Consider the following 70628-nt stretch of genomic DNA (forward strand, 5'->3'; position numbering starts at 1 on the left):
GCGGGCAGCTCTATCGTGCCATCCGTGTCAGAAAGCTCAGGGGCTGGCCTTGGGTGCAAATGATGCCCAGACAGCACAGTCTGAGGCCACACCTGCACATGACAGAACCACAGGCCGGGGATGTCGCAGCTCAGGCAGCTTAAGATACAGCGCCCCCCAGGGGTGGGGAAATGGTTCACGGAGGAGACATTCTTCAAATACTTCTCGCCAAGCTCCAAAAGCACAGGAGTACCACCCGACATGTTCACTATGCCGCCCGGTGTGCCTGGCATCCAGAAGGATCTCTTTGAATATCAGTGTCTGCAAACCCCTGAGGGAGACCTCCACCAGAATGTTCCCAGCTGAATAATCCAGGGGACAGCAACCTTCGGAATCACCTCATTGGAGCCTGACAATACATATTTACATATTCATGACTCTGAGTCGGTCTTGACCTAAAGAGATCTGTTTTCCTAGTGTTTCCCCAACATATTTGTCTGCCCTGACAGTTTCTCATGAATTGCTAATTCACATATCCACCAAGGGATAGTGTTGGAAATGCTGATGGAGTGTGACCTCCTCATTCTACAACAGACAAAACAGGGCCCAGAGAAAGCAAGCAACTTGCCGGAAGTCACACAGCACGCTGGTGGAGTTTAGACCAGCACTGAAATCCCCCACTCTCCTCAGCGTTCTCCCCACTGAAGTGTCCAGCCTTCGCTGGTCAGTACCACTAGGCATTTGTAGTCTCCTGATTCCCCAGCCAGGCAGGGCACAAACGTTTCTTTCCGTGACCTAGAATGCAAGGGTTAGTTTAACAAAGGATCCAGGTTAATCCAAGTTAATCCCAAGTGCAGGGATGATGTTTCCCTCCTTGAGAATTTCTGGAACCGTCTTAGCTTCAGCGCCTGTGCTAATCACCTAACGTTCTTAACTTTTCCTTAAAGCGAGTCCCTTCGGTTCTCTGCTTGGCAATCCTAGGGGCAGATTCTAGAGAAACATGCCATCTCAATACCTCTGAAGGTTTTTAAAAAAAATGTCTTTTCCAGATGTCCCTCAGAGCCCTTGGGTTATTTGCAATCAATGAGAGTTTGTCCCTTTGCACCTTTGGGTGCTGGGCAGGAGAGCCAGGGGGTCAGAGGTCAGCAATTTGCTTATGCATCAAAATTGCCTGGAGCCCCAGCAGCCGCTAGAGGAGCAGGAACTGAGGACGTTCCCTGGAGAAGGGGGTGGTCCACCCACCACCTTGCTGGGTGCTCGATTACCCCTTTCAGTTCCACACTGGGCCACCTCGAACCTGTTCATTGTCCACACTGAGCCTGGAGGCCCAGAATCAGGTGAATCGCGAGGCCAGACAGCCCAGTCCAACCTCACTGTGTAAGAGGAGGGAGGAGGCCCAGGAAGCCCATGCCACTGGCTCAAGATCACACAGATAATGAGAGCAAGTCCACGGTCGCTAAGAGGGAAACATCTCAGAGGCAGAAAATCTGGGAATGTCCGAGCACGGGGGAGCCTCCCAGCTCCAGGGCACCCAGCACGGGGAAGCCGTTGCCCAAACTGGTGCCAGGAGTTTGCACTCTCAGCCTGACTGTTGTTTCCATTCATGGTGAGCCAAAGGGGGATGTCACACTCCTCTCTCCTGACCCTGAAGCTGGGCTGCTGGCTGCCGGCTGCAGAACCACTACTTTTGGGCGGGGGTGTGTGTAGGGAGATAACGCTGTCCTTACACCTGCTTGAGGCCTTGGGCACGAGACCCTAAGACCCTTGTCCCTCTCAGTGGCACTGATTTTAAGCCAACACCCCAGATGGCCACCCTGCCCCAGCTGGGGTCGTGGTGGCCACGGTGTTGGTGACTGCCCGGCTTGGTTCCTCCCCAGAGGGTGATTCGGAAGCAGAACAGTGGGCCGGGCAGCAGGCGGGACTTTATATGAAGCCTCCAGCCCCTTCCCTCCCCTGGGGATAGATCGATTGCCTGCTTTTTGGAGCCTCAGCAGAAGGCCAGGGCAGAGCTCTGCTCAAGGGCGGGCTGCACAAGGGGCACATCCAGTGGGGACTCCTCTTCTCCATGCCCGAAGGGCATTCTGCTGGACGCCCTCTCTCCCTCAGCCCCTGCTGCAGACCGGGCATTTCTGGAGGCTTCGTGAGGCCGGGACTTGTGCCAGAGCCCATGGCTCCTTTCCTCCACAGGTCAGTTTGCTCTGTGGGGACCTCCAGACCTCCCTGAGGGGGCTTTGTGCCGGGGCCATGGGGCCTGAAGGGACGGCTGATGGAGACATTAAGGCCTTAGGGAGGGGGGCCTGTGGATTCAGCCTGGGGTCTCAAGCTGGTGGACTTCCAAGGGAGTCTTCAGGGCAGAGATGACTGGGACCAGCCCCCAGGGAACCTGAGGCGGCCACAGGCCCGCCACCACATGGTGTCACAGGTGGGCCGGAGACAGGGAAGTCCCCAGGGGCTGTCTGCTTTACAATTCAAGCCTTCCCTGTCTTTGAATTAATCTCCCCTCCCCGCTGGAGCTGGTGGCCCCAAAGGCATGGCAGCTGAGCACTGGTTCTCTGTGCAAAGGGGGCCCCTCTCCCCCACAGTGGTGTGGCTGGAGAAGGTCCCAACTGCCCCCCGGTGCAGCCAACACGGGGGTCCCTCTAGCCCCTCAGGGCAAGCTGAGTTCGCCTCGCACAATTCTGGAAAGTGTGCAAATGACTTCAGGGGTCTCCTGGTTTCTCCTCTGACTTCTGCCAGCATGTCTATTCTTTTGGGACTATTTTTGCCCACAATGAAGCTTCGTTTCAACACCTCAGCTCATAGGGGGTCTCCCCTTATCTTCCCCGCCTCCTCTCCTTAGATAGGAAGTCACAGTAAATCTGCAAACTAAAAAAGACCGAGGGCTTCCTAGCCCAGGGAAAAGGCCCCCAACAGACTCTTTTGTAACGTGTTGGGAAGGATGGTTCTCCAGTCGGTCTGTAGGTGGGATTTTGGGATTTAGGGGTCCTGGACCGTCACTGTGGAGCGAGCAGAGGTGGTCTCCTCGTGCTTAGATGAGGCTCGCAGTTCTGGTTACTGGCAGCCTTTGGGTTCGCTCATCCACCCTTTTATTTGGCGGGGGTGGGGGGCTTTGCCTACTGACTCTCCTCCAGGAGAACTTGGGTTTAAACTGTATTTTCTCTCTCCCCACCCACGGCTCCCTGGATGTCCAGCAGAAAGGAACCTCCAGAGCTTCTAGAGATCTAGTCCACCTCCCTCACCTCACACGCTTATTTTACAGGTGGGGAAACTGAGGCCCAGACAGGGGGCAGGGGCCGGCCTAAAGTTGCACAGCTAGGTGGTAGCAAAGTTGGGATTGAACTCAGGCCTCCCGGCTGCCAGTCCAGGGCTCTTTCTAGCAGCCAATATATTGGCTGTAGCTTCAAAATCTCCCCCCACCCAGGCCCAAATGGTCCCCTCCCTCTCCTCCCACCCCCCCCCACCCCCCACTACACATAATTCGGGTTATAGCAAAGCATATCGAACTCCAGATTCTCGTCCCAATGCCGCAGGAGCACGAACAGCTGGCGGGCGGCCGCCTTGAGCGTGCCCCGCGTGCGGCCCTCGGGCACCTCCTGCTGTTCCAGCCACGAGTTGGCTTTGGCGGCCACCAGCTCCCACTCTACAAAGTAGGAGGCTGAGCTGTGCTCCAGCCACGCCAGTGCCACCACCGTAGCCCAAAGCTTCCCTGTGTGTTCGATCGCAGCCCTGGTCTCCCAGCCTGGCTTGCCCCCCGCCGGAGGCTCTGGGGAGAAGCCATCACAGGAGGGGTGCCGGGCCGAGGGGCCGGCGGTGCACAGCTGGGGACTTGGGGTCTTGGGCTCGGGCTGGCGGGTGAGGGGCACTCGGTGGCAGGTGAAGGGTGAGGTCCACTTGAGCTTCTCCATGGGGACATGGATGGCCTCGCAGAAGGCTTGGTTGAGCAGGAAGGCTCCGGAGGCCAGCTGCAGAGACACCTGTTTTGGGGGGGGAGCCCCTCAGTGGGCCTCAAACTTTTCAGCCTGTGCAGCCCCGGGCCGGGCAAAAGCCTGGGTCCACACCGCCCGCCCGTTCATCCCCCCCGCCCCCAGCCTGCCCCTCCTGCCTGGGAGACTTGAGGGGTACCCAGGCCAATTAAGCCTCTCAGGATTGCCTGGTTCCTGGTCTGTGTCCCCACAAGACACTTAGTGCCATGAACTTAGGGACTCTGTTCATCCAGTTCAAGGTTGTCTCCCAGGGTCTAGCACTGTGCCTGGCTCAACAAATACTTACTGTAAGCACAGTGCTGTGCTGCTCAGGATATTTGGAAATTCAAAGTGACACTATGCCTCGGGAGTGTAGGGACTGGGTCTGTGCGGTGAAAAGCTCACACCGCGTCCGTCTCCCAGCACCCTCTGATCCCCAGATATGCTGGGGCCAGGCCCCTTTGTTCCTCAATTCAGAGACGCCCCCGCCAGACCTGGGCACCTCACCCTGCCCGCAGCACGCCGGGCTGTCTGCAGAGCCGCTTACTAAACACATCACGTGTCCCTGGGGTGTTAATGTTACTCACTTGTGAGCTATTCCAAGGCTTATTTTTATGTCTTGAAAAATAAACACACATAGGTGGTGGAGTAGAATGCAAAATTCCTGTGAATTTTTAAAGCAAAGACAGTGGATTGCAAAGAATGTTCATGATGCTGGTGCTGGATTCGAGCGACACTCCGAGGCCCCAGGCCCTTTCCCTGTTGGCTACTTGGGTGGGAAGGTGTAGGTCTTCTTCCCTTTGTGAAGGGGGAGGGGTGGGCAGGAGGCTCACAGGAAGGCCCCTCGGGGAGTGTGGGGGGCTGAGGTCTGGGGTCTGGGGCCACTCACCAGCGGAATGTAGTCGAAGTTCTGGCTCCCTGGGGTTGGCTCCGGACCCTTGGTCAGTGGCTTGCTCAGGAAGCCCTTGGCTGCTCGAGTCAGCAGCCTGGACTTGTGCAGATTCAGCCTGTGTGGGGGGAACCGGGGACAGGTGGCCGTAGCTGCCCCCATGGTGTCCCTGGGAATCTCCCCCCTCCCCCCGTGCTCACTCAGCAGCTTCTGAAAGTCAGGGCCAGAAAGAATGTGACAGATGGTTTCCTCCGACCTCCTCATTTGACAGCTGGGGAAACTGAGGCCCAGGGAGGGAGGTTTGCATTTCCCGAGACATTCAGTGAGTTAGCGGCAGCCTGGACAAGGAACGTCCCGTATTCTTTTTTTGACCCTCTTCTGATCATGTATTCCTTTCAGCCCTGGGGGTCAGAGAGTCTTGGGGCAGCCCTCCCAGGGGATTTGCACCTGCATAGAGACCATGGATGTGTGGGGGCTTCTGCTGTGTGATGACGGGAAGATGGTGATATTTCTGGGTAGGGAGCCTCCTGGATCCCTTTCGGATTGTTCGTTTTTGTCTAAATGTCAGGCTGGGCCTGCTTTCTGCCTTTCACACTAGGGGTGGTCACAGGGAAGCTGATCCCACGTACCTGGATCCAAAGAGACTCTCTGAGGCCTTCAAGGAAGACAGGGTATTGGTGGCCAGACTGCGCAGGGGACCTGGAGAGCCACAGAATGACAGTTGGGACCTGACAGATGACCCTGTCCAATGGCTCACTCCCCAGCTGGGAAACAGCGACCCAGAACGGGGCAGGGTCCTGCCTAGGTCCCTAGGGATCCACGCTGATCATTAGGCTGTTTTTATTTATTTATTTATTTATTAAAAACTTTTTTTAATGTTTATCTTTATTTTTGAGACAGAGAGAGACAGAGCATGAGTGGGGGAGAGGCAGAGAGAGAGGGAGACACAGAATCTGAAGCAGGCTCCAGGCTCTGAGCTGTCAGCACAGAGCCTGATGCGGGGCTTGAACTCACAGACCACGAGATCATGACTTGAGCTGAAGTCGGACGCTCAAACGACTGAGCCACCCAGGCGCCCCTCATTAGGCTGTTTTTGACCCAGGTGGTGTGGGGAAGGGTGAAACGTGTGTCCACATATAAGAAATAGGCCTCCAAGTTTCCTTGGGTGGCAGCCACTGGTATCTTCTGGAAGGTTACCCGTGGGGGCAGTGACAGTTTCTCATCAGCCCCCCTCACCCCCGAGTGGGGACACTGAGCTTCCTTCCCTGGCATATTGCTGGAGGATTCTAAGCAGAGTTAGGTGCTAGAATGCTCCCTCCGCTGGGAATTGGGAGGTCTGATTCCAGGCCTCGTGTTGTCACTAACTTGCTGTGTGACCTTGGGGAAGTCACTTCACCTCTCTGAATCTTAGTTTCCATGTCTTTCAATTAAGGATACTCCCATTTATCTCACACAGGGGCATTTTGAGGAATAAATAAACCACCAAAGACTTTGTTGGGCTAACACTCTCCTGGCTCAAGGATCAATCACTCCACTATCTTAATGAAAGAGAGAGTCAGCTGACTGCCTACTCACCTTCCGAAGCGGCATGCTTTTCGCGGCCCGGGGATGTGGTCTCTCTGAAGGGCGCACTGGGGCTTTCCTCCACATCTACAACAGAAGAACTGGTGAGGCCTGAGCCCCCTGGGCCCTCCCTTTCCCCACCTCTCCTGCCCCCCAAGGAAAGCGAGGGCAAGAATTCACAGTCCCTGGGGGTAAGTTGGACGAACAAGGCCAGGGTTTCCATCCCTGTTTTATGGTCCTTCGTCTTCCAAAGATAACACCATCGCTCCACCGTAAGAGTCAGAGAAGCCTGGGTTCAAATCCCAACTCAACCATTGACTAGCTGTGTGACCTTGGGAAAGCTACTTCCTTTATAAACTGAGGTCGCAAATTGAGGATAATAGTATCTACCTCGCAGTGTTGTCTTAGGGATCAAGGGAGACAATACACAGATGACAGTGCCGGGTGCCTGGCCCATGGTAAGTGCTCAATAAAGCCCTGAGCTCAGACCCAGCAGAGAAATGCAAGCAGCCCGGGGGTCTGAGGGTGGGGGGCGAGGTGGGCATTCGCTCACCAGGTCTGTGCCTCACTGAGAAGGGGCTCCTGCCAGCTCTCCAGAAGGCATGAGAACATGGCACTAACTTGTCAGAGGGCTCTGAGCCTCAGTTTCCCCATCTGTAAAATGGGGATAATAACTGAACATAGCTGGTTCAAAATGCATACTTACGGTGCTTATTCTTATGATTGTTTCAAGGGCTGGACAGCGATGGGCAATATACCATAAGGGAATTTCCAAAATATGGAAAAAGCTTCATGCATAAATGTTTATCAAAGCCTCTATGTTCCCTAGGAGGCCATTAGTGGCTCTGTGAGGGCCAGGAAGATCCGTTTATCGCTGGGGGTGCGGGAATAGCACAACAGTGCACCAGTGACTGAACGCCTGAGTGACGGAGGCACTGGGAGGCAACATGGCAGTTAGCCTCATGGCTCTGGAGCCAGACACTGCCTGGGTTCAAGTCCCGGCTCTCCCAGCTGTGTGATATTGAGTAAGTCACTTAACTCCTCTGAGCCTCAGTTTCCTCATTTCTCAATGAGGAAGAGAAACCGTGTCAGATAATTAGAACAGTGGCCAGCACACAGAAAGTTCTCAGGAAATGTCAGCCATTGTCATCCTTGGGGAGGGAAAGGGCTTGGGATAGAGTCAGAGTGTAGAAGTTATAGACACTTGGGTGTGAATCAGAGGTCAACTGAAAGGAAGGTATTTGTGGGGCGCCTGATGGCTCAGCCAGTTAAGTGTCTGATTCTGGATTTTGGCTCCAGTCATGATCTCCCAGTTCATGGGATCGAGCCCCGCATCCAGCTCTGTGCTGACAGCATGGAGCCTGCTTGGGAGTCTCTGTCTCTGTCTCTCTCTCTCTGTCTCTCTCTCTCTCTCTCCACCCCCCCGCCCCTCTTCTGCTCACGCTCTTTCTCTCTCTCTCTCAAAAATAAACTTAAAAACATATAAAATTAAAAAAAAAGAGAAAGGAAGGGATTTGTGATTTTGAAGGAAGCCATGGGCCACCAAGAACTGAGCTACGGAGAAATGAAAAGGTAGACAGAAATTTCCTCTAGACTGGAAGCCCGGCTTGGTTCAGGGGTTACAGCATGCTCCCCCCAGTTTTGGAGGCTCTGAGGGACCAAAGAAATGGCAGAGCTTTTTAATTCTGGAGTTACACTCTCTTCTACCCCTCACACACTGTTCCTTTTTTAACCCACCAATGTCTGTAAGGACTTTCTAGTCTCTCAGGTAAAAAACAATCAGGATCTGGGTGCCTGGCCTAGTGGTCAGGTGGGACTTCTGACATCCTTCCCATGCACAGAAGAAGGCAGGACATCCTCACTGAACATGAGAGGGCACGAAGGAAAGGGTTAGGACCAGTGCAGCAGTTAAGCTGTCTTTGGAGGGACCAAAGGACGCACATACATTCAAGACACACAGGGTGAAAGCGATCCCGTGAATTAGTGCAAGGTCACAAAAGGGTCGAATCATGAATGTTTAAGGACCCAAGCTGTAGGCACAAGGAAATCAGGCGAAGGCAGAAAGGAAGCTTTGGGAATCCTGACAGAAGCAGATGGTAGGACCCAACCAGATGAAACTGCCTCTTTGTTCCTGGCTTTCCCCCTGGTTTGTTAGCTGTCTTGGCATTTGCTGCCTGGGAGGACTCGGGAGACTGGAGTCAGAGGACAGCCACCGGCTTGGCAAACCGTGAAGGGGGAGACGTGGAGGGATGGCGCGGGCATGCAGGTGCCCCGCAGCTCGCTCCGCGAGGCTGTGTTGATGGTGGCATGCTTGGGCCATGCTGAGCCTCGGGGAGCCCGGGAGGCCTGGCCCCACCCAGGCCCTGTGAGGACCCAGAGTGCAGACTCAGAGACTGGCCTCCGCGGCCTTGGACACGGGGCCCAGGCTTCAGAGCACGCCTGAGGCAGCTCTTACTCAGGTTCTGGAATTTGCCATCTCCTGCTGCCGCCGAGTAGTCCCCGAGGAGGGTCTGGGACCGTCTGAAGCCGGCAGAGGTTCCCCTCCACTGTCGGGTCAGGACCTGAGAGCTGACCATCCGCCATGCAGCACCTTCACGAGGACAAGGAGAAGGGGGTCAGATGGGTACTGTTGTGTCAGTCCTTTGCCTCTCCCCCGAGGCTAGCGGGAATGATTCTGGCTTCAGTCTGTCACTTATCCAAAGGCAGAGAGACATTTTACAAGGCAAGACCGTGAGCTTTGGAGCCAGAATGACCTGGATTTGAACCTCAGCCCCATCTCTTAGCAGCTGGATGGGGTGCTCACCACTCTGTGCCTCAGTTTTCTTATCTAGAAAATGGGGATAATAACCTTGCTGGGTACATGCTATTGCTGAGCTAGCTTTCAGAAAGCAGCAATGTTTTCTAGTTAAAAGGCTGGTTTTCTCAGGAACACCCCATTTTCCTTCTCTCTTAGTTTACTGTCCCAGAGACTGAGGTCCCAGTTCCTCTCCCACAGGGAAGGCCCCTGAAGTCCTAGGGCCCCACCAATGGGGGATGGGTAGAAGACAGATGAAACTATAGCACCCTCGAGTATGTTTTGGGGAACCCCACTTTTGGAGAACACTAGTCTGTAAATTATGTCTTAAAAAATACCAAGGAGTTCTATGGGGAGGTAAGTTTAGAAGATGCAAACTGCAGTCCATTCTCTGAGCCTCCTGATGTAGATTAACATACTAAAAAAGGCTCTGACAAGTTCTGCAATCAAAAGGTCCGAGCTTAATCCAGTGGTTCCTAAATGTATTTCCTAACTAGTACTTCCTAGTTTTGTGCTGAATGGCCATGAACGGCACATGGAACTAGGGTACTGATTTCCTGGAGCACACTTTGGGAGGTACTGATCCAGGTCTTAAGGGGCTGGGGGACTTGGGTTAAGACGTGGGCCAGGTCCCCAAACCTTACAGGCTGTGGGCTACAGACACTAGGAGGACAGTCTGAGATGGGAGGGGAGGGAGAGACATCCTGAATGCCATTCAGGATGACAAAAGCCCCGTGAATGAGAATGCCCAGTGGAGGAACAGCCTGGGCTTCTGGCCAGAACCTGAAATGAGACATCTGAAAGAGGGAACGGGTCATTGATTATTTTGGTACCACAGATGAAAAACAGCAGGGGGAGTGGGGTGGGGGTGGGGTGCACAGGAGAAATGAGGAGAGGCACATTTTGTTTTCAAACATTCTTTCAGGAGGTTTGCTAAAGGAAACAAAAAAGAAAGAAAAAAAGAAAATGGAGCTGGCAGTGGATGGGAAAATGAAATATAAGAAAGAAAAAGTACATATAGTTTATGCCCCTATGGAGAGTAACTCACCAAAAACAAACAAACAAACAAACAAACAAACAAAAAACAAAAAACAAAAAACAAAAAACCTAGAATAATTCCCCGAAGAGAGAATCTTTCCTTGTCTATGAGCCTGGCAGCATTTAGAAAGATAAGCAGCATGCAGTGTTGGGGAAGGGAGATTTCTGAACAACCTCTGGGCAGGGTCAATTTTGCACAATACATCACAGTTTTCAATGGGCAGAACTTTGGATGTGCACTCTTACTTCTGAGAGTTAATTGGCCCCAAGGAGATAACCAGACAGGGGCATAAAGATGTTTTTTGCACCGTAATTTACAATAATCAAAAGGGGGTTAAACTGAAGGTCTAATAACACAGGGCTGGTGAAATAGGTTCTGATAAACCTTAAGAGGCGGCGGAGAGGAGCAGGAGGGAACACGTGCTGGAGGCAGATCGCTGGGATTCAAAGCCTGGCTCTGCCCCTCCCTGCTGTGTGACCTTGGGCAAGTAACTTAACTCCCTCTGCCTCTGTCTTCCTATCTGTAAAGTGGGGGGGGGGGCTCATAACAGCATCTGGGTTGCAGCGCTGTTTTGAGAATTAAGTCATTTGCTGTAAAGTGCTTTGGGACGCTGTCTAACTGGCTGTTACAATGATGAAAGCAGAAAACCCTGCAGGTATTAAAATGGTGATATAGATTCAGCTTCGTGGAAAGATACTTTCTACACCCATAGTTTGGAAAATGTAGTGCATATTGGTATGATCCAATTCATGAAAAAATTATCTGTCTTTTGATTTCGCTACATGTAGATATTCATAGAAGTCTGGAAGGATGGTCACACCAAGGAAGTAATTAGTACTCATTTCTGGAGGACTGTCAGTTCCAAGCACTTTTATTTATTTTAGGTCTTTCTGTATTTTGGAACTTTCTCCAGTGAGCACACATTGTTCCAGTTGGAAAAATACAATAAAATCATATTCACTTGGTGGGAAAAAGGGAGTGGGGTGGTTTCATGGCCTTCTGCAGAGCAGTGGGAAGGGGGCTCACGCGCCCCCCACCCTATGGTGACCAAGTCATCTGCCAGGGGCCCCTTTTGCTTCTAGGTCATTCCTTGAACTCCTCTCGGTAGGCCTATGCTCCTTTGTGTCTCAGTTCCCCTCTGCCAGCCAAGGGGGGCACTGCTTGTTCCTCAGGCAGGCCCCAGCCACCCATCCGCCTTACCAGAGTTGGGGTACCCCACCACGGTGGGCAGGTACCGGCTCTCGCTCACGTCCACAGGAACAAAGGCTGTGTATTTGCTGATGATGTTGCAGGCCTTGCTGGTGTGCACAGCGTTTACCTGGTAGCGGCGGCTGGACCCTGCAGAGGGAGAAGTTGGGGGTCAGTGTGCAGGCTCGGAAAGTCCCCCTTGATGCGGAAGTTCTGGAAGCTAAAAGAAGGGCTAGACCAGTGGTCCTCATCTTTGGGATTAAATAAGCCTTTCAGGGGTGCCTGGGTGGCTCAGTTGGTTAAGCGTCTGACTCTTGATCTCAGCTCAGGTCATGATCTCAACGGCTGCGTGGGTTTGAGCCCCTCATCGGGCTCTGTGCTGGCAGCGTGGAGTCTGCTTGGGATTCTCCCCCTCTCCTCGCTCTCTGTCCCTCCCCCACTCGGACTGCTTCTCTCAAAATAAATAAATAAACTTTAAATAAATGAATAAATAAATAAGCCCTTAAAATTGAGGGGATGCCTTGACCTTAGCCCCCACCCCAGATTATTAACCTCTGTCATCATTTCCTAAAAGGACATTTTAATGTCAAAGAGCTAAGACGTCTTAGGACAAAAAAGATAGTTACACTCCTTAAATAATTTCAGCATTATTAAAAAAATCCTCTAGGGGCGCCTGTCTGGTTTGGTCTACTGAGCATGTGACTCTTGATCTTCGGGTTGTGAGTTCAAGCCCCACGTTGGGTGTAGGGATTACTTAAAAATAAAATCTCAAAAAAAACCCCAAAACCTTTCTGTTGTCTGTATTTTCCATTTTCATTTTGCAGCTATCTGGTAAAAACTTTGTAGCAGGACTTTGCAGTTTCCCTGACTGGGTGGGGACCCCTGGTCTGGCCCATTGGGACAATCTTGCCAAGAAGAATGAAAACCAGAGAGGGAGAGGGGCGAACACAGGGTCACACAGCGAGTCAGTGATGGATCTGAATCAAATAGATCCATGGAACAGGTGAGCAGTCTCTGGCTTGCTGCCTCCAGAGGGCTGTCTGTGTGAGGATCCAAGGAGATAAAAGGTGTACAAGTGTTTTGTAAACTGTAAGGTGAGGTGCTCATGGAAAGAAAATGACGATATATATTAAACGAAAGTACAAATAATATAAAATATAAGCAATACATTATTGTATAAACAAAGCATGAGCCTATAAACAAGTACTATTCTCTATTTATATCTATATCTATCTATTCTCTAAGTGTGCACCACCCTGATCCCAGGAGTCACCATCTTAGGAAAGTTTGTCCCACTTCCTGAGCTAAATTAGCTCCCCTCTCTTCCCGTTATAGGATTTCTTGGATCCCTGTATTTCTTAATAGCACTTAGGACAAATGCACTCAATTAATTGTGTGTATAATTATTTGATTGATGTCGGCTTCCTGGCTAGTCCTTGTCAATCAAGCACTCGTAAGTAAGGGTAGGAATTGTGGTGGTCATCGCACTGTTCAGCCTCGAGCCTGGCCCCCCGCTGATCCAAAATCAATAAAATGGCCTTGATGAGTGAGGGAGTGGACCGACTGGGTTTGGGGGGGGGGGGTTCCCTAAGAAGGTGCGTCCCAGGGGAGCGGGTCAGGTGGGACAGGGCTGGCTCCATCGTTCTGTCTCCGGAGCCCTACAGGGGGCGCTGTAAGGGGAAGCCGTGGGGAGTGAGGGGGAATGGGGGACCTGTAGTAGAGGGGAAGAAGGAAAGAGAGGAAAGGACGGATCACTGGAGGGGGTGAGAGGGGTGGAAGAGTCCCTGGGGAGGAGAAGGCGGCTGGGGGATGGGGGCTGATCAGGAGAGGATGGAACACCTGGCTGTGTGTGTGGGCGGGGGGAGGTGGAGGGAGGGCTGGGGGGTTGGGGGAGAGGAGAGGCACTTGGAGGCTGCAGTGTAGGGAGAAGAGGTGGAGCATAGACAATGGCAGCTGTGGGAAGACAATGGCACCTGAAGCCAGGGGAAGGGAGCAGATCTCCGGGTGGGTGGGCCGGGAGGGCGACGGGGCATTGGGCGGGGCTGTGGGGAGGGGGCGGAACGCAACAGCTGGGAGGGGGCGGATCATGGTGGGACGCGTGGGATGGGCATTGGGCGGGGCTGCGGGGAGGGGGCGGATCATGGTGGGAGGAGTGGGATGGGCATTGGGCGGGGCTGCGGGGAGGGGGCGGATCATGGTGGGAAGAGTGGGATGGGCATTGGGCGGGGCTGAGAGGAGGGGCTCCGGGAGGGCAGATAGGAGTGCGCAGGCCGTGAGGCTCACCTTGCTCGATCTCGTTCTCGCGCTCCGCCAGCTGCTCGAAGTCGCGGATGATGGCGCGGGCCGCCAGGTGGTGGAAGGTCTCGCTCCACAGGTCGGCCTCGTGTGCCCCTCCCCTCTCCGGGCCGGGGGGCCCCAGCTCAAAGCTCACTTCCCACTGCAAACGTTGGCTGTCGCGCAGGCCCTTGACCACGGCCTTGCCCAGCACCGGGGCTGGGGTAGGGGGCCTGCTGGGACTGACACGATCCTCGGACTCGGCCAGGGGTTCCCAGTCTGAGGACGTCTCGGTCTCGAAGGTGGAAGGGTGATGGGACGGTTCTGCGAGTGGAGGGACAAGTGCTCTGAGCTGGGGCACGGAGGGTCAATCCCTAGGGACATCATTCCTCCCCAGGGCGCAGACATCCCTAAGCAAGTACTGTCTTCCCCCGACCCTCCCCACCTCAAGGAACACAGGATTCCTTCCCTCGGACAGCTGGAGGGTATGGCTTCTCCCCAAAATGGGGCAGACCCAACTCCCAGGAATCCAGTACTTGAGGTGGCCAGATAGAATGGTGTGGGGACACTTGGGCGGCAAGAATGCAGCCTCAGGGACATCTGGGATCCTCACAGCCAGCCCAAGGGCTAGGTTGATTGGGAGAGTGAGGTTCTCTGGCAGGGATGGGCAATATCGGATCCTTCTCCCTCAAGGGCACAGAGGAAGGCATTTGCCATCAGTCCTATCATCTGAAGGTGAAGGATTCCTTCCTGTCCCCAGTCAGGTCCTGGACCCTGCAGGCACTTACCCAGATCCCCAGGGCTACGGCTGTCTGAAGCAGGCTTCAGGTTAAACCCAAGATCGGGCTCTTTCATGGGGCTCCAGGTCTGGGTCTCCTGGCTGGAGGGCAGGCTGGGCTGGCAGCCTTGGGGCAGCAGAGATGGCCTGCGGGCACCTGGGCCTCGGAGTTTGGGGCCCTGGCTCAGGTCCGGACCGCTGTTGAGCAAGGGCTAGGAGTGCAAGAGGGAAGGGAGGAGGCTGAGCTCCTGGTGGCTGCCCTCTTCCCTCCACCCCTAGCCACAGCTCTTTCCCTGGGCACTTCAGCTCCTGCGGTTCCCAAGGACAAATAACCTACTCTCTACTACCCATGAGGAACCATCAACACAAACAATCCCAAAGCATGGATAAAGCCCAAAGCATGGAAAATCATGGAAAATCACATGCCATGGATAATATTCTAAATCCACTTTTTTTTTTTTTTTTGCCATAAAGTTTAAAACTTTGTGTGTGTGTTGGGAGGAGGCTAAAATTATCAGCATTTTCCTTATGTCTTCTCATATGTCATGCTTAAAAGGTCTTTCCCACTCAGAAAAACTCTTCTGGAATTTTTATGATTTATTTTTGTTTGCTTAAATCTTTGATTCACATGAAATTTATTTTGGTGTCAAGAAATAGAAACCAGCCTTTTCCTTGATTTTCTGAGTAGTACAGATCTCAACACTGCTTCCTGAATATGGTCCATTCATTCAGTTTCTAGGGTTTATCAGTTCCCTGCCTCTCTCCTGTCAAAGCTCTCATGTACATTTGGTTTTATTTCTGGACTTTCTCTTCTGTTTTGTGCGTTTAATCTGTCTGTTCTTGTGCTGGTACAAAAAAAAAAAACATCAAAAGGCAAGGGATAAACTGGGAAATATATTTGCAACATGCATGACAAAGATCATTTTCAAGAAAAAGCGCTTGTAAATCACTGGGGCAGGAGGGCAGAGGTAGAATGTGGGTTCAGGGTATCTACAGGCAATTCAAAATGTATCAAATAAACCCATGAAGAAATGTTCTGCTTCGTGAGCATTGCTCTAAATTAAAATAAGTTATGATTTTTTTCCGTTTTCCAGATTGGCAAATACTTAAACATTTGATGATGCACATTGTGGCTAATTGGGGAGACAGGGTAGGGTCTCTCTCTTGGACTGTCGATGTGTGTATAAACTGGTGCACGCCTGTGGGAGGAACCTTTAGCAGTGTGCTATCAACATGAAATGTGCACAGACTCCTTTGACCCAACAATTCCATTTTCAGAAATTTAATTCTGTGGAATACACAAGGATGCAGATATCTACGTGCACGTACTATAGATTTGTTGCAGTATTGCTTGTAAAAGTGAAAAATCTGGACCCTGTCAAAAACGTGCATCAATAGGGGTTGACAAATAAGTTATTATGGTCGATCCATACAATGGAATGCTACACAACCCAGAAATCAAAGTGGCAGATCTCTTCCTACCAACGTGGGAAGCTGTCCGAGATCAAACATATTTTAAAAAAGTAACTTGCAACTGTTCGGTATTTTGATTGTGGAGATAGTTACAGGACTATGCGTTTGTCAAAAGTCACAGAACAATTCACCAAGAATTGTACACTTTACTGTATACAGAAAAGTGAATTAAAAAGGGGCACCTGGATGGCTCTTCCAGTTAAACGCCCGACTTCGGCTTGACTCATGATTTCACTGCTCCTAAGTTTAAGCACCATGTTGGGCTCTCTGCTGTCAGCACAGAGCCCGCTTCAGATCCTCTGTCCCCACCCCCTCTCCTCCACTCGTTCTCTCTCTCTTTCTGCCTCAAAATAAATAAATAAACTTAAAAAAAAAGACATTAACAAAGTAAATCAGAGATTTACTTATGGACTTTGGAGAGATCCAATAATAATTGGATAGATTGGAGATTTATAATGTGATTCTTCAAAACATGTGTGTGTGTGTGTGTGTGTGTGTGTGTGTGGGTGTCTTTGTAGTATTTCTGAAAGGAAACACTGAAAATCCAGTGGGTTTGGGCACAAGGAAGGGCTGATTTTAGTTTTACTTTATATCTGACTGCACTGTTTGAGGGTTTTTATTGTAAACTCTGAATGTGTAGTACTTCTCTAATTAAAGAGTATTAATTAAAAATGAATTTTGTGCGTCCGGGAAACTTGCTATGCTTGGTAGGGGGAGCGGATTGGGAGGGGCCAAAGGCACTTACAAGGTGAAACAGAGAAAGCGCCTCTTAGGTTTTAAGGCCAACAGTTAACCATGGAATCTTCCTCATCTCTATCAAGTATTTACTGAGAAGAGGACTGTGCCTCTCCATTAGATGGGGACTCCTTAGGGCAGGGGCCGGGATCCTCCTTCCCATCTCCTCTGGGGCTGGGGACAGTACAAGGGTGTGGGAGAAGGAAAGGACCGTCGGTCATTGTTAGGATGGCCCTGATGGGAGCTGGTCCCAGGGCTGCTGGGTCCCAAGGGATCCTTAGTCCCCCTCTCTCATGACAGACTGGGATTCCCCTCACCCCTGCCCCAACATCACAGCCACAGCAAGAAACAGACGCTGCTACAGCTTCCATGGTAACAGATTGGTCTAAGATGCAGTCCTTCACCCAGCCAGAGGCTGCAGGGTGTGTGTACATGTGTGTGCTTGCATATTCATGTGTGTGCGTTTGTACCAGTGTGTTGGGGAGGTCAGACTGGAGAAGCCAAGCAGGGGCTCAGGGAGAGACGAGCAAAGATGGGCCAGAAGCAAGCAGGAGGGAGCAGATGCTAAGCTGCCCAGAGCTCTCACCAGCTAGAGGTGCATCTAAGGGACACCTACTGCATACCAGCTGCTGCTCCAGGGCACTTCATCTCTTATCAGCCATTGCCTGCAAGAGCCTTCCACTACAGTTGGCTCTCAAAAAAATCTGTTGATGGCTGTTATTAGCTCAATCATCTGCACAAGCTATTCTCCCCATTTCACAGAAGGGAAAATCAGGGCTCAGAGAGGGTAAGCAACATGCTTAAGGAGCAGAGTCTGCCTGAGTCCAAGGGTAGTGTCTTCCAACTGGCTAAGCACAGAGAAGGGCCTAGGTGGCCGAGTCTCTGCCCCGGGGGGGAGGGCAGGAGCTTACGGAGGGGCGGGGATGGAGGGGGCGGTGGGTGGCATGGGAGAAGTTAATGGCTGCTTTTATGGAACCAGGACCTAATGATGACAAAGCTACATGAAACCCATTCCTAAGAAAATGGGAGAAAGGCATGCAGATAATAAGAAACCCCAAGCTGGTTTAGGACAGTGTTTCTCTGGTGACTCTACCCTCTTCCCCAGGGGGATTTGGCAGTGACTGCTTTTGGTTATGGTGATTGGGAGTGCATTTCAGTTGGTAGAGGCCAGGGCTGCTGCCAAACATTCTACAAAATACAGGACAGCACCTGCCACAAAGAGTTATCGTGTCGTAGTGCTGAGGTGGAGACACTCTGGTCTAGCTGAATGGCGGGCGACTGGTCCTGCTCTGGCTCTAACTCTGCGATAATCTCTGCCAAGGGTGAATGTGAAACACTTGGGATTTGCAAAAGGTGCAGTGCGATGGAGGGAGGGAAGCAGGGGCTTTGTAGGGAGAGGGTCCTGGGTCGCAGTCCCCCGACTGGCTATGTGACCCTGGATAAGTCACTTTACCTTTCTGGCCCTCAATTTCCACATCTGTACAGAGTGGGGGCGGTCAGCTCCCCCACCCGCTCGATGCTCCCTGCTGGCTGGGAGGTGTTTGTGTACACGGAATGAGTGATGTCACTGGCCAATGGGTACCATTATTAGAAAGGGGGTCAGGCAGGTGAAGATCCAGAAAAATGAAGAGGAAGTGACTTGTTTGGCAGAATAGGATGTGGCAGAAAAGGCCCCATCCTTGTGGCTGAAGCAGGACACACAGTTCTCTCCCCATCTATGGTCTCCCCCAGCTCCAACTTGCCCTGCTCGGTACCTGCAGATCAATCTGCCACCACGAGGCCTCTGTGCTGGTCTGGTTGGTGAGATCCTGCGGCTTGGCTTTCCGCAGTGGGTATCTCCTGGCAGGCACTGTGGGGTCGCTGGCTGTGGTGGCCCTTGGGGAAGGCTTGTGGTTGGTGATCTGGTTGGTGCTATATGCCCGCCGTCGCTGGGAGAAGTCCAGACCTGGGTAGGGTGGTGACAGGGGAGCCGTCAGGGTGGAGAACAGTGGGGAAGGAGAGAGGCGCTTGTATGCTCCTTTCCTGCTTAGAAACATCTTGCATTTTCTACCTCTTGCCTGGTGAAAGATTTGCAGGTGTCTCGGCTCACCTGGCATTTAAAGCCTTGCCTAATCTGGTCCCAATCCATCTACCCAGCTACTGTCCTTTCTGCTCCTTTTTCAGTGTATTATGTGCTCCAAATATGCCAGATGAGTAATCAGTTGTGTATGTGTTTTCTAGGTGTCACACTTCCACATCTCAGGTCCATTTCCGCTGCCTGGAATCTCCTCTCTTCCCGCTTCTAAGAATCAGTGCCCTCATTATGTCTTTGTTGATATCCTCTACCGATGTGTCTTTCCTTGGGACCCTCACAGCTTGTTAAACTTTCCTGTGGTCCCTGTCACTCTACTTCTATCAGAGTTAAGGCCAGTTGTATCTGTTTCACTAGGCGGAGAGCTTCTGAAGGACAGGAGTCCACATTTGGGGTATCTTTGTTTCCCAGATCTGTGTTGGGTAGCCTAGCCTTAGTAAGTGATCCCTTCTCTTTCTCTGCCCCTCGTGTGATTCTCTCTCTCTCCACCCTTGCTCACTTGAGCCCCCCCCCCCCCCCCACCAAAGTAAGTAAGTAAGTAAGTAAGAAAGTAAGTAAATAAATACCTAGGACCAGAAATTAACACCATAAAGAAGCTTTGGGTCCAGACAGCTCTTAGACCCTTTGTTTGTACCCTCCTCCTCTTTCAAGTTTCATGATTTGGCCAAATTGCTTAAAGTCGCCAAGCCTCCGTTTCATCATCTGCAGATAGGGAGAGCAGTACTCATCTGCACAGCTGCAGTGAGATTGTTTGTATAAAACAGCTTAGCACATAGTAACTGCTCAGTAAAATGTAGCAACCATGGCCTCCCTGGAAGAGAGAGTGGAGCACAGGCTAACCAAGATTGGCGATGGAGTCTCCAGTGGACAGCTGGGCATCTTTGGGCTGCCTTGGGCTGCAGGGTGCGCCCATGCCCCTGACACAGTCCCTGCTGTCTGGGCTGGGCCCCTCGTCCTGTGAGTGGTAGAAGACAGAGCTGCTGGACTCTTGAGAGTGCAACATGCTGTATCGTCTCCTTTTGTCCTGGAGGGAGGGAGAGAGAAGAGGGCAGAGAGTGAGGCTAGGTGTCGGAAAGAACATGTTCAGGGCAGCAAGCGTGTGACAGGAGGTGATGGACATTCCATCTTTGAAGATCTGGAATAACAGGAAAGCTTTTCGCTTGCTTGATTTGTTTAGGCAGACTTCTGTTTAAGAGATGGTGAATGGCATTGGCTCTCCATATCATTTATACTATTTATATTTTTAATTATCTTATTTATTGAAACATGTTTAAAAATGTCATTCTAAATGCCACTGCTGTCTCCAAATAGGTCATCAAAATTAACAGAATGAACCATCTGTTCCTTCCATTCCATTCTCCATGATATAAATATATATATAAAACATAAGGGCTTTGGAGGGTCACTTTTATTCTACCAAAGCTGGACTGTATTACTTACATTTATCAGTATCTTGAATTTTGCACTTAAAACATTTTGGAAATCCTGCATATCAACTATTCTTTTTAACAATTGACTGAATAAATATTCTCCCACTCTTTATTTTTAAGCATTCACTTTGTGGCCATTTATTTTTGCCGCCATAAAAAATTGCTACGGTGAATCCTTGGGCACGAATCCATTACATCACTTTTATTTCTATGTGTTAGATTCTTAGGAGGGATTTCTGGGCTGAAAAGTTATGTATTTCAAATTTCATTAGGTATTTCTAGATTGCTTTCCAGGGGGAAAAGTCATGTTTCCACCACGATATACAAGGGTACTCTTACCCAACAGCCTTGGTAAGAGTGGGAGAAAACTTTGCCATTCTCATGAGTAAGGAAAGGGAAGGGATTTGATGGTTCCTTCTAGTGGTAGGGTCTGCTGGTGATCTGCTGCCTCCAGACCTCCGAGAAGGGTCTATACTGTTCAAAGACTGACCAACTTCTCCCTGCATTTGAATGCCCTGCTCTCCACAACACATTAACCATTACCCTGACCACGATTCTTAGGAGATTCTATAACATTCTAAAATCTGGAAATTGCACATAAAATTCTAACTTCTCTTGTAAGACTGAAAACACATTTAACACAGAGCCCACATTCCTGCATGGGAACAGTTTGTTAGAGCTGGGTAGGGGACCACCCAATTTAGATGGGTGCATGCTGTCCAATTTGCCATATTCCTTATCACTCCTTATGGACTTTCTATGGACTCAGTGATCACTGCTATCCTTCATGGCATTTTCCCTTTTATTTTTATAAGTTCATTTCAATCATTTTATACCTGCACAATCCCTCTAGGCAATGAGTTTGTGACTCCTGCTTAAAAATAAAACAAGAGGACAAATCCTTCAAGCAGGAGAGGAGAGACTCACTAAAGAGGGAAGATGGATGGGGAAATAGCTTCTCGGGCAATCTCCCACGTTTTAACATGAACTCCACCTTCCTTATAGACATTCCTCACTTTTATCTCACGTCTGTCACCACATACAAGAGAATTATCCATGTAAATAAAACACAAACTCATCTGAGGAGACATGACCTGAATAGAGTGTTTGGGGAAAGAAACCCGAACGCAGTTATTCTGAAATGAATTGTTTATCAAAATCACCTTGAGGAGATTATATAAAATATAGGTTCCTAGGCCTTACCCTCAAAGACTGATTCAGTAGGCCCAGGTTGGAGGTTGGAGTCTGCATTTTAAGGACGTTACCCCAAGTTTTCTGCTGCAGGGGATCTTAAGAACCACGTATTGCGATGACAGCATTTAGCCAAGCAATGTCATCATGACCACATGCCCTTGGCCTGGCCACCATGCCCCACAACTGTAAACACCAGATCCAATTAGTTCCTAGTTCCCAGTAGTCTTTCCAGCTAAGGATGGCGTTGTGGGCAAGGTTCTGGAATGTCTAAGATACTTACATATCTGGGATGGGAGATGTATAAGGAGGCATCACACACAATGCCATACCCCACCAGCCGCTCTCCAGGGAAGAGGCAGCTGGTGCTGACAGGTGAGATTAGGACCTCGGTGGTCTCAGGGAAGACCCACTCCACAGTTACATCACTCAGGACTGGGGCCATAGCCTTCTTCAGGGATTTGATCATCTGTTGGGCAGAGTCAGAACACAGGTTGGAGGCATGCGTGAGCAGGGACATGCACATATGAGGAGCACCCACAAAGATCGTGTGGGTATGAACACGAGAGGGTGTGAGCAGAGAAGACACAGTGGGCTTTGGGTGGCTTGTCCAACAGTGAACATGCCTCTGAGCTTCTTAAACTACCAGAATGCTCCTCTAAGCCTAGCATATTATAATGGGAAAACCCAAGACCCAAAGTAAGGTTGTGACTAGCCCAGGGCCCACAGGAAGCTTGTGTCAAAGTGTGGACTGGAGAGTGATCTTGAGCAAGTTAATTTGCCTCCCTGGGCCTCAGTTTCCCTAATGGTAAAGTGAGTTAGTAATTTTCAACTCTCAACGTCATTGAGAGGATTAGCCGAGATACTGGATTTGAAGTAGCTGCCTCATGATAAATGTTCAATACATGTCATCTATGGGGGTGGCCTGAGTGGCTCAGTCAGTTGAACATCTGCCTTCAGCTCAGGTCATGATCTTGCAGTTTGTAAGTTCGAGCCCTGCGTTGAGCTCAGAGCCTGGAGCCTGCTTTGGAATCTGGGATTCCCTCTCTCTTTGCCTCTCCCTCACTCACACTTTGTCTCTCTCTGTCTCTCAAAAAGTAAATAAATGTTAAATTTTTTTTTAAATGGAAAAAGGTTCCATGCTCCTGGATAGGAAGAACAAATATTGTTAAAATGTCGATACTATCCAAAGCAATCTATATATTCAATGCAATCCCTATCAAAATAACACCGGCATTCTTCACAGAGCTAGAACAAATAATCCTAAAATTTGTATGGAACCAAAAAAGACCCCGAATAGCCAAAGCAATCTTGAAAAAGAAAACCAAAGCAGGAGGCATCACAATCCCAGACTTCAAGCTATACTACAAAGCTGTAACCATCAAGACAGTATGGTACTGGCATAAGAACAGACACTCAGATCATTGGAACAGAATAGAGAACCCAGAAATGGACCCACAAACATACAACCAACTAATCTTTGACAAAGCAGGAAAGAATATCCATTGGAGTAAAGACAGTCTCTTCAGCAAATGGTGCTGGGAAAACTGGACAGCGACATGCAGAAGAATGAACCTGGACCACTTTCTTACACCAGACACAAAAATAAACTCAAAATGGATGAAAGACCTAAACATAAGACAGGAAGCCATCAAAATCCACGAGGAGAAAGTAGCCAAAAATGTCTTTGATCTTGGTCGCAGCAACTTCTTACTCAACACGTCTCTGGAGGCAAGGGAAACAAAAGCAAAAATGAACTACTGGGACCTCATCAAAATAAAAAGCTTCTGCACAGCGAAGGAAACAATCAGCAAAACTAAAAGGCAACTGACAGAATGGGGGAAGATATTTGCAAACGACATGTGAGATAAAGGGTTAGTATCCAAAATCTATAAAGAACTTATCAAACTCAACACCCCAAAAACAAATAATCCAGTGAAGAAATGGGCAAAAGACATGAATAGACACTTCTCCAAAGAAGACATCCAGATGGCCAACTGACACATGAAAAAATGCTCAACATTACTCATCATCAGGGAAATACAAATCAAAACCACAATGAGATACCACCTTACACCTGTCAGAATGGCTAACATTAACAACTCAGGCAACAACAGATGTTGGCGAGGATGTGGAGAAAGAGGATCTCTTTTGCATTGTTGGTGGGAACGCAAGCTGGCACAGCCACTCTGGAAAACAGTATGGAGATTCCTCAAAAAACTAAAAATAGAACTACCCTACGACCCAGCAATTGCACTACTAGGCATTTATCCAAGGGATACAGGTGTGCTGTTTCGAAGGGACACATGTACCCCCGTGTTTATAGCAGCACTATCAACAATAGCCAAAGTATGGAAAGAGCCCAAATGTCCATCGATGGATGAATGGATAAAGAAAATGTGGTATATATATACAATGGAGTATTACTCGGCAATCAAAAAGAATGAAAAGTTGCCATTTGCAACTAGGTGGATGGAAGTGGAGGGGATTACGCTAAGTGAAATTAGTCAGAGACAGACAAAAATCATATGACTTCACTCATATGAGGACTTTAAGAGACAAAACAGATGAACATAAGGGAAGGGAAACAAAAATAATATAAAAATGGGGAGGGGGACAAAACAGAAGAGACTCATAAATATGGAGAACAAACAGAGGGTTGCTGGAGGAGTTGTGGGAGGGGGGATGGGCTAAATGGGTAAGGGGCACTAAGGAATCTACTCCTGAAATCATTGTTGCACTATATGCTCACTAATTTGGATGTAAATTAAAAAAAAAATTAAATTAAAAAACAAACAAAAACGACAGCTGTGGTTTAGCACCAGCTAGGCTGATTTCTTCAAAGGTACTGCAAAGCTGGAGAAAAATGATTTGGGGATTGTGGCAGCCATAAAGGCGCACTCCCAGATCTCCCTCGGAGGAAGACTGTGTTCTTTGCAGCAAGGCATGAAGTTAGGTGATAGTCTCCAGATGTAATGCTCCAGCTTCTGAGCCAAGACCACACTTCTGCCTGGAAGCCTCGAAGCAATGGCTGAGCAGGGCGGACCTGATGTTTCAGCCTAATCTGACTACCTAATGGGAGATCTTTGCTCCAGAGCTCTCCGTTGGGTCCTTGCTGAGACCTTGCCAGACCTGCAGTCAGGCTCTCCCTTCTCCATGCTGCTTCCCTTCCTCCCTTTCACAGGCATGCAAATGCATCATGGGCTGAAGAGTGCTCCGTCCCGCTTCTTCCTCTTTCCTCTTTCATAGATATTATCCCCCAGTGAACCTCTTGCACTCTTAACTCCAGAGCTGTCCCTGGTTCCTGGAGGACCTGGGCTGATACAGGGTTTTTCTAAGGGTTGAGTTATTTGTGCGAACTGTGCAGAAAATGGAGAGAAGACTATAATCCCCTTGATTTCTGGGTCCTTTAGATTTCTTTGAGCCACCATTTGTCACCATCAGGAATGTGGTGAGAAATGACCCCAAACACAACTCGTATCCATAGAGGCAGTGACTCTTTCAGAAGCCCCTCTCCTGCCCAGCCAGGGGACGGAGCACGTAGATCCGGTGACTGGAGACCAGTGGATCTAGTGTCTTGGACTAGCTCCAGAAGGTGCCTGCTCTGTGGCCTCCACCTCTCTGATCCTCACTGGGGTGTAGTGTGGCCTAGCGGGGAGCTCAGACCTGGATGAAATGAAGTTCCAGCTCCACCCCTGAGGTACCAGCACCAGAAGAGACTGAGCCCCTGTCGCCCACCTTGGGTTGCAGCCGTTCTCCCTCCATCAGAAACTCAGCACTGCCCTTGGACACAGTTGCCAACCCTTTCACCAGTCTGTGGCACACGTTGGGTCCAATTCCAAAGCTATAGCACCTGGGAGAAGGGGAGGAGAGAGGCTGCTACTTCTGGTCCTCTGTGCCACCTTTGTCCCTTTGGTGGGGAAAGGGACAGAGCATGAGCCGGCAGAGCTATCTCAGAGCTGGTCCTAACATCAGGCAGAGGGTGAAGGTGAAGGAAGAGGGCCAGCAGCAGGCACTCACATTCACAATAGCCCATCAACCCCCACCCCAGGACAGAGTCAAAGCAGCAGGAAGGACTTCCTCTGATGAGGCTGCCCTTTGGAAGCAGAGGTGTGGGCGTCTCATTCCATCCGAACTCTTGAGGCAAAGAGGCAAACTCTGAAGTCAGCTACACCACCCTGGACGCAAAGCACTGTAGGAATTGGGAGTTCTCTCTTCCCCTTCTGGCACTTTCCATGATGCCCTGGTTCAGCCACCCCCGCCCAGGGCCACCCAGGATAACCAAGCCCTAGACCTTCAGCCTGTGCCCACCTGGTGGAGAAGGCATGGTTTCGCACCAGTTCTAGCACCTTCCCGGTGTTGTTGATGGCACCGTCCGTGATCAGGAAGAGAATCCGTGGGTGGCCTCGGTGCACTGGCTGCCGGATGATCCACTTGAGCGGGGAGAGGATATTGGTGCCACCCATGTCAGCCCGCATTCTCTGGATGTTATCACAGGCCATGGCCACGCTCTCCTGCAGGGAAGTGCCACAGGCAGGGAAGGTAGTCCCCAGGATCACCATATGGCTCTGAGACTCCAAGCCCCCTGGAGGATAAGTCCTTTGTTTCCCTAGATCTTAGTTGGGTCTCGCTGGATTGACTCATATTCCCAATTTCAACCCTGTCCGTGCACAGGAGGAATAGATGACGACTCATTTGGGGTGATTCTGTCCAATAACACCCCCTACCAGTGCCCTAATGCTGTTGATGGTGTGTTAACTTACCTTTCTCCTTTCTTTGTTCCTCATTAAAAATATAAACACCCCTTAAAAGGTAGCATATCAAGCCCCAACTGCTCAGCACAAATGAGGTGTCCTTTTCTGATGAGCAAGGCAGGAGGTGTAGTGATATAAGAACATTACACTAGAAATCTCAAGACTTGAGTCCTGGCCTGCCTGGGATGCTAACTCCCTATGGTGCTTTGAGGAAATCAAAGTACCCCGACGTGGGCTTCAGATTCCCCTTCCCCTGGATCAATACTTTGAAACTCAACTGGCCAAGGACTGCTGTACCAGATGGATGTCACTGCAGCAGGAACAGATTCTCACTGGACATCAGATGTCCTGCTCCCGATTCATGAAGATGCTCTTTCAACTCCCATGATTGGGGTAATGGCATATAGCAAAAGTCTTGAAATGTATATGTCCCTTTTGAACCAACAGAACTAAGGATTTATCCTAAGGGAATCATTAAGGATGGGTGCAGAGTCTTTGCTACAAAGATGACTGAATAGAAAAATAAATGGAAGCAATTTAAATGCCCAAATGTAGGGATCTATTTAAGTAAGTCCTGATTTACCTGTGTAGTGAAATACTAGGCAGCCATTTAAATTATGCTGCAGATTAATATTTACTGGCACGGAAATATGCTTATGATAGGCTGTTGTGTTGTGGCAGGTCTAATCCTATCTTTATTAAAAATGTGTGTAAATACATAGAACAAGGTCTGGAAGGCTTTATACTAAGCCTACAACAGTGGTCTTTCTTTTTTTTTGTGATGTGATCATGGGAGATTTAGATTTTTTTCTTTTTGATTATCCAGATTTAGAAATTGTGGGACAATCAATATATAATTTTTTAAAAATATTTTAAAAACCCATAAAGTTATTTTTCACTGAAAAATGTTCTTCCTTCCTCTCTCCTCTCCCTCCCTTACTTTCTTTCTTCCTGTTCCTAGGTCTGGATAGGATATGCTCCAATTTTGAACATGCTGCTGGGGCCCCAGCCCTCTTGTTCTAAATTGTAGTTTGAACCTTGTGAGTTCTATTCTTAGCCCACCTCCCCACCTATTCACTCCACAATCCCCTTTCCATTCCCTCCTTTAGCTCAACCTTGCATGGGTCCATCGTTCTCTTGAAACAGAGGCTTCAGTGAGTGGCAGGCCTAGGATATATCCTATCTCCACCCCTTCCTTGTATCCCCTCTTTGTGCACACCTACACTTTGCCTAAAATATTCCTTATTTTCAAGAGGAGACAGGGCGCCTGGGTGGCTCAGTCAGTTGAGGGTCCAGCTCTTGATTTTGGCTCAGGTCATCTCAGGTTATGATCTCATGGTTGTGGGATTGAGCCCAGCATGGAGCTTGCTTGGGATTCTCTCTCTCTCATTCTCTCTCTGCCCCTCTCCCACTCATGCACATGTGTGCATGATCTCTCTCTCTCTCTCTCTCTTAAAATAAATAAACTAAAAAAAAAAAAAAAAAGAGATGTTAGAAACCGGCCTACCCAGAGATAGCCTCCCTGGTTCTCTGCTTGTGGGCATCACTGAGGTGCCACGTGAGGGATGGCTTCTGAGGCTGGCCTCAGGGTTACCTGCTCCTTCTTTTTCTTCTTTTCCTCTGCTCCTCACCACCCATCCACTCCTGGACCCAGCCCTTCCCCCTCCTTACCTCACTGTAGGTCTGGCTGGAAGGGAAGAGGGTCTTAAATGTGGATCCAAACCCAATGACATTGAAGAGGCAGGCCGGCATGAGGCTCTTAAGAGCCACCAGCATGGCATCCTGGCAGGCAAGAAGGGGATGTTCAGAATTCAGAAAGGAGCTACGACCTTTGCCACCACACACCAGTGTTCTCATCCCAGCCAGAAGCGGCCTCTAGGCAGGCCTTCCACCCCCCGCCTGCACCCAACATTGCCTTCTCCCTCAGATCTAGAAATTTGCTGACAGGGAGACCAGAGGCTGGACCAAAGCCATCATCATAAAACTTCTCACCCGTGTAGCAAGCCTGACTTCTCAAAGTCCTTCTATTATATTTGCCAGTTCCCTTTTACCTCCTGCTGACCCTGAGAGTTGGGGAGAGCAGAGAATATCCATTCCCTTCTGCAAAAACAAAATCAATGTCTAAGGGAGGCACGTGGCTGGGTCCAGGGCACACAGTTGATGGAACAGGCTTCTGGCTTTCATCCAGGGCCTTCTGCATCAGATGGGCCCCCTCCCCACTGTTAACTAGGGACAAGTCTCTTAGGGACAGTCTCTTCAGCTCATATTTGTTAAATGCCAGGAGATACTTAACACACGTTACTGTATGTAATCTTTGCAATAACCCTTTAGGCAGGCACAACATTATTCCCCTTTTATACAAGAGAAAATTGAGGCACAGAGGGGTGCGATAAGTCATTGGTGAGCATTCTGACAATAGTGGAGTCAAAAACTCAAACATGTGTCACCTTGCCTCTGAAGTTTGTGAACAGTAGAGTCCTAACCTGCTTAACTAGACAACACCAGGAGACCTTGATGAAGGTCTGTTGAAATAAATAATGACAAAGAAGAAAGGTGGAGAGATGGTGGGGGCGGGGGATGATGATGATGATGATGATGATGTTGATAATGATGATGATGATAGAACAGTGCAGTGGTAAATATCAAGCAATTACTATGTGCCAAATCCTGTGCTAAGCACTTTCTATTAATTATCTCATTTAATCTCTTTAACATGCATTACAGCACAGTGGTTAAGAAGATACATTTTGAAGTTAGATGTATGTTGGTTTAAATCTCACTTTTGCCCCATTACTAACTTGACCTTGGGTTAGTTATGTCCCTCCTCTAAGCCTCAGCCTGGCACTTAGTAAACATTCAGTAAATGGTTATTATTACCACCCCAATGAGAAACATATTAATAGCAATGCCTCTGTTTTACAGGTAAGAAAACTGAGGCTCAGGGGCACCTGGGTGGCTCAGTCATTTAAGCGTCCAATTTTGGCTCAGGTCATGATCTCACAGTTCGTGAGTTTGAGCCCCACATCAGGCTCTGTGCTGACAGTTCAGAGTCTGGAGCCTGCTTCGGATTCTGTGTCTCCCTCTCTCTTGGCCCCTCCCCCCACTCTCTCTTCCTCTTTTTCTCAAAAAGAAAAACATTAAAAAGAAAACTGAGGCTCAGAGGGTTAAGAAGTTGCTCTGGATTGCAAAACCTAAGACAGCTTTTAAAACATAGCTCTGAGATCCTTATTCATGTTGGCTCTGCCTTGGCACAGAGCTCAGAAATGAGGGGCTCTCTGTCACCCTCAAGGAGTTTATTGATGGCACCCCAGGGATCTCAGCTGACTTCACAGAGAGACAAACTGTTATATTCCAGAATCCAGAAGGAAGCACTTGCAAGTCTGTCTTGGCAACTTCCACAGCAATACAGCCTTGCAGGCTCCACAGACCTGCAGCCCCTCTCCCATCCCCCTCACAAACATCAAACATTAACATCAACCTTCACCATTCTCTCCGTCTCTTTTTGTTGCCTGTGTCAATACATTTTGTTTCTCTACAAAAGAAGTCAATATCTGCTTATTTTTTTCATTAGCCACTAATGTATATTCCCGCTAGCGGGAGACTCTGCTGATCCATACAGATTGTCTCTGCTCACACCTATTAGAATTTTTAAAGCCATGTTTTTGGCATCGAGTGGCAGCTGAAGAATGAGACCAGCTGCAGGAAATTAAATTGGCTGAACTTTCCCCCTTGGTGTGGCTGTTTGGATTTCTATTCTCTCCCACCTTCCTGAGCCTAGTTTTCCCTAAAATGTCTACCTAATGGCACACAATTAATGCCCCAAGCAACCCCCCTATGGCCTCGTTGTCAGTGGGGAAAGGAGCGTGTGCCTGAGTGATTCCTGTACCTTTTTCTAAAAGGGGCATGTGTAGCAGAATGGATTGTGCCAATGCAAAGCCATTTGTGGAGAGATGACCTTGAGCTCAGTGAGCTGAACTGGAAAAGAGAGCAGGGGAGACTCCAAAGGGGGAAAGGACTGAGAAGAGAGTCAGAGGAAGTCATTGTCTGAAAATTCTAGAGGGTAAAGTTTGGAAAGGTCTTTAGCTCAGGAAATAGATTTCCACTCATAAACTGACTCCCTTTAACTGGTAGTAACAGCCTGGACCACTGAGATGACAAGGGTGTAGAGAATGAGTCCAGGCTCAGCATGAGAAAAAAATGCCATGGTCAATTATTGATGTCTGTCTGGCCTTAGGAGAGAGGAACAAAGGGACGTGTGACATATGTTTGCCCTCCCTGAATTAATCGTTCTTGCTCATTTTGCAGAAAGGATAAATGAATCCCAGAGTTGAGAAGCCACTTGTCCAAAGCCACATAGCAGGTCAGTGGCAGAACTGATCCCAAAACCCAAGCATTGCTCTTTCTATTAAGCCATGCAGCAGAAATGACATAGAGAAGAGAGCTTTTCTCAGTAAAAGAGTATTCTAATACCCTACCAGCAACCTAAGGAAAATGAGCACTGATCCAAGATATGGGAGGCTTTGACTTCCTCATTAGCCCTGTGGTGCTGGGGAGAACACCTGGCTTCTTGGGGACTTAGTTTCTTTACCTGGAAAATGGCAGGAAAAAATGACTTAAATGCTAAGAGCTATCATAAGATCCCATGATACTTAAGAATAACTGAAGAGATGTCTTAAAAACTGATACAGCTATGGAATGAAATACACATGACCACACAGTCCTGGAGCATACTTCAGCAGAACTATGGACAGCTCCCCATTCTAATTCTTGCTTTTGATGGCAGACAAAGGTGGGGAGAAGGTGAAAACTAGTCCTGTACCTCAGCGTCTAGAGGCCTCAAACAGGAGCTTGGGTCTCATACATGATTGCTCAGGCATACTTCAAGATTAAACCTAGTCGTGGAAAGCCTGAGGAGATACCTGGCATCACAGATCCCATCTAACCCCTCCCCTCCTTGCCAATCCTGTTGCCCTGGGAACAAGAGTTTGCTCCAGAGACAAACTAGGGGGAGGGATGACATTTCAGGTGACAGCAGCAGAACTGTCTCTCTTCCTGTTCCCGCATCCTTCATTTCCTCGAACTGTGAGACTTTACCCAGTTCAATAAACAGCAACTGGGGGCTTTTTATGGGTAAGTACAGAGCGAGGCTCCATGGGGAGAGATAGATGAGAAAGATCTGGTCCTTTCCCTTAATGAGTTCATAACTCCAGCAGAGGAGACATACATCTCCACAATGAAAAATACAAAGGAGAGTTAGATAATGCCATAATCGAGGTGAATAATCTTCTGAAGGAGAGGAAACGCTTCTGGATATGTGTGTGTGTGGGAAAGTTTATCACTCTTCTGTACTCCTTCAGAACTTCCCACTGCAGTGGGACCATGCTCCCAGCTATGACTGGTTAGCAGGGCTGCTCCCTCACTCGACTGTGAACCCCTTGAGGCCAGGAACTACATTTACAACCTGTTGTCTTTCCAGATGGCCAAGCACTGGACTTTGCCCATATTAGGCACTTGAAAAAAAAAAAAAAGAATGAACCAAATATTTTCTAGTGGTTTGTACACAGTCCTTAATGGCTGAGGCCATGTGCAATGAATCTCTGATGTCAGGTGGTAGGAACAGACAGACATGAGTTTGATCTTAGACCACACTAGCTGTGTGACTTTGGGTAGGTTACTGAAATTTTCAGGATTGGCTTTCCCATTTGGAGAATGGTGATAAGAGGGCCAACCTCACGGGATTATTGTCTGGATTCAACACCACGCTGTGCATTAAGTGGCTGGTATTGTATCTGGCACATAAACCTGATGCTATGTGAGTTCCCTCCTCTCTTCTCTGTGCCTCTCTCCACTCAGTACCTGGTGAGATGTCTCAGCCCAAGCAGGCACTCAACAAAGGTTTGCAGAGTGCCAAGGAAAGCTATTGATGATGACTTTATCCCTTGGTAAATGGGCAACAGTTCTACCTCTGCTCATCCATTTCAGGGTTTTATTTGGGGAACAAGTTGAGTTTGGGTGTCTGTGTTCAAATGGATTTTAGAAAGTTGAGTTGTTCCTTTTAGTCCCGGAGTAATTTAGGAAAGTAGTTCAGGTGTGGAAGGAGGGCTGTTTGGAACAGAGAGTGCTGAGGAAGCTGGTTCACCCTGAAGCCCTAAATCCCGGGGCATGGGTCCTCTTATAGCTACCTTGACACGGTGGATGTTGGTCCCACTCATGCTGCCACTCCGGTCAATGAGGAAGATAAACTCCCCATGGGTCTTTCTCAGGTTCGGCTGGACTGACTGGAGGTCGGGACAGAAGTTGAGCATGATGACCGAATGGTGGAGGATGTCCTTGTGGAGACGTTTCCGGATGATTTCTGTCTGGAGGAGAAAGGAAAACTCTCTCACTTGAGCACTCAAGGCGTCCAGAGCTGCTCCTGGGGGCTCACGCTGGTCCCCCATTACTCACCAGGTTTTGTCAAGATCCCACTCATGCTCCGCACGAGAGACACTTCCAGGTCGACCATACCTGGTTCTTCCGTTTGCTAGACTTTCACAGTGGCAACAAACAGCAAGCATAGACTTTGGAGGCAGAAAGACCGGGGTTTAAATCCCAGCTCTCACCGTCCAGCTGTGTGATCTTGGGCACGTCCCTCCTCTGGGTCTGTTTCTTCATTTATAAAATGGGGCAAATGGCATCCCCTTCTCAGGGTGGTTATGGGATGGACACGTGCAGGACCTCAGCTGAGAAGTGTGTCTCTGGCTTTCACCCACAGCGTCTAAGCCACTCCCTCCGGCTCATCTTGGCTGTGAACTTGGTATCCCTGGGTTTACCGCTTCTCTCCCTCTGATAACTTCCTACTCCGTCTTCAGATTTTACCTCTTTAGAATGCCTGCCCGCATCTTCAGGGTGAACTGACTATTGCTTAATTTCCTCATGCATGGAGTGAAGACAAGAGTACTGATCTCACGGAGTTATATGGACTAAGTGCAATGCCCATGAAGCCTGCTGCCTGGCGCAGAGCAAGTGTCTTTACATGGGAGCCACCATCACTGTATCTGCTGCTGTTTGTTGTGGGGACCCAGGCGCTTCTCACATTGCAATGTTTTGCTTACCTGGCTGCCTCCTCCTAGCTTGTACGCTACTTGCAGGCAGGCCATACCTGAGTCTCTTTCCATCTTACCAGGGCTTACCTCAGAGCCCGGTACAAAGATGGACTCAAACATCAAAGGCGGGACAGCACCACACTTCTTTATCTTTCTGTGTGTTCTCTTCACTTGCCCTGGCACGCTGCTGCTGAACCCTGCTTCCAGACTCACCACGCACGCTGTGCCGAATCTTATTTCCTCCATCCTCGCCCTACCTCTCTCTCTCTCCTCACCCCCATTTCCTCTGTCTGCCTCTTCGTCTGACTGTGTCTGCGTGCGCGTGCCTCTTTGTGTCTGTTTCTCAGTGTTTTCATTTCAGCCCCTTCCCCAACTCGGTAGGTGACATCATCATCCACCCAGGTGTGTTCACACCCAAGACCTAGGGCTTGTCCTTGGTTCCTCTCTTATCCTCCTCCCCCCGCCCCCACAGCTCGTCGTTCAGCAAAGCATTGTCAGCTCTGTCGCTGAGATGCGCTCTGAACTTGTCTTCTTCTCTCTGTCTCTACCCCCACCCCCAGCCCAGTTTGGGACCGTGCTGTCTCTAGTCTGGACCTTTAATGCCTCTGTCAACCACTCTTACCTCCCTGTGGTCTGTTCTCTACATAGAGCAGGGAGTGTGATCATCCTTGTCGTTCTGCTGCTTACACAGCTTCCCCCATGCCTTGCACATGGTTATGAAGCCCCCTAGTGCCTGACCCCTGCCTACCTGTCCCCACCATTTTTGCCCACTACATTTCGGCAACGCCGGGCACCTGTTTCCCAGACGCGTCGCCTTTATTCTGCTTTCAGTTCTGTGCACGGTCTTCCATTGTTCACCACTCACCAGGCCTCATTCTCAGACAGGCTTTCTCTAAACACCAGGCTAAGCAGCGCCCATGCTTATCACGCATTATATCCCATCATTCTGCGGTATTTCTTTCTTGGTCCCCAGCCCTCTCTGCCCCTGAACTTGCTCATTCGTTTACTTCTAGTCTGTGCTAGAATGTAAGCTCCATGAGAACAAGGACATGTCATTTTTAGTGTCCTCCCAGTGCCTAGAACAGAGCCTGACATCTCCTGGGGGACATAGTGTTTGTTGAATAAATAAATGAGAAATGAATCTGTGTGGGCACCTATGTGTGCATCTCTGAGTTGCTTTTTTTTTTCTTTCTTCCAGTCTCTGTCTCTACTTGTCTCTGCTTCTCTCTGCATCTGTCTCTTGTACGTGGCGTCTTCCTCTGTCATTTGCCCCCTCTTTGCTAAATCACAGCCTCTGACGGCTTGTCATACCCACTCTTCATGATTGATGTTCACCTTCTGGATGCCTGCCTCCCTCCTCCGTGAGGGATCACGCTCTCCCTCCCACGTGGAGCTCCTTTGCCAAAGGCCACTGCCCAGCCTGGCTTTCCGGAAGACAGAGCCCAAGTCAGCAACAGCCTCATCTGCCAGTGACAGGAGCCCCTTCTGGGAACCTGAGTTTTGCCTCTCAGCAAGGTGGCGTGGGGACCCCGGCTCAGGATTCACCAATGTCTCCTCCCGCTGCCTTTATCCAATTGCAATAAACTCATCTCTTCTTAGTGGCTCTGGGTGATCCCCTGTCATCCCCAGAGCTCACGAGAATACAGGGTACTTGCATAACCAACCCAAGGTGGCAAATTCTCATTTGCTTCCGCCCTCCCGGGGCTAATTGATTTAATCTTGGCAGGCAGAAGAGCCCCAGGCCTGGGAGACCCACTGCCCCCACTGTTGCCCACATGCTACAGTCCTCAGAGCTTGGGGACACCCCCACTCTGAGAACCTGGCCCCAGCCTCTTCTCCGAACTGACTCATCTGGGTGAGGGAGCCCCTCTGGGAAGGCAGATGTTCCCAGTGGGGTCCCTAACATGCGACGACAGGGGCAGTGAGCTACTGACCCTTTCCTTTCGCCATCCCTCCTGCCCCCCACCAAGCAGGCCCTGCCAGGGGGATGTCTGCTGAAGGGGTTGGCACGAGCAGGGAAGGGTCTACATATTCCCATGCCCTCCCCCTCTGCCATGGTCCTCTGCCAGTCAGGGAGGGGCTCTTAGACCCAGCCAAGCCGCCCCCACAGGGTTGACTCTGAGTCCTTAACCTCATGTCACCAAAGCCAAGGGTCTTCCCTTCCTCTCAGCTGAGTGGTTCTTCTTGGGTGCTAAACCTCAGCGTTCTCGTCTAAAATGGGGATACCAGAAAAAGAAGCGTGCCATCGTCCTTACACCTGCCTTGGCATTCAGGGCCTGGCTTGGTGTGCAGAGCCATGAGCAGGAGAGGATGCCGGCTCAGCCTCCTACCAGCCTTCCCCAGCTGCGCCCCCTCCCCCCCCCCCTTGCTGAGGCCTTCTCACACTGACACTTCATGGGGGGAGGGGGCGGGCAAGAAAGGGTCTCCTTCCGGCTTTCTCTGCTCTGCCTTTATTCTTTAGGTAATAGTTGCAAGGATCTCAGAGGAAGGAAGAGCAGGAGACCCATTCAGCAGATGGGAAAATGGAGGCCCAGGGGTAAAGGTGGGACTGAGAGGGCACCTGGGGGCTCCTTGGGATGAAGTGACCTGGAGAAGACCAAGGTTGTTTCTGCCACCAGCCTAGAACGTCGCCTGGCTTAGGCACCTCGGTGGCATTAGGAGAAGGTGGGCTGGCAGGAGGCAGGAGGACAGGGTGCCTGATGGGTGACGGGGAGACAGAGTGACGGCTGCGTCGGGACATCCATGTCCCAGCAGCGCCCCAGCCACAGACGGAAACAGTGATCAGGATGTGCCAGCAGCATGCTGAGGGAGGGACCCGGGCAAGCCACCCTCTTCCCTTGCTCAGCATCCTCATGGGTCCCATGATGACCGAGCCCCCAATGTCACCCCAGTTCTGCCGCCGCTGACTCGGCTTCAGCCACACTCACCTGTCTCTCTGCACTGCTGTCCTTCTTCATCCCTTTAATGAAATCCGTTCTTCCCTTCAAGTGCTGCTCAAACTCTCCCAGGGTCATGTCCCCTTTCTCCGTCAGGACGTGCGGCATGTGGGGCTCTGCAGAGATGAGATCAACTCTTGGCACTTGTCCAAGTGGGAGGGCAAGGCCGGGGGCCTTGGTTTAGGAGGAAGATCTTCATGGAGTGGGGAGGACTCCCAATGTGGGGAGGGGGAGGGAACCCCTGGCTGCCTGGAGTGGCATGGGGTCTCAGGAAGACTCCTCTGTCAGGCAGGGGAGCCTAGTGGCCATGGAGAACTCACATCCTTCTCTGGGCCTCAGTTTACCCATCTGTCAAATGGGGGTGAGACTGGGCTCTGATCTTTTCAGATCCTGACATTTTATGAAGCCTTCAAGAGACAAAAGAATTGTTCTCTGAGGGTTCAGAGCTGCGAGGGTCTCCCTGAGCTTGGGATTTCAAAGGTTACCTGCTCAGCTGGCCTGGGGGCCAAGTTCCCCATTGGGTGGATGAGACCCCCAAGGCCTCTGGAGCTAGAATCCGGCAGGAGGCACTCAATTCCGCCAACTAGAGTCAGGTTTCCAGGAGCCACTATTGCTGGTTTCCTCTCTGCTGCCTGCCCGCCCCCCCCACCCTCTCCCGGGCTGGCAGCGTATCTCTGCCCCACAGGATCAGCGCCTCCTCCCTCCCACAGGCCTCCCAGGGGCCCCGCCTGGCGCGTAGTACCACTGGGGTGGATGAGGATCTCCACTGGCCGGTCGAAGGTGTGCCTGTTGGCCAAGGTGATAATGATGCTCTTGGCCGAGCGTGCAGATGGGGCAGCATCAGCTCGGATCTCGTGGGTGGGACTCTCCACCCCTGAGTGGCACAGAAACATGGAATAAGCTCAGGAGTCTCAGGAGAAATAGGGGCTCCGTTGGGGACAGGAAGACCCGTGTCAGAGATGAGGGGCTCCTGACCTGCTGTGCAACCATGGACAGGCCTCCTCAATTCCCCCATCTGCAAAATGGGGGCTTAGACTGGTGATGTCTGTGGCCCTTCCTGCCCTGACCTCAGGATCCACTGGGGTCGAAGGGTGGCTTCCTCGTAGTGCACATAAAGAAAGCAAGAGCTCAAGGCTCGATGGCTGGGCACTCTGTAAATGCCATCACGCTGCTCTGGGAGAACACTCATTGACAAGAGACTGCGTCCTTGTGTCCCTTTAAAACCTTGAGTGGGCTGGGGAGGGGAGCCATCAGAACAATAGTCCCCAACTCTGGTTGCATGTTAGAATCGTCTGGGAGCTCTTAAATATTCCGGTGTTCAGGACACAGCCCAGACCACTGTCATCAGCAGCTCTGGGTGGGATCTGGGTGGTGGGATCTGAAAACCCCCCAGCCGATTTGACTATGCAAGGGAGCCATTGAGGTGGGCATGGGGGCAGCCTTGAAGCCTGTCGTTGGGAGAGGCTCATCTTTGGGCCACACGTTGGGGAGCAGGAAGTGGGGGTCCACGAAGCTCCATGTGCTTCTGGGCGGGTCAGCTTCCCTGCCCTCGCCCTCCTCTCTATCCCTGGCAGCTTTCAGCTGGAAGCCCTCCCCGCCTCCAGGCCTCAGGTCTTTCCAGCCCCGATCCAGGTCTGGGTGGCCCTCTCTCACCTGCGAGCAGGCACGGCCCGCGAATCTCCAGCTGGAAGTTGAACTCGTATTCCATGGGGTTGGACACATCGGTGTCCAGGAGAGTTGCCAGGCACAGCTTGTTCCAGGAGTCCAGGGCCCGGGTGCCGAAGCAATGCTTGTCTTTGCTGGGGAGGTGGCCAAGAGGAGGAGGAAGTGGAAGGAAGGAAGGAAGGAAGGAAGGAAGGAAGGAAGGAAGCGGCAGGAAGACGGAAGAAGACAGTGAGTCCCAAGTGGCCTAGGCATTCCCTGCAGCCCAGCCCGAAAGGGGGCTGAGGAGCCTCCTCCCACCCCACACCCTTACTCGGCCACGGGACCTGACCCCAGGGAGAGCCTGGACTCTGACATGAGGCCCAACGACTCACGGTGGATGGGCCAGGCGCCAGGCCTGGTGCCCCAAAGCATTGGCACCTGTCGTTCTCACCACCTCCCGCAGAAGAGGCATCAGGGCCCCCAGGGCCCCCATTTCCCATATGGGAAAACAGAGGCTCAGCAAGATGTAGCGGCTAACCTAAGCTCCCACAACTAGCACTTGGCAGAGAGCGTGTCCTCGCCGGGTGAGTCTGGCCCCACTCTGAGGACATTCACACAACGTCACACCATGTCTCGGATCCCTGCTCTTCCTTGTGAGCCGGGGGCGCCTTGCCCAAGCCGCTTCTCCAAGTCTGGGTTTTCCATCCATTAAATGCGGATAATAATGACAGTGAGTTGCTCAGTGAGTCACCTGCTGAAGGCTCAAGTTCCCAGGCTCTCTTTCTGGGTCATCCCCCACCTGTCTTTGACCCTACTGTATCCCCCACCCCTCAGGGTCACACCCTCTAAGGTCTTTGTTCTACGTGCTTAATCTGCAGGTCTCCTTGTAAAGCACCCTGTGGTGTGTGTGTGTGTGTGTGTGGCCCATCACTTCCCTTGTTTTGCTCACTGCTGTTTTTTTAAGCTCTGTCCAGGTGTGCTGTGCAAACCAGTCTTTTCTGGGACGCGTGTCACCTGGGGGCATCTGTAATATTGTACTTCTTCTCCCTGCCTCCCTGGGTTAACAGATGACATGGCAGGTCTGCATCCCTTTTGTGGACTTAGGAAACAATGTCTCTGGGGTTCATGGGTCAAAGGACAGCCGCTGTGTTTTACCAGATTGCTTTCCAGGCTGCAAAGTTTCCATTTCTGCCAGCAATGGACAGGAGTCTCCTCCTTTCGGCACCCTCACTAACCCTTGGTATTATTATCTGTTATTCTTATTTTTTCTCATGTCACTCTGTGTGCACAGCTCCGAGGTTCCTGGGGATTTGATGCAGGCTGCTCCTGAGAGCGTGTTTTACTCTGCCTGCTGGAACGGGCAGGGATAAGCTTCTCAGGGCCTCCTGGGCCCCTTGTTCTTCCATCCACCGAGGTCTTGAGTGTCCCCAGCTCCGGTAGGCCCCGTGTCTCAAACACAGAAGACTTGGGGCCAATGTCAGCACGTACAAAGACAGCACACAAGCTGGTGTTCCTGGTCTGAGACTGGCTGGTGCCTCAAGTTTCTGTGCTGTGACAACAGGTGTCCTCACTTAGGCTTCAAGACCTTATACAGTCTGACTCCCCATCATCCCTCTGACCTGTCTCGCACTCTGCTAGATGTTTTAGCCTTCCGGCCGCTCCTCCAACACATCATGCCCGCTGCTGCCTCAGGACCTTTGCACTTACCCCTCCCGCTGCCCTCTGCACAGAATGTTCTTCCTCCAGCGTATCTCCACCCTCCCTTTCTTCAGATCATGCTTCAAATGTTGCCTAAGCTGTCCTTTCTAGCTAAAATAGCACTCAGTCTATCCTCCCTAGCCTCTACAGCATTTAGCTTCATAGAACTTGCCTAACATATTACATGTTATGGGCTTATTTCTTTATTAACTGTCTGCCCCCCCCACCCCCCTTCTGCTGTCAGAATGCCAGCCCCATGAGGACAGCGACCTTGTCTGTCTGGTTTACTGCTGTATATTCCCCGCATGCAGAATGGTGCCTGGCACACAGTAGGTGTTTAATTACTGTTCATGTAGTGACTGAAAATTGCACTCGAGGCTCACTCCACACGGGAAGCTGCCGTAACCCTCCCCCCGGCTCAGCCTGAGGTCGGTGGCATCTAGACATTTGCTGACACTGCTGTCTGTGTCCCAATGGGCACGTGTTCCCGGCTGTCCCGGAGTCCTACCAGGGTGTGTATGAAAGTCCTGGATGTATATGGTACATCTTCACGGATTTCAACTTGGCCCAAAGGTATGAGACAAGACTTGGCGGGGGGAGTTAAGCAGTTCAACCGGTCATTAATTGTAAGTGTTATTTTTATGCCAGAGTGGCACAAAGACACTATGGCATAGATTTTAAAAATTCACATGTGAATGATAAAATGTGAGACCTCCAAAGACATCTGAATGCTGCAGGCTGCTTGGCTGCTTGACCGTGGCCTCCTCTCTCCCTGCATGGGAAATGCTCACCCGCCTCAGTCCCCACGGGGTGAGGGGGAAGGGAGGAGCCCCAATTTCAGCAGCAGGTGCCTCAGGCTGTGACCCACCTTCTTTTCCTGTTGGGGGGGGGGGGCACGGCAGAACACAGAGAAACCCTCTTGTCCTGGGCTTGTAGTTTTCCCAGTCCCACCTTCCTAAAACCCCTATTACTGGCTTTTTGTTGCTTTTGGAAGAAATCCAAAGTCAACCAGGGCTACAGGGTGTCCTAAGTGTCTATAGCCTCATTTCGTGTCACCGAGCTTCAATTCTCTGGGGTCTGTCCTTGCTACCTCAGGGCCTTTGCCCCTGCTGTTTTCACCTACAGGAACTCTCCTGTCAGTGCCCACCTCCTTCTCATCACTCAGCTCCCAGCTGAAATATTGGTCTCCGGAACTTGGAGAAGCCTGGCCTGGCCCCTGGCCTTCCAGGGCGGGTTCCTCTTTCATACTGTCAGCCCTGTCATTGCACTTTTCACATCATTAATTATGCATGCAATACATAAGCAATTACCTACGCATCCGTTACGTTATTAGTTGGATAATGATCTCTCCCCCTAAGTCCCAAAAGGGAAGGAGCCATGTTGGTTGGGCGCCCTCTGTATCCCTAACACCAGTACTAGGGTGCTCAGAAAATGCCTCGAGTGCATTAAAAAATAAAGCCTGGAAATTCGAATCCCAAGCTGTCCAAATACCTGAGCTTCCGGCCAGTAGCAGCATGGGGCATTTCAGGGAGATTATTTAAAAAAAAATTTTTTTTTTATGTTTATTTATTTTTGAGAGAGAGAGAGAGAGAGAGTGTGAGTGGGGGAGGGGCAGAGAGAGAGGGAGACACAGAATCCCAAGCAGGCTCCAGGCTCCGAGCTGTCAGCACAGGGCCCGTCACGGGGCTCGAACTCACGGACCGTGAGATCATGACCTGAGCCGAAGTGGACGCTCCACCCACTGAGCCACCCAGGCGCCCCTCAGGGAGATTCTTAAGCGAGCAGAAGGGAGCAATTATCCGGGTGGTGGCTACTGTACCACCAAGCCTTGTCTTCTCTCCTCTCTCCCCGACCCCACACTTCCCTGCCTTCATCCACCGCCTCCCTGCTGCCACCCGAGACTCTGCCCTGGGCTGGGCAGGGCTCCTTACCCTTGGGCCTGTTGGCTGGAGGGGCCAGCGCTCTCGGTGCAGAACTGAGGCACGGTCGGGGCGCAGACAGCAGGCAGCAGGACCCGCACAGCCCCGCTGGGCAGCGTGGGGAGCTCCGAGGAAGTGCTGACGAAGATGGTGACGTTCTCCATGGGGACAATGGTCCCCAGGTTGACCACGAACAGGACCCGCTCCAAATCCTCATCCAAAGCCACCTTCCCCGGCGGGCAGGAATGAGGGATGACGGAAACCCCCTCTTGCAGAGTGGTCCCTAAGTGACAGGCCTGGAGTCAGCAGCTATGCACGTATTATCTCTAGTCCCCTTGAAGTGGGGTAGGTTTGAGAGCCCATTTTGCTGATGGGAATATTGAGGCTTAGCGGCGGGGGTGGGGGTGGGAGGGGTGCAACTCGCCCAAGTTACTAGGCAAGTAACTAACTCTTTGGCCCGGGATCTGAACCCACGTGGGTCCGAGGCCAGGCTGGAGTACTTCCCACTGGCACCCTGCTGGGAGTGGGGGGCTGGGACCCACACAACCCGGACAGAGGCCACGCCCCCATCCGCAGACCCTGCTTCCCCTCAAAGAACCACATTTCAGCATCCCCCCCCACCTTTGGGGCAGATGCCTTTGTTCATGAATATTGCTGTTGTCTGAGAGGCCCGTTCCCTCGCCCCTACTTGGCCAGCCTCACGCAGCCACCAGCCCCTCCACGAAAGCCTCTCTGGTCCCCAGTTGGACCCTCCTTCCCTCCTCGGACGTTACGCAGACCCCTTCTGGCACAGCTGCCTTCCACCTCCTGTTGTGGCTCCCCTGACGCGTGTACAGCTTTTCTTCCAGACTGCGAGCAGCCCTAACAACTTGGAGGCAGCTTGGTGTCTTGCCCACAGTGGGTGCTCATTCGAAGCTTCTTGACTGTCTTAATGATCAGGTGAACAAATGTCACTTTGATCACAGATCCAATGGTAAGAGTCTCTTATGTCGCATGATCCTTGGTCTGACTTCAACTCCTGACTTGTCACTAACATGCTGTGTGAACTTGGGCTGAGACAAGTTCAAGTGAGACACTGCATGTAGAGGGCTCACCCCAGGGCTTCCCCTCAGTACATGTTGGGGATGGCTTTCCTTTCCTTTCCTCTCTGGGATTCCTTTCTGGTCTTACTCTCCCACAAGCTCAGACTGCATCTGGGCACCTGCGTGTTTCGTATGTCTCCTTGGTGGTCATGGCCATCGATAGACCCCAGACCTGCCACCCGGCCACCCCAGGGATCCCCCTTTTCTGCACCACCCGGCCTGGGTGTTGCCTGAAGAATATATTCACAGCCTTAACTTCCTCTGAGGTCCTGGGCCATGCTGCGAGGTTACCGCACTCACGCTGTCCCCTCAGATGGCACAGGGAGGCTGTGTGGGCCCTCTCTGTGCCTCAGTATCCTCAATAGCAGGCATCCGCAGCCATGATTTGGGTACTTACTCTGTACCAGAGACTGCTGTCTCCACAATCATGTCTCTGTTCGGCTTTGGATGCATACGATTATTTGTTCCATTTTACGGATGAAGTGTAATTTTTTCTTTAAGCCCATACCAGTTGCAACAGGATGGGGAGTCAGACCCTGGTGTGATTCATTCCACAACCTCTGAGCTTAATGGACACGCTGTTCTGCTCTGTAGAGGCAACTTAGCAACGCTTTTGTCGCCTCCTTTGATCCTCACTCTGCTTTTGAGGTGAGAGAACAGGAATGAGGTTCAGAGAAGTAAATTATTAGCCTGAGGGCACACAGGATTCCTGACTCCTAGTTTAGTGCTCTCTCTACCCTATCCCACTGTTGTCCTTTCAGACTGCTTGAGACCCCAGCCAGACCCAGGCCCTGCCACGGCCCTTCCGTCCTCCTCACCTGTGACATTTGTGGCTCGGATGCGGGTGCCATCAAAGTGGCTGCTATCCATCTTGGCTTTGTCCTTGATCTGTACTGTCACGACACGGTCGGCAATGACCGCCTCAAAGCCGATCACTGTGGTGTATTCATCCAGTGGGTACACAAAGAGGCCTGCCAGGGAAGGGCCCAGCATCACGGAGGGTCCCAGCCCCACCCTGCATCAGCATCACAGAGGGCACCCAAGCCTTTGACCTGCCAGATCGATGGTTGGTTCTCGCTGTCACAGAGAGGGTGCCAGAGGACTCTGGCTGGGACCTTGTGGCTCTGGAGCCACGCAGGCAAGTGCAGCAGAGGAACTGTGGGAACAGTGGGGCGACTGGAAAAGGGACATCTGCTCCCCTGTCCCAGCTGACTGTGCAGGCACATGAGACCCATGTGGCCAGGGCTTTTGAGTTTTCAAGACACAGTGGAAATCTGGATTTTTATGTGACCTATTCTGCATGCTGGGACACTGGAGGAAGAAGAACCTTAGAACTAAGGTTCTAATCCAGTCCCTACCACCTCTCTTCGCCTGGTGATTTTGGATAAGACATTTAGCTTCTCTAAGCCTCCCAGCCCCATCTGTAAAATGGGCTCAGTAGAGCCAAACTCATGAGGTTGTCATGCAAATGGAAAAAGTAGCCACCATTTATTGAGTTATGTGCCCCAGAGTGTGTGCCCCGTGTGTTTAGACCTTAGTGCCTCCCAGACTCTAAGAGCACATGAGTCACCCTGGGGGTCTTGTTAAAAGGCAGATTCTGATTCAGTAGAGGGATCAAGGCTATATCTCATTTAACGTGGCCACGAACACCAGGGCGGCGCAATGCCTGGCTGATGGTGAGCCTACCCCGGCTCCCATCCCTCTGAGCCTCAGTTTCCTCATCTACGAAATGGGCAGAGGCTGGTTCTTCCCGCACGTGGCATGCCAAAGGACCATCCTGACATTGGCCCGTTGTTTAGTCTCCTGGGTCCCCAGCAAGTTCTGTTTTGTCACCCTCTGGAGATTTTCCTAAACAGATGACCAGGGTGAGCCACGCCTAAGAGTGGGAGCTCCTGGGTTTGCATGGAGTCTTGACGACTCTCCTGCTGTGGGGCTCCCTGAGAAAGTTGGGTCTGGCCATTTGATGCGGGTGGGCATGCCCATGTGGGACACAGGCAGTCCTGGGACAGCTGGTGGGGGTTGACCCCAAAGCCCGACCTGATTTGCTACTGGCTCTGACACCTCTGGGGGCAGAAATGTCATTCTTATTTCTCAGATGGGGAAACTGAGACTCGGAGAAGTTACATGACTTGCCCTATGTCCATCGGCTTGTGTGTGTCAAAGTGAGGAAAAAACGTTGAGAGCAGGGTGGCCCTGGGGCAGCCATAACACGGGTCCTCACCTTGAAAGGGCTGGGCTTCCAGGTTGCCATAGGTGAGAGAGGCCGTCAGCCCCAGCGCGTAGCCACTGACGAAGGAGGTGACATCGGAGGCGGTGAGGGGCAGGGCTGCCCCTGTGAGCTGGTTCAGCAGCCCAGGCATCCCGCTGGCTACTCAGCCTTCAGACCCTGCAAGAAAGAGACAGGAAGGACAGGAAGTGGGGAAACCCCACCCCCATCCCTTCCCAAACCAGTTCTCCACTTCAGCCCCCACAGGCGGCCAGCACACTATTCTCTCCATGTTCCCCACACGCTTCCCGGGTGGTGACCCCTGCTATCTCTCAAGCACCCCTGAGAGAAGTGGGAATTTCATTTCCCTCCATGTCACAGCAGGGAAACTGAGGCCTGAAGACAGGTGACCCGCTTGGGCTTACTCAGCGAGATGGGGCACAATCGGGGCTGGAGTCCAAGCAGGCTCACGGCCAAGCTGGAATCCTCCCCGGCAGACGGTGCTCCCCTAACTCTGGATGGGAGTCCGGGGCCTTGGGCTCTGACCCCATCCCTATGTCAGTCCCATAATCTCTGAGCTGAGGCTGCTTCCTGTGCAGCATGAGGGAACTGAAATCGCTCACCGCATCCCCCCTTCTCTGATTTCAGGGGGTGTCTGAAATGAATCTGCCCACCACCAGCAGCCCGGGGTTGTGAGGGGAGTGAGGAACACCCCCAAAAGAGACTCAGGTGAAAGGGGCCACCCCCCCTCCAGGTGTGCAGGTCAAAAGCCTGGGAGTGATTCCTGGCACCTCTTTTTCAGCACCCCCCCATCCCCAGGCCATGGCCAAGGCTTGTGATTTACCTCTGGAAAAGCGGTGGCATCCATCGTGCCTTCGCCTCCCTGACACCTGCACCCTCATTCCAGCCACCACCGCGTCTGTCTGGACCGAGGTGCCCCATTGGCCTCTTGAATCTACTGTCACCACCCCCTCCAGCCATTTCTCTACTCAGTGGCCACGCCCCCATAGCAAAGCACCAGTTGGTTTGGTCTCTTTCCCCCACCACCCTGCTCCTGGGGCAGAGACGGAAACCCTTAGGCCCGCCTAGGGCCTGTGCAGTCTGGCCCTGCAGACCTCTCCCGCTGGTCAGTCACCACGTCTGCACCCAGCCTTTGGGACGCTCCCAGGCTTCCAGTCCATTCCTCAGAGGTATCCTGTGACCTCCCACCTTTGTTCTGCTGTTCACCCCCTGGAAGATTCACCCCACCACCCACTTTAAACTAGTAACCTCCTGGGGCACTTGGGTGGCTCAGTCAGTTAAGCCTCTGACTTCGGCTCGGGTCAAGATCTTGTGGTCTGTGGGTTCGAGCCCCGCCTTGGGCTTGGAGCCTGGAGCCTGCTTGGAATTGTGTCTCCCTCTCTCTCTGCCCCTCTCCCGCTTGTGCTCTCTCTCTCTCTCTCAAAAATAAATAAACATAAAAAAAAAAAAAAACTAGTCACCTCCTTCTTGTCCTTCAGTGTCAGCGGAGGGTTGCCCCACAGGGAAGTGACACCACCTGCGCCCAGCGTCCTTCATTCGTCTGCCTCCGCAGAGACAAGTCTCTTTCCCTGAGAGCAAATGTATCCATTTGCAGGGATACATTTTGTTGTGTGACGTTATTTTGTTGCTGTCTGTCATCCCATTTACAGTGTGTGCTCCTGGAGGGATAGGCCGTGTCTCTTTGTGCTTCCTATTGTACCCTCAGTGCTGATTAAACCGATATGAGAACGGATGACTGTCGTCACTCCATCGCGAAGGACCGAGCACTTCACGGGGCAGTGATGTGTCCATTATCTACTGGGCTCCCAGGACCCTCCTGGGTAATCCCTGGTCTTGAAGGGTGGGGTGGGAACGGGAAGTGCCAGAAGCCGAGCTCTCCAACCAGCCTGACGGCAGGGCCCGGGCGGTGGACGGATCGGGACTGCACGGTGGTGACAGTGAAGCTTCTTGTCCTCCCGCTTTTATGTAATTTGGCCTTAAATAAAAGAACCTGGGGAATTGTCTGTTGGGGAATTGCCCTCGACAGGCCCCCTGGGAAAAGAACTATTGGGGAAAGAAAATAAGGTTCTGCAAGGAAATTGCACGGCCCTACATTTAACCCTTGCCACCCCCTATAAAGACTCCTCCACCTAAAGGAAGGATAGCCCCATGTATCTCCCAGCCAAGGAGAGACAAATGGAGTTGAAAGCCCCACTCCGGCAACAAAGGAGTGTTATCTATGGGCACAAGTTACTCCAACCCCTAGGCCCACTTGGCCCCCAGGAGGCATTCCAGATGATGATTGAACCTAGTTGGTTAAGGTGCAGAATGGTTCATAAGTTCCTAGGTGCATGGTCTCTCTGAGAATGCCTAAGGCGTGGGTTCCTAAGGCCCTCTTGGCCCCCTCCTGGCACCTCAGACCGAGGCGAACACTCTTGTTCTTCAAACCACAAGTGGTTCAGGGAAACAACTAAGAGGTCATGTCCCTGTAACTGTCCCACTTGAGATGTTGAGAGATAGATGACCTTTCATGAAAACAGCAAAGCAAATGCTTTATAGATTATAAACATAGATACGTCATGAAAATAATGTAAGAAATTAATCAATAAGCAAAGGGCAGGAGGGAGCGTTATGAGAAAATAACCATATTATTCCTTAAAGGGTGATCACACACAGGAACATTTTAGAATTAGGTAAAGCCCAGAAAACATAGATGACGCATGCTACAAGGAAATTGCTAGCAAATATAATGCCACGTTTGCCACGATAAAGCGGCCAGTCCAACACACTGCTGTGGTCTGTGTCCACTTTTATTTTTGTTTTATTTTCTTTTCACTTTTTCGCCAACGCCGTTCATCCTTCGGGAACCCCTGGTCCTGCAGGAGCTGGACTCCGGCAGGGAAGCAAAGTCAAAGGGTGGGGAATACAAATTTGAGGTCAAGTTCAAGGCAGGTTTTCCTCCCTGTGGAGCGCGAGCCAAGCAAAGCCCGATCGACGCGTGCTACTGCGCTGCCTTTTCCCAAGGAAGCAAACTCTTCCCCTGCAAGCCTTCCTCATGGCCCTGCGTGGCTCCTCCGGGGCTCCCGCCCTCTCTGCCCAGCAGCAGCGTCTTTATAATTATGTTCTCTCTTGTGGTTCCGGCCCAGACGCCTCTCAGCCCTGCCTTATCGAGGCAGGCTGACTGACGGCAGGAGGCAGATAAGGAGCCAGGAGGGAGCTGCTGGATCCCCAGCCACCCTCTCTCAGGAATGTTCTCTGTCCTGGTGGCCTGAGCAAAGCCTCACCACTCCCAGGGGTAGAACAAGGTGGCGGAGTTCATTTCCTGAGCCGTCTCAGCTGCCACCCACACTCCCTCCCTCCTCCTCCTCAGCCCGGTTCCCTCCTGGCCAGAATATTTGGACTTCAGCTTCAGTCCATCCTGGGGTGGAGTTTGGCCAAGGACATCTTCCCACACAGTCCCTGGTGCCCATCCCGGGGGCACCTTGCCCTGGAAGGGAGGCTTGGATGACAGTGATGGTGATAACAGGGGGCAGACTCACTCAGAACTCACCCCTTTAACAATATCAATACCTTCTCTTCTCAGGAAGAGAAAACTTGAGATTCCTTGGGGCCTAAACAATGCATATTTTTCATGAATTCATCCAGCATTAATAAGCACTTGTTGTATTCAAGGCCCCGAATTAGCCACTGGGGGCACATGAGACACAGCTCTGTCCTTAAGGAGCTTAGATTCCCACGATTCAGCACTTACGATACAACACCCAGGGCTCGTCCCAACAAGTGGAATCTACTCCCGAAGCCAAGACCACACTGTATACACCGTATGTTAGCTAAACTTGATGATAAATTATATTAGGAAAAAAACAAAATAAAAAATAATTAAAATTGTGAAAAAAAAAGGAGCTTAGAATCTCGTGGAGGGGAGATCTGTCGAACATCGAAATTGCAGAGGGGCCCCTGGCTGGCACCTCACCAGCACCATGAAGATTACATTGAGTAATGTATGAAAAGTACCCAGTACCATGCCTGGCACATACTAGGTGCTTAATAAATATTTACGCAGGGAAATGAATGAATGAACGTCGGCTGCTTCCCAAGGACACGAACTCTCAGTGATCACCCAGGTGCTGGGGAGACCGTGGGAGACAAGGCAGGTGTGAGACATAAATTAATGGGAGAGACACATATTAAATAAAGCTGCAAGCCAACAGACTCACAGTCTGACCCTTTCTTGTCACCTTCCCCTGCTGCCACCTTCTTGTAGTCCAACAGTCTATCCCCAGTGGAGCAGACAGAGTGATGCCTTGAAGCCGTGATCCAGTCACGTGACTTGATGGCACAGCCCTCTTGACGGCTCCCTGCATGCCTCCAGGCCCCCCAGGCCTGCTTCCTTCTTCCCATTGAAGACACGACATCCTTCCAGCTCTTCTCCTGGCTGTGCTCTTTTGCAATGGCTGTTCCACACCCAGGAATGCTTTCCCTTAGACATTCCTGTGGCTCGTTCCTTCGCTCTTTCAAGTCTTTGCTCAAAGGGGACTTGTTCGTGGAAGCTTACCCTTAGACTGGCGACCTGTTCGTCCGTCTTCAAGTTCAATCCCTCAACCTATGCTTCATTTATATTTCCCGTAGCATGCACCACTATAATATGATGTAATACAATCTATGCATTACGTTTGCTGCTTATAATCTACTTTCCCTGCACAAAGGCAAGGATTGGGGTCTGTTTTTCTCACTGATATATCCCAAGTGTCTTGAATAGTGCTTGCACCAATGGTAGGTGGTGAATAAATATTTGTTGACTGGATCAATCAACATGTAGTCATAATGTCAGGCTGGCCATTTTGGGGTTCCTCAGCTCTCCCAGCTGAGGGAGAGATGTCTTCTGACCACCAGGCCCAGAGCAGCACCTCAGAGAAGATATTGATGCTAAATCCATTAGACTCTCATCTCAGTGTTTGTATCAGGGCCCCAGATACACCCTCGTTGGTGGCACCAAGGTCCCGCCATCTTGGAGCTCGCCCATCGGTCCATAGTGGATGCTGCTTTCCTGTGTCCCTGAGCCAGCCTCTGGCCACCTCCCATCCCTCAAGCCCACCACAGTGCCTTCTGCGGCTACCACTCTGGAGCCAGCAGGCCCCCTGTATTCTGGGGCTCTCCTGGGATTTTCTCAGAGTCCTTGGCCAAGGACCTTGCTTCCCCTGCAGCCCTAGACAGGAAGGACTGCCTACTCCTTGTCACCCCTCAGTGTCAAGGGTGGGACAGTGGCCTCCTTGGCCTCAGCCGCTGCTCCAAAACCACCATTTTGCTTCTGCCTATAAAACCCCTTCTCCGTGGTGGTGGTTGGGGTCACTGTTGCCTTTTGACTCTGTACCCGCCCATTGCTTGCCATTCCCAAGGTCCTGATCTCTCCCTTCTTTTAGCAAACACTTGGCACCTGGCTCCCATCTTCCTCTGCTCCCCAAACCCTGCCATCAACCAGGTGACTTTAGCATCCACAGGTGTGGTGCATCTCCCGGCCCTTTTATCTCCTGACCCCTGCACCTCAGTAAACTTTGCTTCTGCTCCAGCTCAGCTGGTGACTTCCACTCCCACACCTTGAGCTTGACATACCACCCATGTGTGCCCCATCTCCAAAACCACACAGGCAGCCACATAGGTTGTTCTAAAAACCTCCAAATCTTGGCACGTCTGAGCCCTCTTTTCCTTGTGTTCTCCTTAGCACTTATCACCATACTGTATATTCTTCTTATTAATAGTCTCGTTCGACATGTCTCCCCAGCTCTCCAGGGTGTAATCCCCAATGAGGGCGAGGGTTTTGTTTGAGTCCGTTCACTGCTGCATCCACGACCAAGAGAATAATGCCTGGGTATCGTAGATGCTCAATAAATATATTTGTTTTTGAATGAATGAAAATCACTCCATGGACTTTTTCTATAAAATTTGGCAACAGCCCCTCAGCGGTAGGTATACGCTTAGTATCCCCATTTTATGGATGAAAACACCAATCTCAGAGAGGCGAGGTAGACTGTCCAAGGCCACACAGCCAGAAGGTAAGGGGGCTGAGAGCTGAACCCAGGCAGAAGGACCGCACTGCCTTCTGCGGCTGCACTGCCTCCTGCTTCACTTTCTCCTGGGCTGGGCCATCTCTCTCCATGCGTCTCTTGCCAGCCTCCTCTCCCCTCCATTTCTACTGCTGCCGCTTCCTTATTCTGCCCTGGACCATCTCTACCCTCCCTTCCAGTTCACTCTGTCACCTCGGGTGCGCACACACACACACACACACACACACACATACACACCAGCCTTCTTTTCCCCTGGGCTTAATGGCTCCCCATTGCTCTCGTCTGATAGGGCAGGTCAAACTCTTAGCCTTGCGCCCAGGGCTCTTCCCCATTTGGGTCCCCATCTCTGTCCAGTGTCACCTCCTGCCGAGTTCTCCATCACTGTGTCTCAACCACGCCAACCTTCTCACTGTGCCCTGAACCGGCCAGGTCCTTTCTCACCCTTGGGCCTTTCCCCGGAATGATGGTTGCTTTCTTTTCGCCTTTCAAAGTGCTGTTCAGCATTCAAAGCCCTGTTTCACTGTCACCTCCTCTCTGAAGCCCCCCACACCAACATCCTGGCCCATCAGACACGCCCTTCTCAGCGCCTCCACGGCCTCTGAGCACTTGTCTGACACATCTCTCATCTGGACAGACCAGAACTGCTCGTCGGTAATGCTTGTTGACCCCAAGTGCTGTACGAACAGGGTGCACCTCCTTCTCTGCCTGTGTCCTAGCTTCCTGCACAGGGCTCAGTTCAGAGGAGGGCCTCTAAATGGGGCTACCGGGTTCTAGTGCTTTGTAATCCTCGCTAAAGCTCACACCCACCCTCACTTTATGGGTGAGGGGAAGGAGGTGCAGAGGGGAAGTCTGGAAGCATGTTGGTGAGCGGTCAGGCTGGGTGGGTGGTCAAGCAGCCTTCCACCGGCCAATGCCTGTCCTTTTCTTCCCCAGTTGCTTCCCAGTCCATGCTGAGCACAGGAGAGGCTGGTGAGGGAGGGAGGGTGAGGAGGAGGGAGCACCAGGAGCCTGGGGGACCGGGCTTCAGAACACCGGGCTTCCCCTGGCTGTGATGCCTCTCAAGCTGCTGCCGTGATCCTGACCACCATGAGCTCAGCAGGCCCCTGCATACCAGCCCCCCGCCCCAGCTGCGGGCCCCAGAAGATGCCTCTGGGGAGGCTGTGGTCTGGGCCCCAGTCGTCCTGGAATCACCTGGCATGCAGCGTTCTAGGCTGAGAACACTCTGGGCCATCAAGAACCTGCAGCAGGTGGCGTGAGTTGGTTTACATGTGATGTGGGGACATGTGCAGGGAAAGGAACTGGGAGAAGAGAGTGCGGGGTCCCTGCTTGTCTTCAGTCATCATGACAGGCTGGGGAACGCCTGCATCAGGGTCCTGGGGTACAGGAGAGGGGCCTCCCGCTCACTTGCCAGAAAGGGATTGGAAAGTGGGGGTTGCTTGTGGGGTAGCAGCCGGGTCCTAGGATCCAGAGCATTGCCTGGGTTAGTGTCCGAGATGGCCACTCCCTGGTGGCCTGGGGCCAGTTACTCAGCTGGGCTCTGCCGCTTATATATCGTGTGACCTTGAGCCCCTTACTTAACCTCTTTGTGCCTTAGCTTTTGCATCTATAAAATGGGACCATGATGGTGCCCACCTCCTTAGAAACTGGATGGATAAAGGAGACGATGTCTATGAGTGGTGGGCAGGAAGCTGGCGGGTCCTGAGGAGGCTGGAGGCTTCTCTTCCAGGCCTTTTTTCCATAGAGTCTCCTTGCAAGGCCCCCTTCCTGGACTGGGTGAGCTTGCACAGGCATCAAGCTCGCACAGCTGGGAAGATCCCCGGGTCCCGGCCCAAGCGCCCACCTCTGGTTGTGACCTTGGAGCCAGAACGTGCCCTGTTCCCTTTCTTTCCTAGCTCATATTGTTCCAGAGACAGCATGGCAGGCCTTCTTTCTCCACCTGGAAGGCCGTTCTGGAGACCTCTCCCCTTCCCCCTGGTCAGGTGCCCCCAGATTGTGTCCATGGGGTCGGGGCTTCCCAGCTCCGTGGTCTCAGCCAGGCCTGGGCCAGGCACAGACTGTGAACCCACCAAGCAGTTCTGGCCTTGCCACCCTGCCCACTCACCTTGGGCTGGGGGTCCTCATCGTATTTCCTGTCACCAACTGTCTAGGAAGTCTATGCTTTCATGCCCCTGCTGGGAGCCTGTCCTCCAAGGACCGCCCCACACACAGATGAGCCCCAGTATTCCCTTCAAAGCTGGGGCAGAGTCGATGGGTTCTCAGGCCCCGCTGATTGTCCTAAGCTTCTAGAATTCTGGGGTTCTCACAGGCTGGTCTCCTTCTCTACATCTCCCCCCTTGGGCCCACACCTATGGTCCTGAACTGCCCCCCACCCCCCCCGCCCGCCACCCACCCCAGCCAGGAGGCTGCCAGCTCCTGGCACTGGAGGCAAGGACTATCTCCCCCACCGTCTGGCCCACAGTGGGAGCTCAGCGATGGCCTGAATGGATGGATGGCGTGTGCTCTATCTACCCAATGAATGAATGAATGAGTGAATAATGAATGAAAAATAATGAATGAATGAATAAATAAATAGGATAGAGTGTATCAGGGGTGGGAATAGGCCTCGGCCACGGGTTCATTTAAAGCAGCTAACAGTGAGAGAAATCCCTCTATTTCAACCCAAAGCCTGTAGGATTCCATCCCAGAGCCAGCCGTGGTCTCCCGTTGGGGTGGGGAGTCGGGGCTAATCAGGACAGAGGGCACCCCGGCCTCTCAGTGCTTGGTGTTCCTGCCCTGCCGGGAGACCTGGAGTCCCGCCAGTCCGGATGTCCAGGGCAGTCAGCCCTGCAGGTGGCTGAGGCCCAAGCCGCCCACGGCTGCAGAGGCTTCTGGCTAAGAGGCTGCGACCGTGCCTGCTGCAGGAGGGAGAAATAGACATAACTAAGCCAAAAACTGCGTGTCCCCCAAGCCCTCCATGAGGGCTGTCGGGTTTCTGAAAAGAGTCTTTGTTGTGTACCATTAAGGTGACGGTGGGAATACTTGTGAACAGGTGCCGGATGCCCATTTTCCGGGGGCCCCGTGAGGCTCCAGCCCTGGAGTCTCTGCCCACGGAGGGCCGTTCAGACACGAGCCACCACACCGCCGGGAAAACTGGACTCCGTGTACACGGATTCGGTTTCTGCCCATCTTTCCAGGGCCGCACGTGCAAGGCGAGCCCCCTGTGCTGAGCAACCAGCATCCCTGCGGCCCATGAAAGGTGCTAACCGAACAGTTGTGGCCTTGGCCTTCTCCATGCCTCCCTGTTGCTAAGGGGCTCACGGAACAACCGCGCCGGGAAAGGGCCATTTTAGAATCCACCCCCCGGGCATTTCCTTTCTAGAACTGCTGTCTGGCACTGGGGGCTCCTAGGAAGTTGAAGAGGCACCCTTGGACCGTGCCTCCCCCAGACACTTCTAAGGGTGGAATGACAGGCTGGGAACCTACTTCCTGCTTCTGGAACCTGCCTTGCCTCTTCCTTTCCAAGTCTTTCCCACAGAAACTCAGTATTGCCCTCTGTGTAATGGGCATGTACCGTGGCGATTTATCTCCCAGGGCTCCAGCAAGGATTACAAGTGAGACACTGCATGTAGAGGGCTCACCCCAGGGCTTCCCCTCAGTACATGTTGGGGATGGCTTTCCTTTCCTTTCCTCTCTGGGATTCCTTCCTGGTCTTACTCTCCCACAAGCTCAGACTGCATCTGGGCACCTGCGTGTTTCGTATGTCTCCTTGGTGGTCATGGCCATCGATAGACCCCAGACCTGCCACCCGGCCACCCCAGGGACCCCCCTTTTCTGCACCACCCGGCCTGGGTGTTGCCTGAAGAATATATTCACGGCCTTAACTTCCTCTGAGGTCCTGGGCCATGCTGCAAGGTTACCGCACTCACGCTGTCCCCTCAGATGGCACAGGGAGGCTGTGTGGGCCGAGACAGGGTCCCCAGGCCCAGGTGCCCGTTCTGCCAACCACTCCATATGGGCCCCGGACCGGGACCCTGCAATCACACATGCTGCCAGCATCCGTCGCTTGGGCCCCACACACAGTACACCTAGTGGGACACAAAGATGGGTGGGTGGCTGGCTTAGTGTCTGTCTTTGCCCCACTTGCCCAGCGGTAGGGACCCAAGCTGTCTTGTTCCTTGTTCTATTCCCCAGCACATGAAAGAAGTCTTTAAAAATAATAACAGCTAATACGTACGGAGCAATTAATATCCACCAGGCGTTATTCTAAATGCTTTTCATGCGTTAGCTCAGGGAACCCTCAGGACGACCCTGTGAAGTAGGCATGACCGTTATTCCCATTTTGCAGATGATGAAACTGAGGCCCAGAGTGCTTACATCCCCTGCCCAAGTGCTACTCTCCTAAGCGGTGGAGCTGGGATTTGGACTCTTCACTTTATAGGAGAGGAAACCAAGGCCCAGAGAGGTTAAGGGAATCTCAAGGTCACACAGCACGCTAGCGGCACAGTCCGGATTTGAACCCAAGCCTTCCGGTTCCAGAACGTGGGTTCTTAACTGTGTCGTTCTGCAGCCTCCCAGTCAGATCCAGGTGCCAAGGCCCAGGGAGGGCGCCTGAGAGCCTGCTTGCTATTCTAGAGGCTGTCATCCTCGGCACCAAGTGGCCAGGTTCCACGCCACACTGGCTCCCACCCTTCTGGGGCTCCTTCCCCAGGCTTCGAGCAGCAATGTCGGATCCGCATCATGCCCTCCTCCTACAGAGTCGGCATATTTGAGGCATCTCCCGCTGGGAAATCATCTGAGCTAACAGGCAAACAACACAGCGGATGCGCACAGAGGCCTCCAAATGGGTCTCAGGGGGACGGGGAGGCGGACAGTGCGGGAGAGACTCTGGAAGGTTTGCTGTGTCCCTTTTCCTGGGAGGGCTCCAGGTGGTGAGGAGCCAGCGGAAGGCTAATAGGGAGTGGGGAGGCGGTGGAAGGAGCTGGGTCCAGGATACAGAGTCCCCACTGCCAACCAGGCTTAAGGAGATAGGATTTAGAGGCTCCCGACACTTATCACAAACTGTCCCTGAATCAGGCACTGCGCTAAGCAGTTTATGTGGATTAGCACACTGATTCCTCATGAGCCTGTAGCACTTCTTTTTTTTCTTTCTTTCTTTCTTTCTTTTTTTTTTTTCTGCAGATGATCTGGGTGAACACAAGGGGAGCTAAGAAACTGGCCCAAGGTCACAAAGCTAGTAAGTAACAGGTCTGGGACAGGAAGTCTGGCAGTCTCTTTCTGGCGCCTCTGTGTCTCTCACTGTGCCATTATGGAGTCCGTCCTAACAATATTCCTCACGTTCAGGGGCAAAGGAAAAGCCCTCTCAGAGTGCCAGGTACAAAGTGGGTTGTCAGTACCAGAGATTAACCCAGCTGGGGACGAGAAAGCAGGGAGAGGAGGCCAGCAGCAGAGCCCCCCACCTCGGTCAGCCAGCCTGAAGGTCAAGAGCTCAGGCTCTAGAGTCTCAACAGTTAGGCTCAAAGCCAGGCTCTGACTCGTACCTCTGAGTGACAAGGACAGGTTTCCTCATGTCTCTGAGCCTCAGTTTTCTGATCTGTGAAAAGGGCACAGTAGCAGGTCTGCTTTCGAGTGCTGTCATGAGGCAGTGAAGCAATGCGTGTGAAACACTGAGCCCAGTGCCCGGCCCAGAGTAAGTGCTTCCTGTGTCTGCACAGGTACGTATCATGGCTGGCCTGGAGCCGTGTGAGGAAGACAGGGCTGGCTCTTGAAGGTGAGTGGGCAGCTTTGGCCTTGCGGGGGAAGATGGGGTGAGGGGCAAACCGGGTCAAGGTCAGACCTCCCGACAGGCTCTTGAAGAATCTCTTAGAAAACCCTTCAAGGTTCAAAGAATTGAAAATGATGGGGGCTCCGTCGGTTAAGCATCCGACTTCAGCTCAGGTCATGATCTCGTGGTCCGTGAGTTCAAGCCCTGCGTCAGGCTCTATGCTGACAGCTCGGAGCCTGGAGCCTGCTTTGGAGTCTGTGTCTCCCTCTCTCTCTGCCTGTCCCCCACTCTCTCTCTCTCAAAAATAAACATTAAAAAAAATTTTTAAAAGAAAATGATGGAGTTTACAGTAGTGAGGGCGTTCTAGTCTCTGACCAATTTACCCTTTTAAATCTACCATTGTTCCATAAGAGTATGAATAATGAGCATCGAGCCTTATATGGAGTGATTTATAATATACTTTCACATCTGTGAATTAAATTGGAGCTCTGTGAGTTGGGGCAAAATAAAGATTATTATACCCATTTTAAGGATCAGGGACTGAGGCTCAGAGGGGGAAGTAACAGGGGAATTGGAGCTCCTATGGCAGAGCTTTCTCTATGCTATGGGCTGAAGGTCTGTGTCCCCGCAAATTCAAAGCCCTAATCCCCAGTGTGACGGTATTTGGAGATGAGGCATTTGGAAGGTAATTAGATGTGGATGAGGTCATAAGTGTGGAACCCCTTGATGGAATTAGATGAAAAGAGGAAGAAGCCAGAACTCTCTCTTTCTCCTCACCATGTGAGGACACAGCACAGCTGTCTGTAAACCAGGAAGAGGGCCCTTACCAAGGAGCCAACCATGCTGGCATCCTGATCTCAGACTTCTGGCTTCCAGAACTGTGAGAAGTAAATTGCTGTTTGAGCTACGCATTCTAGGGTACCCTTGGTAAAGCAGCCTGAGCTGACTGAGACACTATGAAGGCTCTCCACCTGCTTTGCTAGGCTGGGCTTCAGGGTTGGCAGAAGATGAGTCCACTGGCCGTGAGGTATTCAGTGGCCAGGGCTGGGGGCTAAGATACCCAAAGGGATTCAACCCAAGATAACTCTTCTTCTTCCCCCCATTTTCTGTTTGCATTCTCATAAAGGCTATTATGCTCCTCTCTGAAGAAGCCCACATGTGATCTTCACATTGTTGGGCAGACTTTTCCAGTTCTCTGGGCACTTGGTAGGCTGTCTTCTAGAAGGTATGGCTGTGTGTCTTGTTAGGACCAATGAACTGAGTGAAAGGGAGGTGTGTCAATTCCCAGGAGGAAGCTTTCAAAGCTGCTGCGTACTTGGCCATATCTTTTTCCCTGCCACTGTGATCATGGGGACACATGTCTACAAGGAGCCTCTGTTATCCTGGACATAAGAGTGACTATATTATGTGACAATATGCATGACCCACTTTGATGTGCAGCAGGAGCAAGAATGAAAACGTTGCTGCTTTTTACTGCAGCACAATCTAACTTGGCAAGTAGAGCCATAAATGTTTGGGTCTCTGAGCAAAGACGATGGTCCAGAGACAGAAACCACAATATTGGGAAGGGAGTAAGAGATGGGGGAGGGGGGATTGCCCAGTGGGTCCACTATAATATAATCTCCATGAAGGCAGAGATTTTTGTATGTTTTGTTGACAGTTATATCCCTAGTACTTAGCAGAGTGTCTGGCCATCAGCAGGTGCTCATTAATGCTGAAAAAACAAATGAATGACCTCCATATTTGCCCAATAATTGGACCAGAAAGAGACCACTCCACTGAATCCACTGAAGACAGGGACCAAAATTTCATATGAAATTGTGAGTGAAAAAAAAGTTTCAACTGGGATTTTATTTTGAAAAGTAAAACTAAAAATATGAAAATAGAATCTTATATTGGACCAAAATGAGATTATAATTACAGCCATGTGCTAAACCTTCCAATGACGAAGAACAAATCAAGTATTGATTGGGCGGCGGCAGAGGTGGGGAGATAAATTTTTTGTGCAAAATCATATGCTAGCATGATATGACATTTTCTCATTTCACATTTCTCCATCACAGAGTGACCATTCAAGTTCTCTAACCATGAACTCATTGTTGCCAGTTTCCCCTTCTGTTATTTTCTGGTCTACCTCTGCTGGGTTCTCATTTGTCTGTGGCTTTGTGTGAGATGAGAAGAGAGGAGAACCTTTCTTGGTTCATTAAATCCTACAACCTTCATAAGACCTCAGTTCCACTTTGCAATCCTTTGGCATTGTGTGTTCAGTTGCTGATGCTGACACCACCCCAAACCCAAAAAGAACCTGATGGACACCAGTATTAAGTGATGGCCAGGGATGGATGTTGGCATTGTGGAAGGAGAGATTTCAGGCAGGGACTACTTTTTAAGTGGTCATTTCATTAACGTTCTTCTATCAGGGTACTCTTTTTTAAACCTACAACCTCACATCTGTAGGGTCTCAGATAATGATGACTCAGACCCCTGTATGGGATCTGAAGAAGGAACAGGGAATACATGGCCAATGAGGCGGACTCATCCCCTGTCCTCCAGCCTCTCTCACCCATGGTTCCTTTCTAGGCTGTGTTGGGAGCATCCACCTCAGCTGCCTAGCCTCACCTTGCATCCTTCACTGTCTCCAGAGTGGCACCTGTAGAAGGAACCACTTCTTGTCCTGGACCCAGTAGTGTGATTCCCAGCATGGTTACAGGAAGAGGGAGAAGAGCTTTGTATTAAGACCACCTGGGACTCAAGAACATTCAAAGCTCATCATCTAGCAAAGAGTTTTAAACGGAGGACTGTGATCCCCCCGATTCCAGTGAGGATTCATGAGGTGAAATTTTATCTCCTCAGGTTCATCAGTTTGTCTTCCTGGGGTCCCCATCTGACCAGTTCTTCCTACTCCAGGACTGCCAATAGCTTTGGCTAAAGCCCTACTCTTTCATGCCAAACTCAGCCTCCCTGATGGTCACCCCCTTACCCACTTCTGCCTGATCCTATCTTACACCTCCCCTCTTACCCTATGTTCCTGGAAAAGCAGCACGTTTGTTCCTCCCCAGACCTCTGTGAACCCAACTCCGTGTCCTTGTTTATGCACTTCCCTCCACCCAGAGCACCATTGGCCCATCTTTTTTTTTTTTTTTTTTAATTTTTTTTAACATTTATTTTTATTTTTGAGACAGAGAGAGACAGAGCATGAACGGGGGAGGGGCAGAGAGAGAGGGAGACACAGAATCTGAAACAGACTCCAGGCTCTGAGCTGTCAGCACAGAGCCCGACGTGGGGCTCGAACTCACGGACCGCGAGATCATGACCTGAGCCGAAGTCGGCCGCCTAACCGACTGAGCCACCCCATTGGCCCATCTACCAGTTTCTTGTCTCTGGGCCCTTTCACGTCCCACCTCCTCCGAATCCCTTTAGCTGGCTGTGAGGCTCCCTCCGCTGACCCCCTCAGCCATATCCTGCTCTAATCCTCCTGCTCCATGGATGGTCTTAACATCTCTTCCAAGAGGATGGCAAAGAGGCCTTTCTTATTCTGTTTCTGCCCTGGCACCAGGCGGGTAGCACGAGCTCAGGACCATCCTTTGCTTCATTCCTGGTGAAATGGTTCTGCATTTGCTAGGTGACCTTAAACCTAGCGCTTGGAGCTCTCCAAGACTCAGTTTCATCAGCTGCAAAATGGGGACTGAATAAAATACCAGGGGTAAGGTCCCCGGCAAGGGGAAAACACAAGGCGGGGAAGACACGAGGTACTGTTCCCTCCCTCCGGCTTCTCCTTCTCTGTCTCTTTCGCAGATTCATCCTTCCATAAGGCAAGTAACCAGCATGGAGGCCAACATTCCTTAAGGGCCCGCCTCAGGCCTTCTGTCCCAAAGTGGTTTTCCCCTGTCCTGCTCCAGCGTATGAGCAGACGACCCACAAGTGTGACCCTGCATCCTGGCCCCTTCTCTACCTCTCAGGCCCAGAGAAACTCCCTTGCACTCTCCTCTTGGCAAGCTCAAGGAGGCCTCAAGTCCAAGTGCTATTTTACATAATCATGGCTGGTTGATAAATGTCATTCTCCCCACTAGAGACTACAAGCTCCTTGAGGACCGGGGCCCGATACTCAGCACAGAACCTGGCAGAAAGTGGGCATCCAGCGCCTGGATGATGGCCATGCTTTTCCCTCTTTCCGCTTGAGTTTGTCTGTTCGTTCAAACTGACTGACCATTGGCCATGACCTCCTGCCCCTTCCAACATGTACTCATACCTCCGGCCCATATAAAGCCTCCCGCACTCCTCTCTGTCCATCCATATATCCGTATCTCCCCCCACTGCTTTCTCCAAGTCCTCACCCCAGCACCGCTTTCTCCAGGAAGCCTTCTTAGCCCCACACTGAGCACCCCTGATCCCAATCCCCTCTCCCAGAGGGCTTCGTGCACCAGCCGTGCTTCTCAGTGAGCGCCCCCTGAGAGCACTGGCCAGGGTTTTCGTGAGGGAGTGCCCAGTGGCCACATTTTCTTAAAGGAGGTTAAATGAGATGAGAGGATTTGTTCATCCCTGGTGACCTAGAGCCACACTTCATTCCCTGAGCCCACTGGACTGTTCCTAATGACCGAAAGGAAGTCTGTGGACTTCTTGTTTATGATGACCCTCTGCGTGGCATTGCCCAAGCCCCTCTCCAGTCTGGCTGGGCTGGGGACGCCGGTGAGGATATGGGAAATCTGGGTTGGCTTGGCCTTTCGTTATCGAGGCCATGTAGGTGGAGGGACTTGGCCAGGAGGTGCTAGAAGGGATCCACTTATGCAGCAGAAAGGACAGCTTGAACTTGAGCAGGAGCCTGAGGCCAGGGTCCTGGAGGAGCTGCTGATCTGGAGCCCCTGGGTGCCTCTTCCACTGTCCCCACTCCTCCAGGGCTGTGCCCTTTCCCTGTAGGGCTGGCCTCCCGCAGAACCAGAGTCAGCATTGTTTGTCCATGAGGAAGAGGGACTGCACCAGGGGTCTGGTGCAGGTGCCCACTCAGAACGGTGTGCAGTGAGGGACACCAGGCACAGAGTGTCGCTTCTTCCCTCTGGGCCAGGATGACTTTACCAACAGCCCATTCAACCGAGCTGCAAACCAATGGCCAATGGCTGAAGTCTCTTCTGAGAGCTTAGTCTGGCCTGGATTTGAGTTTGGTCCTCATGCTGTTTTCTGCGAGGCCACAGATCCCTAGTCACCTACCCACCCAGGCTGGAAACCTTGGCCCGTCTCATGTCTGAAAAGCAGTCGGGTCTGCGGTCCACCCATCAGGAACACTGCCCACCTCACCTTAGGCCCTGGATCACCACCTGTGTGGGGTTGGATGGAAAACAGCGCTCCCCACGAGGGGGACTCTGACCAAGGCTGGGTGACAAGGGAACTGCATCAGGCCTCGGGGGTCCTGCCCAGCAACCTCTGGGTCAAGTTTAATCCACAATCATCTGTACATGTGCACATGTGCACGTGTGTGTGTGCACACATGTGCCCCACACTCTTAAATCCCTGCAGGCACAGGGCATCCCACACAAGTACCCTTAAACACGTAATCACATTTATACATGCACCACTGCCCCTCCCCCCCCACAACCACCAACTTATGGAGCTCACTCTATACGTATCACTACCCTCCAGGGACACACCCCTGCCTGCACATGCCCCATACACTTCTCAACATACATCCCACACACCACACGCACACGTGCTCAGTGGCCCCCAGCCCAGCTAACCAAGGGAGTGTCCGTGCCCTCTGCCTCCACTGTGCAGGAGGCGGGAGTTCATCCGACCTCCTCGGTGCCTCTGCCTAGTTCCCTGGGACCTGCCTGGGCTCAGACAGATGAACCCAGGGAACGGGGTTCTATGCCAGCAGTGGAGGAGAGGAAGAATGCTCTGTCTCTGCTGAAGACTACTAGGAAGAAAGAAAGAAAGAAAGAGAAAGAAAGAAAGAAAGAAAGAAAGAAAGAAGGAAAGAAAGAAAGGAAAAAAGAGAAAGAAAGAAAGAAAAAAGAAAGAAGGAAGGAAAGAAAGAGGAAAGAAAGAAAGGAAAAACGAGAAAGAAAGAAAGAAGGAAAGAAAGAGGAAAGAAAGAAAGAAAAAAAGAAAAAGAAAGAAAAGAAAGAAAGAAAGAAAGGCAAAGAAAGAAAAGAAAGAAAGAGGCATAGGAGCAGAGACAGGAAGGTGCCTGTTGCTTTTGGTTGGGGGAGAGGAGGGGAAGGTTCTGGCTTCCACCCCACCAAGCCTCCGCCAAATTTCCTCTGCTGCGCGGTGCGGAGGGAGCGGAGGGAGCGTCGCATCGGACTGAACTGTTGCGGCTGCAGGAGACGTAATGACGGCTTCCAGCGGGACTTGACATGTTAGCTGACACCAATGCTGCACTCAGGGCCAGGTCCCCCCCTGCGCCCACCCACCTCCCACCGCTGGAGGACCCCTTCTCCGTCCTGGAGCCCCACTTACCAGGCAGGAGTAGGGGTCGGGGGGCACACACGCTGCACTTGGCCAGTGGTTTTGGGGACAGTCACACGCCGGGCACCTGGAGGGCAGTAGGCACGAGCCAGGCAGCCAGGGATGGACAGTCTGCGGAGCTCCTGGCAGCCCCAGGGCTCCGGAGGACAGACTAGAGATGACGGGGACCCAGAGACGGGGGAAACAGGTGGCTGGGATGGGTGGGGGGTGGGGGAAGGGAGGCAGAGACGGAGGGGAGAGAGACACAGGGAGGAGGAGATGCTGAGAGAATCACACCCAGAAGAAAGAGAGGAACAGACCGAGAGCTCCAGAGAGAGGGAGAGAGGGGAAAGGAGTGGGGAGAGAGAGAGAGGGAGGGAGCGGGAGGGAGAGAGGGACGGGAGGGGGGAGGACTCCAGCAGCAACATGTGGTAGTGTTGCCTCTCACTCCTAATGCTGGAACATCCCGGCCTCATCTTCCTCTGCCCCCTCCCCTTGTGCAAACGCACGACGTACACATCCTGATGCACACAGACACACACACTCACGCGGCCACTGGCACACAGGGGCACCTGAATTCCGCGAACACACCCTGGCCGCACACTCAGGACAGCCCCCCTGCGGCCCCTCATCCACCCACCCTTACCTGCCCCAGAAGCAACACGTGTCTGGGCAAATACTCCCTCGGTCCGCTGCCCCTGAGGCTGCGTGCCTGCACCCAGAGCTGCTGGAGGGGGTGCCCGGGGCTGGGCTCCGGTGCCCAAGCCCAGTGCCCGCCGCCCTGGCAGCTGGCCTGATGGATGCCCACATCGCGATAGCTGTTTAGGTGGCCTGCGGGAGCAGAGAACCATTTGTTTTGTCAGAGCGTAACCATGACAATCACCCCCTGCTCACACCGCTGGTGCTGCTCACCCCCCCACCCCTTCCCTCCCCCCTTCTCTGGAGCACTGGAGGAAGCAGAAGGCCACTTAGCAGCCTCTGCTAATTCCTGCTGGGACTGATGTGAAGGGCCTGGCCAGTGATAACAGGCTTGGGCAGCCCCTCCCTGGGGGAATAAGGCTGCCTCGGGCCATTCAGCCCTGTGCTGGGCCTGCCATGGCCCCGGGGCCCCTGTCGCTGGGACCAGAGCAGAGCTGGCTCCTTGTCCCCCCGCAAGTCCATTCTAGTGCCCGATGACATAAGCTGGAGGTCCATTGCCTCCCGGGGACATGATGCCACCAAGCAGATGGCTCTGGTGACTGTGGTCATGGACCATGGGTGAGTCATCTGCTAAGAACTTTGGCCATGCCTGTCCCGTCTTAGCGTCCCCAAGCCATCACCTCCTGCCCTTGGTCAAGCCAAAGTCACAAGGGAAATTGTTAGGCTTTTAGGCACAGCTCCAGGAGTCATCAGACTGGAGGTCTGGCCTCTGGGGTACAAAGTTGGACCACCCAGAGACCCAGAGATTGTCATCATCAAGGACAGGTAGATCTGGAAGGCAAGAGGCCTGCCAGGTGGGTCCGTGAAACCTAATTTGGGGTCTAGAGTTGAGGAGTCCTAAGCTGAGAGGGTAGATGCCTCGGGGGTACAGAACAGAGCTAACAGTCATCCGCTCGCACATCTTGTGGGGTCCTTATGAGAACCTGAGAAGAGGGGCTTAATCCCAGAGTGAAGAGAGAAACTGCACTTCAGAGAAGTGGAGCGACTTGTCCAAGGACATGTGGTAGGAGGAGAGGAGAAAGGATTCAAGCTCACACCTGTCAGATTCCGGCACCTGGGAATTTTCCAGTACACCTCGTTGGCCTTTTCAAGCAGTCACCGTGTGCCAGGCACTGCAGGCAAGGCCTGGAAGAAAGTCATGCTCGCCTGCTCTGTGCCAAACACAGGGAGGTGGGTGCTATGTTCCTCATTTCAAAAACAAGCCCAGAGAGGTGAAGTAACTTGCCTAAGGCCACACAGCAAGTGGAAGACCCAAAATTCAAGTCCAGGTCTGTCTGACCCCATCTCTCCACCCTGCCTCCCTCACCACGTATCAGGGGCTACATCCAGGGCAGAAGACCTATCCCCTTTCTGGACTCTCTGCCTGAGGAGGGTGGAGTCTGAGGGTGGGGCGGGGACAGTGGGCAGAGGGGTAAAAAAGGTGTGAACGAAGCAGAGATGTCATGTGAGGTCCAAGACATGTGATCTTAGAAGCCTGAGAACCGATGATTCCACCATTAGAGAGTCACATCTCAGGATTCCCTGGAGCCTGAAGTTCCCCCAGACTTCCGTTAAATGTCTACCTGAAACCCCAGGTCTTTGCCATCATGGCAGGTGTCAGCCAGCTGAAAGGGAGGCCCCAGCAGGAGAATTTTGGAGAAGAGTCTGGAGGGAGGGATCTGGGAGGCTAGTGCTGGGCAGAGGGAGTGGAGGGGCGGAGAGGGGAGGGAGCGAGCCTGAGCAGAACTTTTCCGACCTGGTTGTTTAGCCTGGTTTGCCTCTGAATGTCTGCTGGGGTGTCATAGCACCGAAGACAGTAGAAGACAGTAGAAGACAGAGGTGTTTGGGGAACGGCGCGCTGCCTCTGTCCTTTGGAGGACGAACCCGGATACGTGGCAGAGTTGAGTTCAGTACTTACGCTCACCCAGTGAGCCAGGCTTTGGGTCCAGTGCTTGGAGAGGGTGCTGAGGAGCGGGACACAGATTCCAGGAACTTGGCCAAGTGGGAAGTGGGCACAGGGGTTTACAACCAACTTCCAGGCCACTCGGCAGTCCCCTAAAGCCTTTCCCCCGGCATTGTCTTATCGAACGCCTTAATGAGTCACCCAGGTGGCAGGCAGAATCAGCCGTGCTCTGGAGGGGTGGGAGTCGGAGGCTGACAGGGCACTGTCACCTGGCACCTGGAGTCACCTGCAGGTCAAGGACTAGGGCTTAAGGGACACAGCCATTTAGAATTCCAAGCCTTCCCCAAAGCCCGGTTCTCAGCCCCATGAAGTTCAAGATCTCTGCCCCCCTATCCAGGCCATTTCCAGACTCATCCTTTCTACTCAGCCACCCCACACCGGAGTTCTAGGACCCAAATTCTCCGGGATTCAAGGTCTGCCTGGGTGCATGGCGATAAGGCTGTAAGGAGAAACACGAGGTGGCCGGAGACAGAAGATCTGAGACAAGAACTGGCTGGGTCGAGAAGCCTGCCTGCTTGGAGGTGTTTTCCAGAGCTGCCTCTGCTTAAAGCCCCAAGATTTCCTTACTCAGTGTCTCGGGTTCCCAGGGCTGCTGTGACAGACGACCACAAAATTAGAGACTTAAAAGAAGAGACATTTATCCTCTCACAGTTCCGGAGGCTGGACATCCAAGATCAAGTGTCTGCAGGGCCTTGTTCCCTCTGAAGGCTTAGGGAAGGAGCCTTCCCTGTCGTCTGCACCCCGGTGGCTCCTGGCCATTCTTTGCCTCCCTACACTTTTTGACTGGGCTGTGCCTCTGTCTCCCTCGGACGTCTTCCCTGTGTGTCTCTGTGTCTTGGTGTGCCTGTCTCCGAATTCCCCTCTCCTTTCTCTTACAAAGACGTCCGTCACTGATTAGGGCCCGTTCTCAACTCAGCCTGATTACATCTGCAAAGACCCTCTCCCCAGGAAGGTCATGTCCGCATATCAGGGGCTAGGACTTGAGCATATCATTTTGGGGGACACAATTCAACCCGCAAAAGGAACTCAGAAGGTAATAAAGGCATGGGACTAGCATGACCCCAAGAGGCCAGTCCTTCTAGAAATTCGGAGAGGAGAGGAAAGCAACTGGCCGTGTTATCAGGTGGTTAAATGTGTACTCTGGCACTGAACTGCTGGGTTCAAGCCCTGACTCTCTCATTCCCTGGCTGTGTGTCCTGGGGGGAAATCACTTAACCCTTCTGTGCCTCAGTGACCCCTCTGTAACATTGGGAGACTTGAAGTGTCATCATGATAATTAAATGAGTTAATATTTGCCAAGCACTTAAGACAGGATGGCACTTAACATCACATGAGTGTTCAGGTAAGCATTGAGTGTCCCCTAGACCGATGTTACTGTTTCACAGGTGCAAAAACTCAGTTGCAGAAAGGGGAGGTGATATCCCCTAGGTCACCCTGTTGGGCCAGCTGGGCTGCAGGGTTGCCCTCAGGGGAGATTAAATCTCCTTCCCATTTCTTGTGCGGTTGGAGAAGTCAGGTGGATGGTCTGGAGGGGCAGCAGGCAAGGAGGAGGTATGTGTAGACGGGGACCAAGGATCCCAGTGAGAACGGAAGCAGTAGCTTCCTCCCGTCCACACATACACACACCTCTTTTCCCACCCAGCCCTCTGTTTGCAAGATTGGAAGCTGCCGTGAGACTGTTTCTGCCCACACAGAGGAAAACAAGCCTCCGGGGTGTGTAATCAACACAGTCTGGGTGAGACGGGAAAGCTAGTCCCCCAGTGACACAAGCTGGGGACCCAGGGCACGGCTGACAGATCAGGGAAGGTCTGGCTGGGGGGTAAAGGGCAGGGGTTTGGCTCTTTCCCCAGAACGCCCCGGGGCCGGGTGGTCAGGCTGCGCACACAGCGCATCAGAGCAGAGCCCTGCCTTAGGCTTAATTCCCGAAGGGGCTGGATGCAGCCGTTGTCTAGCTGTGGGGTGCCAGACGGACCAGGTCCCAGCTTTGGAGGCAGGGGGCTGACATGTACCACGTTCTTAGCAACACTCATGACCCCCCCTTCCTTTCTTTGCCACCCCTCCCAGCCCCTCATCTGCCTGCAGGAAATAGTGAGATCATTCCAGCCCATTACTGCTCTGTGCCTGCGTATCTCTGCTCTGTGCCATGTGATTTGGCAGTTCTTCCTCTAAAAAGGTGGATATAGCCCTGCCCCTTCACCTTGGCTTTGGGCCCATGACTTAACCAATGGGATGTTGAAGGGGATGACGTAACTAAAGGCTTGGAAAGTGCTCACCTGATTGGGCTTGCTCTCTTGTGCCTCTGCCCTCGTTGCCGTGAGAAGAACATGCCCAGATTGGTGCACTGGCCCTAGGAGGGGGGCAAGGGACACACAGAGCAGGACCAAAATTCCCCAGTCAAGCCCAGCTGAGATCAGCCAACTCTTAGCTGATCCAGAATAAATGATTGTTGTTGTAAGTCATGGGGTTTGGAGTGGTCTGGTCAGCAGCATTTTCTGGCAATGGCTAAGCGACAAGCCACCTCTTGTGGATTTCAGCTTCCCGATGTCTTCTGAGCACCTGCCTCGTCTCCACCCCCAGCCTCGGTTCCAGCCTCCTCACGGCTTCCTATCCCCATGCTGCCACCAGATCTTTGTAACACCTGATGATGCTTGTCTCTACTTATTACCCCTTTCTCAACCAAGCCTAAACCTTTTCAATGTCTCTCCGTGGCTTTCGGTAAAAAGTCCCCTTCTTAGCTTGGCATCCAAGGCCCTTTCTGATATTGCCCCTGCCCTCTCTCTGGCCCGGCTCCTGCCCAGTCCCCCATACGGACCCTTCCCCTAGCCACATAGAACTACTTGTGGTTCTTCGAACCTTGGGTTGTTTCAAACCTCTGGAGTTTAACCCGTGTTAATCCCTCCGTTCCCCATTTCCATCTAGCTATCTTCCATTTGTCCCGCGGAGCTGAAGCACCAGCCCCCTGAGAAAGCCTAACCATCCCAGATAGATCGCCTGGCCAAGGGGCCGCACTATCCCACACCCGATGCAGAGCCCAGCATACAGTAGGTGCTCAACTAACACCATGTTGGATGAATAAGTGAATGAGGGCATGGATAAATGAGCATCGCTCAAGAGCAGTATCATGTCTAACACACCTGTATTTACAGCATCTAACGCTGATCCGGACTCCTAGCGGGGCTTCATAAAGATTGGTTGAGTAAGTGAATGAATGAACATGACCGCATCACCCAAAGACTGTCCCAAGACACTCTCGGCAAGCTGCCCCTGTCCTCCCCAGCAGGGAGGAAGCTGGGAGGGACGTTGAGGGGCCAGGGCAGTGGGAGCCATCTGCTCCGAGTCTAGCAAGAGAAATTGCATTGTCTGTGGAGAGCTTAAAAACCCTCACATAGACTACAATCAGTCCGTGCTTTATCATCGCTCAGTGGTAAGTTAGAACAATGGCCGTGATAAAATCATCCTCCCCACCGAGCAGACCACTCCAAGCCGTCTCTGCCCTGATGTCCCGCTGCAGGGAAGGGATCGCTGATGCTCACCACCCCGACAGTCTGCCTCGTACCCCCCAAGGACATCCTTGGAGGGATAGGGCAGCTCAGTCTCAGGAAGGGGATGCTGGAGGCCTCATTGAACCCAGCCTGGGTTGTAAGGGCTTGCAGTCCCGGTTAGCCTCCAGGAAGCTACTGGCAGGACGTGGGGGCTTATGGCTAAAAGGGAGCAAAGGCAGGGTTTGCACCAGGTCTGTGTGCGCCCAAAACTTTCTTCTCCACCCCTTCCAGGTCCTGTCTCCAACTGGTCCTCAAGCTTTGGTCCCCTCCTGCCCGCTGCTGGCACCCTTGGGCCTTGGCTGAGGACAGGGCCGGTCAGCCCAGAAGCTGCCCTCATCACCCGGGGCAGCATGAGCCTCAGGGAAGAGGCCAGCCCTGGCCTCAGGAACCAGTCTTCACCCAGCCACCCAGGGCTCACCTACATAACGATACCTGACACTGGTCTCCTGGGGACCGCACCCCTGAGTCGGGAGCCAGGTCCTATCACTTGCCATTTGCGGGGACTGCTTCCCCTTTCTGAGGCTTGATTCTCTTCTCTCCAGAGCGGGGGTGGTAATTCCTGTCTCCCCCTGGTGAATGGCAACCCCCTCCTTCCCGCTGCACTGCCCGCGACTGGACGTTCTCTCCAGCCCTGCTCCACCACCCTTCCAAGTCACCGTCATCCCCTGCAGGGCACTGCCATAGCCTCTGGCCCCTGCTTCTCCTCAAGCCCTTCCAGTCTGTTCTCCAAGCAGCTGCCAGAGTGAACGCTGCAGAGCATCAAACCTGATCTCGTGAAACCCTGGTTAGGCCTGCAAACGCTTCCCATTGCTCTCAGGATAAAGACACAATTCCTCTGTACCTCGGCCAACAAGGAACGCCCGCAGATCTGGTCCCTGCTGACTTCTTCCACCTCGTTTCCGCTCTGTGTCCTCCAGAGGCACCGTATTCCTTGTAGACCGTCGTGGTCCCTGGGCTACCTTCTGACTCAGGGTTTTGTCCTAACTGTTCCCTTTCTCCAGAACATTCTTCCCGCCTCTCTTAATTAACACCTGTGCTTCATCAGATGGCAGCTCAAGGATCACTTCCTCATGGGATGCTCGAGGTCGAATTCCCCAATCACAGGCTCTCCTTGCCCCGAGGACCTGTCCTTGGTAGACTTTGTGGCTCTTGTCACCGCTGCAACTGAACATTTCACCATGGGATCACTTGACGTATGTCTTTCTCCCCGACTACAATGAAGGCTCCTTCTCTTTGGACAGCCATATATGCCACACCCGGCATGGGGCCTGGCACAGGGTAGGCCATCAGGAAATATTTTTTGAACAACCAAACAAGTGAAACAAAATGAAACCCTTAATGGAAGCAACCTTTATCAAAAATATAAATCCTGGGTACCCATTTGGAATTATTATTATACCCACTTTACAGATGAGGAAACTGACAATCAGAAGAGTTAAGGGACTTACTCAAGTCTCCTGGCTTGGTGGCACAGCCAGGGCCCGAACCCGGACCCGGCCACGGTTGCTGGCATGT

At 52.0% G+C, this 70628-nt stretch overlaps 1 protein-coding gene across 1 annotated transcript; it reads right to left on the minus strand.

The window, feature by feature from the left end:
* Positions 1-3446: 3446 nt before the first annotated feature.
* Positions 3447-53064, minus strand: VWA5B1 (von Willebrand factor A domain containing 5B1). The gene is made up of 22 exons (XM_078452291.2): positions 52854-53064; positions 44706-44870; positions 43303-43455; positions 41415-41685; positions 37795-37940; positions 36884-37015; positions 36133-36257; positions 32303-32479; positions 27792-27902; positions 25678-25880; positions 25105-25219; positions 21650-21835; positions 19586-19769; positions 18429-18619; positions 14477-14678; positions 13698-14012; positions 11427-11564; positions 8849-8983; positions 6406-6480; positions 5460-5529; positions 4831-4948; positions 3447-3953 (listed from the first exon to the last, which is right to left on the minus strand). Exons 2-22 carry the CDS (start codon positions 44842-44844, stop codon positions 3447-3449), a joined length of 3693 nt encoding a protein of 1230 aa, XP_078308417.1. The 5' UTR covers positions 44845-44870; positions 52854-53064.
* Positions 53065-70628: the final 17564 nt, after the last annotated feature.

Source organism: Panthera onca, chromosome C1 (assembly GCF_046562875.1).
Source record: "Panthera onca isolate mPanOnc1 chromosome C1, mPanOnc1 haplotype 2, whole genome shotgun sequence".
NCBI classification, from domain to species: domain Eukaryota; kingdom Metazoa; phylum Chordata; class Mammalia; order Carnivora; family Felidae; genus Panthera; species Panthera onca.

Bases quoted from the DNA above. Each gene is read 5' to 3' on its own strand.
- VWA5B1 (XM_078452291.2), bottom strand. From the start codon at position 44,844: ATGCCTGGGCTGCTGAACCAGCTCACAGGGGCAGCCCTGCCCCTCACC. The intron at 43,456-44,705 runs GTGAGGACCCGT...CTTCCCTGGCAG, and splicing joins GGAAGCCCAGCCCTTTCAAG to GCCTCTTTGTGTACCCACTG. The intron at 41,686-43,302 runs GTGAGGAGGACG...CCTGTCACTTAG, and splicing joins CCGAGCCACAAATGTCACAG to GGACCACTCTGCAAGAGGGG.